Below are 72,089 nucleotides of genomic sequence, written 5' to 3'. Positions count from 1 at the left end.
GATTTGGTGATGCTGCTCACTGGGGAAAGAGCTAAATGTACAGGAACATGTTTTGAACCGGTGTCATTCATCAGGATTTTTGGATGCTCCCCTCTCCCCCCAAAAAAGAAATGGTACGAAGAGAGAATTCAGAGCAAACATTTTCAAGAACTGGTTAACAAACTACCTGAGCAGCCTATGTACAAAAATCTACAGGTAGGACCAAACCCAAATAGCCCTCAGCACCTCTGGTGTAGTATATTGAGAACCCAAATTATTTGAGTCCATATTTCTCCCTACCAGCCTCCACCTCCCCCTGGCTCTGGCTCATGGAGCCCAGAAGGTCTTCATCTCTTTTATGAGACCTGGGCTATCTTACAAATTGAGCTCACTTCTGGACTTCTTCCTCAGGCCAGGACTGAACTGTGATTTGCAGAACATTGGCTTTGTACCATTCTCTGTGCCACACCTATCTCCCCTGGAACCACGTGGGGCAGAGAACTGAATCTCAACCTCTCGCAGAAAAGAATGGTTAAGTATCTGGCACAATGCATGGCACCTTCACCTGCTCTCTGCCAACTGCAAGGCCCTGAATAGCTATTACTGGGCCCTGCAAGACATCCTTTGAACTCCTGCCAAGTGTTGAGAATGCCGTGCTCCCCAGCATCTTTATATCTCATGTGCTTTGGCACGGAGACAAAACTTTGTGTTTTTTTCCCCCTATAAAACAACATCTGTGTACCTGATTGGATTTCTCCCTTTCACTGCTAGCTGAACTATGCCTGCACAGATGAGGGTGTGTCTAGCTCATTTCCAGATTCTCCCAAAACAACCAGCACTAGCAATTCTAGCTCTCTCTGAAAGAATCCCCCTTTGACACTGGACAGAGCCTAACACCCTATTCTCCAGCAACCTTACGCCTATCAGCACGGTATTTGCAGAGGAGGTCACGGTGAAGCTGTGGAAGCACATGCAATTGCAAGAGTTTGTCTGGACAGGAGTTAGCAAGGGGATCCCATGAAAAGTTTTATTGACGAGTAGAGGAGCATAATTGGGTGGGGAAGGCTGTTGAATTACATAGCCTTGTTGTGTCATTCCTCTCTCTCTGGGTGACCAGCAAAGGGAAACACACGAGTGGGCTCAGGCCCTTCTTTATCCTGTATAATGTAGGTTTGAAATGAGTGTTTCTGTATTTTGTTTTTATTTAAACAGTAGAACTGAGGTTCTCTTTCTACCCTGGTTTTCTTTTGAAGTCTGTGCAGACAACTGGGAAACAAGTAGGGTTAAGACATCACAGAGATCAAGCAACAGAAATCTGAGTGACTGAGACCTCTTCTTCCCTACAGAGTTACCACACATTATAGATAGGAGAGTCCCCCAATCAATAGTCCAATGACCTTACACCAGGTCTTGGCCCTCAACTCTGGGCCAAGTGGTCCTTACATCCTTTCCTCCAGGGCTTTCAAGAGTCTTTACCCCTCAGCAGCTGGTAGGGGAACTTAGGCCTTCCCACTGCTCTGGGTGTCCAAGGACCCTCTAGTAAACAGTTAAGATCTGTTTCCTCAGACTCCTTCCTACCTTTACCTGTCTCTAGGCCCCATTTCTTATACCCTTTCCAGGCTCTGCAGAGTTCTGTCTGGCTCTGGTAGTAAGCAATACATCCTAGGGTGGTCTCCCTGGGGGCCTGGTTCCTACCCTTTTATCCAGGCTCACCACAGGCACTTGCTCCACCCCATAGCATCTCAGTGCCTCTCCTGGTCTTTTTCCAGAGTTCCCATCTCAGAAGAGGATCCCCACACATATGCTCCTAAAGTCCTTCTTTCATTAGCCACCCCCCAACCCTCATGGCTGGGCCTTGTCTTTAATTGGACCTGCTCTGCCCTCCAGGTACAAACACATGCACTAATCACTTTCTGGCTACCGCGAACTCTTCCCAGGCCAGTGCGGAGTATATTCCCCATCACTGGAGGATGCAAACTTTTCCTACAAGTTATTCCTCCCCACTTTATTTTGAAATGAAGATCCTCTTCTTGGAAGGGCGTGGCACTCAAAGGCCGTTGTCCCCAAGATGTCAGCTTGTGCCTGTGGTAGAGGCTGGGAGGTGAACTGGGATAGATGCTTTGGCCTCTGTCTCTGAGTAGCGAATGTGACTGAGTGGGCACCAGTGGCATAACCTAGGTTTTGCTGTCCCTTCAGCTAAAGGTGCCTCTATTAGCAGCACAGCCTAGTATCTGTCTATCCCCCATAGCTGCACGTGTTGTTGTTTTACAAGTGAGATGTACAGAAACAAGAGCTAAATTCCTAGGAGTCTACAGTCTCAAGGCCAGGTGGTGGCTGCCCTATGCACTGGAGAGGAAAGAGGGTTCAGAGAGCTATTTTCACCTTGCTCCCCCGAGTCATGGAGATAGAAGCTACAATATCACAGCCACAATGACTTCAGCACAAAGGGAGGGGCTGCTGGCAGTGAAAGGGGACATGGGCATGGGCATGGTCTGGGTTAGTCATTCATCTGCAGCAAGAGACAACTTGACAATAGACTCCCAGCCTGAAGTTGCCTTAAAAATCAGAGTTCAGGCTGATGCTCAATTTCTCTCCCTCCTGCATGGAGCAGAAAGGAGCCAAACATAACAACAACAACAACAAACAGCACAAAACAAACCCCAGCCAGGGTCTGGAATGACCAGGAGAGAGATCTCTTAAAGTGCCTGCTTTTAGAGTTTTCAAGGCACCCAGATGCTCCGGTGATGGATCTAGCATAGACTTTTCTCTTGGGCCCATCATCACCATGACGGCTAAGCGCTTCCAGATAAATTAGATCTGCATGGCAAGGTCCCTAGTGAACGTCATGGAGTTTCCTGCTCTTCTCCCTTCCCTGGCAGAGGGAGCTATGCTTGGTATCTCTCCACTGGTCACAAGGTAGTGTTGTTTTCTGCCCCTCGCCCTCCGTTAATTTGAATATGGTGGAAGCATGTTACCAGAGACGAGGGTCAGCATGCCCTGACAACAAGCAGACTAGATTAGCCTGATCTCCTCTTGAAGCTTGTTCTCTGAGATGACCCAGAACAATGTGTCTTGCTCTCACATGCTTCATTCTGGATTTTCCAAGCATCAGTGTCCCAGCGGAGCACAACTGCCTCCATGGCTGTGGACGGAGGTACAGTCACTGATTGAGCTGAGTTGAAAGCTGGCCCATTTGATGGCTTTTAGGATCAGGACCAGGACATTGAACTGGCACTGGAAGCAGATTGGAATGGAGAACAAAGGGGCTGTGTGCTCCTGGCAGCCTTGGCCAGCGAAGCCTTGGCTGCAGTATTTTCTATGAGCTGAGGCCTCTGCATTGTTGTCACCTTCTCACCCACATATAGTGAGACACAGGAATGCAGTCTAGAGAGGAGAAATGCAGGAATCACTGCTCAGATCCCCAGCTAAGAGGGGGGGCAGAGTTTACTAGCAATGTGGTATAAATGCCTAGATAGCTATTTAGATATGATCAACAAAGGGACCTGAATGTTCAGTGCACAAGCATAAATTAAGTATAATCAAATATTTATTTTAAACAATTGTGCCTTATGCTGACAATATGCTAATCTTCACTGTACGCACACTGTAAATGAATTCCCCTACAGCACCTCACATCCCATGGGTCACAGCTGATTAATCAAACTAGCAGAAAGTATGTTTATAATCAACAGTGTCATCACATGGCATCTTCTTTAACAAGTTCTGTTAAGACTGGCATGCATCATGGTCCAGGGGCCTGAGAGGCAGGAGACTTGGGTTGTACTCCTGGCTCTGACCTGCTGTGTGACCTTGACAAGTCACTTCATCTGTTTCCCCGCCCATCTTTTGTCTCTCTTATCTATGTAGCTTGTAAGACCTTCTGGGAGGAGACCATCACTTACTATATATTCATACAGTACTTAGCACCAGGCAGCCCCTATCTTGGTATTATTATTTATTCATCATCCTTATCATATTAATAAACACCAATGAGCCATTTAAAGAAAATCCGAGCTGGAAGTCAAATACGCCGATGTGACAAACTGGGAATGTTCTTAATGTCTTCTCTGAATAGTGTGCGCACCTCAGTTTCCCGTATGTGTTACTCAAGTATTTAGGTGGTGGGATAAAAGTGTGTGATCATTGCAGCAACCCCTAGAGGGCAGGTGTGACTGCAGCCTGGCTGCCCAGGACAGAGAACCACCAACACTCTGTAGTCTGCCAACTGATGACTAAGCCCCCTCCTCTGCAAGAATCAGCCAGAGGTGTGGAGGCAGACCAGGTGACCTGCTGGCCGGGGGAAAGAGACAAAGGAATGAGAAGGGGCAACAGGTGTGTCCGGGGCCAGGCAACTGGAACTGTTTCAATCACCTTATTTTTTGGGAAAACAACACAGCAGGGCACAGACTATCCAATAAGTTCTTGGACTGCATTACTGACAACTTTTTATTTCAGAAGGTTGAAAAAGCTACTGGGGGGAAGCTGTTCTAGATTTGATTTTAACAAATAGGGAGGAACTCGTTGAGAATTTGAAAGTGGAAGGCAGCTTGGGGAAAGTGATTCTAAGGAAGGGTAGAAGGGAGTACAGCAAAATAGAGACAATGGATTTCAGGAAGGCGGATTTTGGTAAGCTCAGAGAGCTGATAGGTAAGGTCCCATGGGAATCAAGACTGAGGGGAAAAACAACTGAGGAGAGTTTGCAGTATTTCAAAGGGACACTATTAAGGGCCCAAAAGCAAGCTATTCCACTGAGTAGGAAGATAGAAAATGTGGCAAAAGACCAGCTTGGCTTAACCACGAGATCTTGCATGAGCTAAAAAATAAAAAGGAGTCTCATAAAAAATGGAAACTAGGACAAATTCCAAAGGATGAATATAGGCAAACAACACAGGAATGCAGGGGCAAGATTAGAAAGGCAAAGGCACAAAATGAGCTCAAACTAGCTACAGGAATAAAGGGAAATAAGACGACTTTTTATCAATACATTAGAAGCAAGAGGAAGACCAAGGACAGGGTAGGCCCACTGCTTAGTGAGGAAAATTAACAGGAAACTTGGAAATGGCAGTGATGCTCAATGACTTCTTTGTTTTGGTCTTCACCGTGAAGTCTGAAGGAATGCCTAACATAGTGAATGCTAATGGGAAGGGGGTAGGTTTGGAAGATAAAATAAAAAAAAGAACAAGTTAAAAATCACTTAGAAAAGTTAGATGCCTGCAAGTCACCAGGGCCTGATGAAATGCATCCTAGAATATTCAAGGAGCTAATAGAGGAGGTATCTGAGCCTCTAGCTATTATCTTTGGAAAATCATGGGAGACAGGAGAGATTCCAGAAGACTGGAAAAGGGCAAATATAGTGCCCATCTATAAAAAGGGAAATAAAAACAACCCAGGAAACTACAGACCAGTTAGTTTAACTTCTGTGCCAGGGAAGATAATGAAGCAAGTAATTAAGGAAATCATCTGCAAACACTTGGAAGGTGGTAAGGTGATAGGGAATAGCCAGCATGGATTGTAAAGAAAAAATCATGTCAAACCAATCTGATAGCTTTCTTTGATAGGTTAACGAGTCTTGTGGATAAGGGAGAAGTGGTGGATGTGGTATACCTAGACTTTAGTAAGGCATTTGATACGGTCTCGCATGATACTCTTATCAATAAACTAGGCAAATACAACTTAGATGGGGCTACTATAAGGTGGGTGCATAACTGGCTGGATAACCATACTCAGAGAGTTGTTATTAATGGTTCCCAATCCTGCTGGAAAGGTATAACAAGTGTGGTTCCGCAGGGGTCTGTTTTGGGACCGGCTCTGTTCAATATCTTCATCAACGACTTAGATATTGGCATAGAAAGTACGCTTATTAAGTTTGCAGATGATACCAAACTGGGAGGGATTGCAACTGCTTTGGAGGATAGGGTCATAATTCAAAATGATCTGGACAAATTGGAGAAATGGTCTGAAGTAAATAGCCTGAAATTCAGTAAGGCCAAATGCAAAGTATTCCACTTAGGAAGGAACAATCAGTTTCACACATACAGAATGGGAAGAGAATGTCTAGGAAGGAGTACGGCAGAAAGGGATCAAGGGGTTATAGTGGACCACAAGCTAAATATGAGTCAACAGTGTGATGCTGTTGCAAAAAAGCAAACATGATTCTGGGATGCATTAATAGGTGTGTTGTGAGCAAGACACGAGAAGTCATTCTTCCACTCTACTCTGAGCTGGTTAGGCCTCAACTGGAATATTGTGTCCAGTTCTGGGCACTGCATTTCAAGAAAGATGTGGAGAAATTGGAGAGGGTCCAGGGAAGAGCAACAAGAATGATTAAAGGTCTAGAGAACATGACCTATGAAGGAAGGCTAAAAGAATTGGGTTTGTTTAGTTTGGAAAAAAGAAGACTGAGAGGGGACATGATAGCCGTTTTCAGGAGTGTCATAAGGGTGTCATAAGGAGGAGGGAGAACACTTGTTCATCTTAGCCTCTAAGGATAGAACAAGAAGCAATGGGCTTAAACTGCAGCAAGGGAGGTTTAGGTTGGACATTAGGAAAAAGTTCCTGTCAGGGTGGTTAAACACCGGAATAAACTGCCTAGGGAGGTTGTGGAATCTCCATCTCTGGAGATATTGAAGAGTAAGTTAGATAAATGTCTATCAGGGATGGTCTAGACAATATTTGGTCCTGCCATGAGGGCAGGGGACTGGACTTGATGACCTCTCAAGGTCCCTTCCAGCTCTAGAATCTATAAACCTGTTTGGGACTCTAGGGGGAGGGCCAGGACCCCAAGACTTAGGTTTCCCTTTCCCCAAGATGCACTTTACTGAATTGTCCTGCTTTCTGTGCTAACAAGCTATGTTCTATGCTATGTTCCTGTCAACTAATAAACCCTTCTGAGAGTCACTACTGACTGTGAAGTTGGGGTGCATGGCTCCCGTGACTTCCCCAGGGGTCCCGTCCAGGTGGACTCACTGAGAGAAGTGCATGGTGAGAACAGGGGTCGGACCCAGGAAGGCCATAGCTGAAAAGGCTTCATGCCCTGGCGACAATGGCTGAGACATGCTATGCCAGAGTCCTGTCTGGCTTCATACAGAGCAGTTGTAGAGCACTGAGCCTGTGACTCCGTGACAGCCTAAATAAAAGAGAGCCCTTTTGGCGTCTTTAGCAATCCTGTATGGAGACCGGCAAAGCCCTGAGAAACCAGGCAGGATAAGAAGCTAGTGACTGAGGCAGTCCATCCTTCAGTCTCCGAAGCAGACACATTTTGTTACAGTACGTCGTCCTGACTGGCACAGAGGTGAATACGGCATTATTCTGATCAACATGCATATTGCAGTGTGTTGTCAGCACAGCAGCTCCTTCAGGCTATTCCCTTTTCTTTTGTTATATTTATAAACCCTTCACAGAGTTGCTATGGTTTCCGTTACTTTCTACCCAATTGCTATTCCGCACATTTCCTCTCACCTTCACCAGCCCAATGACCTTTATTTCACTTTATCTCATACAATCAACCTGCCCAATTATAAATGGCACAACAGCCTATACAAGAACACCCATTGCTAAGCAAGATAGGTGCCTGTTGAACCAATCCGTGTGTGAAAGACATCTGGGAAGAGACACGAAAACATCTACACACATTCCAAGGTATATTGGGATCATAAAGCACAGCACAAGCGCACAGCAGCTGTGTAAGCGAGAGGTGGAAAAGCAGAGACATTTTCACTGCCCCTGTGGAAAAACACGACTTAGGGACTCTCGGGTTTCTTTAGGCAAACATGTTCTACCCCTTTTGCTTTCCAAAGGCCAGTTGGTGAAAGCCTTCCTCCCATTCTTGGTTATCCTCACGCCAATGGAACTACTCATATGAGTAAATGCTCGCTAACGGCAGTAAGGGGCTGAGATTGGGCTCAGAGCATCTATATCTTTGTTAAGCTAATAAGACATATTTTGGGAGACTTTGCACAAAGCTACACTGCTGTGCCCGAGGACAGCGCTCATGAGAGTGTTTTTCGCTGCACATCAGAGGTAGTGTTCCCTGACAAAACCCTTCACTGAGATGGCGCGTTAATGCTGCTGGAACACAACTGCTCCGTAGGTCCTGCTGGGCCCAGGGGACTCCAAACCCCCAAACTCAAACATTCAAAATAGCAGGAAATACTCAGTGAAGTCTCACCAGCTAACCCTGAGAAGAGTGTTAATGTTACAGGAAAGAACAAGAAGCCATACAGTTACAGAAACCAGGTGATGCAGTTAGCACACAGCACAACCACACCCCCTTAACTCTATAGGGACAGCCATGAGAACTGGGAACACCACAGTGCCTTCCCCTCTTCTCCTGATTCTCTATTGAGCTGCTATGGGATTGCTGCCCAGAGTTTCCCAGAATGCACTGATGCAGACACAGGTAATAAGGTCTTGTAGTTGATGGTGGAAAAAAACACACTTCTATTGTGCAAAAAGCTGCTCCTGTGGCCACAGCTCAACCGTGTTTGTTGTAACTGGGTCAGATGAACAGGTCATGAACTGGTTACAGACACAGGGTTATGCTTGTAAGGTAGAGAAGGCCTAAAACATGTGCTGCTCAATTCATGGACTGTGCAAGGGTCATGCAATGATTCAAAAGTCGCCTCCAGTCTGCAAGACAGAAGTGTGATTTAGATTCATAGTCATTAAGGTCAGAAGGGACCATCATGATCATCTCTGACCTCCTGCACATTGCAAGCCACAGAACCTTGTCCACTCCCTAAATAGACCCCTAACCTCTGGCTGAGTGACTGAAGTCTTCAAATCATGATTTAAACACTTCAAGTTAAGAGAATCCACCATTTACACGAGTTTAAACCTGCAGGTGACCCGTGACTCTTGCTGCAGAGGAAGGCAAAAAACACCCCATGGTCTCAGCCAATCTGACCTGGGGGGAAATTCCTTCCTGACCCCAAATATGGTGATCAGTTAGATCCTAAGCACATGGACAAGATCCGGCAGCCAGACACCTGGGAAAGAATTCTCTGTAGTAACTCAGAGCCCTCCCCATCTGGTGTTGGGGATTTTTGCTACTGGCTCATGCAGTTCAGTTATCTGTGGTCCCAGTTCCCTTAGTTAGGGTGGTTTATGCAGATGCAGTGAGGGCCATTCCTTCTGAAGGGACATTGATGATGTGGGGGAGGTCACTCATCTCGTTATCTGAATTAAAGTAACCCCCCCCAGCTTAACAATGGCATGCAGCATGACCTTTCAGGCAGCATATGTCTGCGGCAGCTCAGCCTCCGGGCTTTGCATTGGATGATACAGGAACATTGGGTCTCTTGGCCATTACAGAAGTAGACTGTAGCGTAAAAGAAAACTTCTGTAGCCAGTTCACTGCTCAGCTGACAACCCCATAGCTACAATTCTTCCACAGTGTCAGCTGTTTACTGTGGCAACCCTCACCCCCACCACTGGTGGCTTTATACAAGTTTTATTCCCTCATGGGCACATTGAGAGACTGCCTGGCTGCATACCTGCCACTGGCTTACAAATGGTCCCTCTTTGTGCCTTTGCCATGTGGACACTTTGCTGAGTCAAATCAATCCCCATCCATTACGCCCACTCACTTTACACTGGTGACTGATGAGTACCACTCACACTTTGCACTTTCCCAGGTTTTCACTTATGCACAAATGGGCAATAATGTAATTTGCATTATAGTCATGCTTAAAATGTACCAAGCACTGTAATCACAGATAGGAACAACGGTCCCTAATTGCAGCTTACATTCCTGGACCTGATTCAGGACAATTTATTCCACAATTGATGGAAGGATTTTTTCACATTTCCTTCTTGGTTGGTGTCACATGATCTCATTGTTTCTCTAACTATCCAGATAGTTTGGTGCACTCTCTCCCTTTACAAGGTGTGTGCACATTCTTTCACAGTGACCAGAGCAGTATGGTGCAACTTTGTATTCTCTTTCTTTAAATGGGTGTACTACAGGTTCCATGTGAAATTACCTTCCTTTCAGCTGGTGGGATGGATCAACAGGTTCAGCAATGGAAAGAACAGTCCTTTGGTCAGCAAGCTCCATTCTTGAAGTGTTGGAGAATATTGTGACCACAAAATACCTTTAAAAAAGTTAACATAATTAGAAAACACACACACAACTTGGCTTGAGGAAACCTGGGTTCTCATCCCAGCTCTGCCATGTGCCCTCTCCTCTGATAGTTACTGGAGCTTACCCTTCTGAAAGGCCTGGTTAGCAAGCTGTTAATCATATAGCTTCTTGAGTGCCTGATTAGACTTTCAGGCCCCAGGAGCAGGTAATAAAGTAGAGATGAACAACTGTCTGAGGTGTGAGCAGGGCATTAACTCTCTGCTGAAAATCAGAGAGGGCCTTTCCCATTTCCTCCATCAGCATCAGCCATGCAACATACACTGTTTTATAGCTTGTGGCCACAAAAGGCCAGCCGAGAATGGAAAGCATGACTGATGGTTCAATCCAAAACACAGATTCTGTGAACATCAATTCCTGGCTGCCAAGAGTTTTAGTGACTCAAATATCAACACCACATGCTGAAAAATCTCAATCTAGGGTAGATCAAACATCAGGAAAACAGTTGCAAGAGCAAACAGAGAAAGACTCTCCATGTTTATCAATACAACCAATTTATTAAGGTTACAACATTAATGGTGTCAGCAGGAGAGATGTTCACAGATGTTTGGAAAGAGATAGCTTAATACTGTTTTAAAACAAGATCCCCTGTAATTTAGGTACAAAATACTGAGAGGCACACATTGAACAAAAATATATATATACAAAGTGATCCAATTGTTGTCCTATATTGCGGTTCTTTTGGACTTTGTGCCCATGGTAGTTCAGGCATCACCAAATGCGTTTAAAACAGAACTTGATAAATTCATGGTGGTTAAGTCCATTAATGGCTATTAGCCAGGATGGGTAAGGAATGGTGTCCCTAGCCTCTGTTTGTCAAAGGATGGAGATGGATGGCAGGAGAGAGATCACTTGATCATTGCCTGTTAGGCCTGGTCCCCACTAACCCCCCACTTCAGACTAAAGTACGCAAATTCAGCTACGTTAATAACGTAGCTGAATTCGAAGTACCTTAGTCCGAACTTACCGCGGGTCCAGATGTGGCAGGGAGGCTCCCCCGTCGATGCCGCGTACTCCTCTCACCGAGCTGGAGTACCGGCGTCGACGGCAAGCACTTCCGGGATCGATTCCAGAACATCGATTGCCTGCCGCCGGACCCGGAGGTAAGTGTAGACGTACCCTTAGGTTCACTCCCTCTGGGGCACCTGGCAATGGCCACTGTCGGTAGACAGGATATTGGGCTAGATGAACCTTTGGTCTGACCCGGTACGGCCATTCTTATGTAAATGAAAGCTATGACTTACAGTCACAATTACAGAGATATTTTTTTTAAAGTCAGTTGATTCCTGCTAATTGTGCCCATAGCTAATCTAGGTAACCATGAGCTCTTGTCACTGTTAGCCTTGCCCTCCCTCCCCATTCACTCTTACATCCTGCAAGCTGGTAGGTGAGGTAGATTCCTGCAGAACCCCCATTGGCCTCAGTGGGGCTTTGTGCTGGTTCAAGGATCCAACTGCAGGGAGCTGCAATGCAGGATTAGGGCCTCATCTTGCAAAGTCTTTGGGGCAGAGACTCTTACAGTGTGGTTTTACAACGGGGCCCTGATCCTGACTGGGGCCTCTGAGCGCTATCATGATACAGATAAAGAATAAAATCTGTGATTTGGGGGCATTTTCACAAGTCTGTGCTGCAGCTGTGAAATACATTCTATAAGGGCACCATCAACACGAGAAAATTGATTGAGGTGGGGGAGAGAAGGCTCATTATGGGGGTCTCAGTGATATAACATTTTGGTCTTGCATGTGTGGATGAGTTCAAAAAGTGTTTGAATATTTAAGTCCCCACCACTCTGAATTTTGTTTCACAGATGGCTCCGATGATGCGATGTGGTGGCTTAACACTTTAAAGTGGAAAGAACAGGAGTACTTGTGGCACCTTAGAGACTAACAAATTTATTTGAGCGCACGAAAACTTATGCTCAAATAAATTTCTTAGTCTCTAAGGTGCCACAAGTACTCCTGTTCTTTTTGCGGATACAGACTAATATGGCTGCTACTCTGAAACCTGTCACTTTAAAGTGGCACTTTGAGTGAGGAGCTGAAGGTAATGAAACCTCTCCTAAGATCACTCCATCCTCCCAGCACACTCATTGGCAGGCGGGTCACTGCGTCACATGACGCAAAAGAACATGCGGACGTTTGAGACTTTCTGAATCACGGTGGCTGAATGCACCTTGCGAGGGCCACTCGCATTGTGCAGCAGCCTAGCGAGCAATGTTAGAGTCTTGCGGTCACTTGTAGCAGGTACAATCCCTTTGATTTCATTGGAGTTATGGCCACACCCACCAGATCGGAAGCTGAAGTGTAACCTTCAAAGCCCAAAACACCGATCAGAATTTGAAGGGATAGGAGGGAAAAGTCCATGACTGATTCCCCAAGCGTGACCCCTGTTTACTGAGGCAACCAACCCTAGCAAATTACGGTAGCAAAGGAGACTTTTGTTACAAGATGGACCTATAGAGAAGGGCAACATGATCTAGTGGGGAGGGCACCTGACTGGGTATCAGGAGAAGTGCTTCTGTTTCCAGCTCTGTCCCAGAGCTGCTGCATTGTCTTGGGCAAGTCACTTCCTGCCTCCAGTTCCCCTCCAGTCTTCTGTCTGCCTAGGTTGTAAGCTCTTCAGGCAGGGACTGACTCTCTCTCTGTTTGTACAGTGCCTAGCACAATGGGGGACCAAGGCACTACTCCAGTAGTACTAATTAGATAATCTCATTGGGTCCTTTAATTTCTGCAGTGTCCATGTAGTAGCCACATGCAAGAATAACATTAAAAATCAAATGAACAACAGTAATTACAGGAAAGTGCAATGTCTGACAGCTTCACTACCCACGAAGGAGCAAGGAGTAATTATGGAAGCTTGCAATTTTTTAAAAGCTTTTCTCCCACCCCAGAAAAGGCTCAGCTATTCACTAGGGGTGACATTCATTCTTGTGCAAAGGGCAATGAACCAATTAAATCCCATTTAAGCCCACAGGGCTTGTGCTGACTGCCTGAGTAGGGATGAATTCTGTTCTAGAACAATACAGATTACACTTGGTTTCCACTTGCAACTTCCGAGACTGCCTCTTTATTTGGTCTGATGGTCACACGTATCATTAGGGATACGTGAAAATGCAAGGGGTTCAAATGTGCCCAGCCCTGCACAAATGCAGCAACCTGGTCAGGGGAAAGAGGGCAAATGGAGCCTTCTCTCTCCACCATACAAGGGATGACCACAACGAGAGTCCATGTGTTCCCTGAACCCCATAGCCTCTCCCAGCAGGGGTACAGCACAGCAGGGCCCACAATTCCCTTTCCCCAGCTCTGGCCAGTGGAGCAAATGCTGCACCCTTTGGAAGGTCTCTGCAGCACCTGTGCTCCCCTTGCACTGCCAGAGCTCAAGAGGCATCGTGCCCAAGTCAGCCACAGGGGCTTGGGCCAGAAGAACTACAGTTGAGTCCAAAGTCTGCATCCAAACAAAAGTACAATGCAACATGAATGAGAGTCATCAGGACATTTATTAGGATTTTTTCCATTCAAGTTAGAGCAGCCCCTTTGTTTGAAAACAGCAAACCGTACCGTTCACAGGCTCAGCCCAAGGTGCTGTCTACATCCAAGGCATCAACAGATAATGAATCCATGGCTAAACTATTGCAAATGTAGCCCACGTAACCAGTTATATGCTGTAGAATAAATCCCAGACATCTCTCTCCCCTAACAAGTGAATGGGTGAGGCGCCAGAGTTGTGTTTGCATTAGCAATTCATCTAAACAATTCTGGCCATGTCCTGCAGGTACTATGAAGGAATAGCTCGCTCGGTGGAGTTGGTAGATGGAACCTTTTTAGGTCTGGTCAAAGTCACTTATAGCAAGAAGTTGCTTCCATGCCATAGCAGTTTGGCGATTATATGAAAAGTGGACTCGGTCTAATTCCTAAGGAACAGGTCGATGTTACAATCCCCATCGTCACAACTGGCAGCCTTATTGACAGCCTCAGCAGAGAGGCCAAGGACAGGATGGCCACTGAAACAGAACTCTCTCTCTGTTCCGAGCAGAGGAAGCTCCGGTACAAACTCGTGTGGAGAGGGGTCAGCACAGCCACTTCCAGTGTGACAGCCACACTCTGGGACGGAGGCCTTCATTCTCCAAAGCTGCCAATCCAGCATTTTTCAGCACTACATTGGCATGGGGGGAGGGAGGGTAGAAGAGAGACAATCTACCAAAATTAATCATTTCCCCAGTCGAAGCATTTTTACACATTTAAGAAAACTGCATAAAATAGTTTTAACTGCAAAAACAGTTCCACAGCGTAAACAAATGTTGTCCTGTACCAAGTCTAGGAAAGAGAGTGTTTGTGACTGATAGGAAAACGAGAGCTCCGTGTCCTGTGTCTGTCTTCTAGGAGCAGGACTGGGCTTGGTATTAGTCTTGAATTAAGTCAAGCACACTATTGGTGTTAATAAATAAGAATTAAAAAAATATCTAGAAAACACAAACAAACTATAGGGGGATGAGTAATAGTGCAAGAGTAGAGGGTCAACTAAAATCAGTTTAAAAATCACAGCTTTGGTTAAACTGGTACAAATGTGGCCTAAGATTGACCAAAAGAAATCAAGTGCCCCAATTTTCCTTTCACTTCCACTGGCGTAAAGTCAAGTCTGTGAAGTTACATCAGTGTAAAATTGGTGACAGTGGGAGGAAAATCAGGCTGAAAGTTTCCAACAAAATCATTAACAATTTGAGTCTTGATGCAAACTGCTCTCTGCTTACTGTAAACAAGGCCAATCTTACCCATGTACTTTCTCAAAATAAGCTAGTGAAAGGAGAAGCAGCAGCCGAACAGTAACTTCAGTACCACATACACGGGCAAGGAACCTGATCCTTACTAGAAATATAGCGATTCCTACAAATAAGGTGTGCAGCAAGTCTCTGCTAGTTTCTCTCATCACCCTCCCATGTCTGATTTACAGATTTGGGCCATGAAAGGACTAGTGTGTGTGAAAATAAGGAACACTGACATTAACTGGAAAAGTGCAGCTTATCTTCAAAAGTGTATTTTTCCCTTGCTATTTATGCATTTTACTATTCAGTCAGAAAGCATCTTTATGTCTCGTGTGGGTTACCATTTTTGTTCCTTTCAAGCATAACAAAATTTAAAAGGGGGAGGAGGGAGATTCTTGTCACCAGATGAAAAAAAATATCAAACCTTTTATTAAACCTTTTAAAACATTTCTAACTCATTTTACAGTTTACAACAGGAAAAGATTAAAAAAACTATAGCACAGAAGAGACGTCACTGAGGTTAAGCAGATCCAAACTCCGCCATCCATTTTTCATACTTCTCCAGGTCTGCAGCTGAAACAGACTTGGAGATTTTCTTCAGAGCCAGCTCAAAGTCCCCCTTGGTAACAGGCATCTGAAGTTCCTCTTTAGAAAGTGCACGGATCTCTTCTGGGGTTAAGCCGTTAATGCGCCGTCTCATTGCCATCAAAGAGGCATCCCTGGAAACAAAGGAAAATACATGGGAACTAAGTGTCAGTAGTGTGTGCTGTGAGCCATATGAATTTTGATTATATTCTCAGGCTTCACTGGAAGGAACACTTAAGAAAGCATTAACTTCTAAGATGTAGAACACATCTTTCTTCGCCTCTATGTTCCAAGATCACTACATTCATTTGATGTAAAGAATGCATTGGTACCCAAATCCATTTAAGCATATGGTAAATGTGCAGAGATAATTAAAACTATAAAACTGAAAACCTTTTACAATGATTCATGGAGATGAATCTTGTGACTTCAATGCAGTCACTAAACTCATGAAAAAAATTGTACTCAACTGCTCCCTCCTTTCTGAAACACTCAGGAGCTTCTGTTCCCCTCTATTGCAGCACTAACTCCCACTCCATGGCTTCAACCTCCTTAGCAGTGTGCAGTCCCTGGGGGGTGGGGGGGGGGAGAGGGGAGCCAATGGCAGCTTGACTTGCAATTCAGCCCTGCTGCCAGTTTTGGCAGGGTGACTTGATTCGGAAAGTGCAGGGCGGCAGCCAGAAAGCACATGACATATTAATCCACAGGGCTGAGGACACCGATGCCTGCAGATCTTTATGTTCTATTCGTCTGGTAGACTCTTCCCTGGCCCTTTCTAACCCCTGCTCACCAGAAAAGAGCATGTCGCTCATTTCTCACAGCATGGCCCATGTGGAATTTTCAGTTCTGGATTCTCTTTTTGCAGTTTTCCCAGCAAGGGAGAATATAGGCCCGAAGGAGAACATTTAATCTAACTATTGTACAGTTCAACACAAAGATTTCAAAACTCTTGAGTCATTTCAACACAGGTTAATGGCCACTTAATCAGTAGAAATATGGGTCACCAAATTATTGAGACATGTTCGTAGAGTGTAAGTTCCCCTGGGCAGGGACCAGGTGTTGGTACTTGATGTACAGCCCCTAGCTCTCGCACGGGCTGGACGTTTTCCAGCAGAACGTTTTTCTATTAGAAAATGCAAATTCTTCTAAATTGAAATGTTTTGCAGTAACAATGATTTTGATGAAATTCTGATGGAAACCAGGCAGTCTGCTGCAAATCCTGGGGGACCCTGGAGGCCCTGGAACCCTCAGATCCTAAGCTCCCAGGCTTATGGTTCCTTGGCAGCCAAGCTCTCAGGGTCCCCAAGTTGCCCATCTCCCTGCCTGGCAGGTTGACCGTGTTCCAGTGAGCGCAGAAAGCCACTGAAATGTTTGAAAAAGATCAAAACAAAAGGTCATTTTGACTTTTTCAAAACAAAATTTTGGAATTCCCGTTCTGCAGGAAATGTCATTGATCTTTTTGGTTCAAAGCAAAGCAATGTATTTTTTAAATTTTGGAATATCCTGCAGAATAGGGATTCCAGTTTCCAGCCAGCTCTATCTAGCACAGAGTGCGTCTGAGTCCTGATTGGGTCTCTGGACATGACTGCAATAGAAAATATTATATAGGAATAAGTAAAATATCTTGTTTCTCTCTGCAGCAGGAAATTCCAGCTCCTAAACCCACAGGGTTAAAAAACCCCAAACCACCCGGCTTTATACTAGATTAGAAGATTAAAATATGAGTCGATGAAAGCAGACAATGGCAACAAAACATTTGCTCAGGCTGTCTGTTCTCACACAACCATAGTAGACACCATCACATCTTGTACACAGACTCCATGCTTTCTAAAAACCATACTAGTGTACTGAATAGTGCTAGCAAATGTATTCAAACCTTAAACATGGTAGGGTCCTGGTGCTGCTCTCTTTTACTGAGTAACATAATTATTGATTTTAGATTTGTTTGCAAATAAAGTGAACAAAATACCTGCAAACATTAGTTATATCAGCCCCAGAGTAGCCTTCAATCTTCTCAGCAATTTCTTCAAGGTGTATATCAGGATCCATCTCTACTTCCCGAAGATTAATCTTAAGCAGCTCTGCTCTGCCTTTTGCTAGGATACAAGAATCACTTGTTTAAAGTTTAACAATACTTTTGTTCAAGTCACCATGACACACAAATACTCAAAAACACAATCTAGGCTTTAAATGGAAACTACAGATGAAAAGCCTCCTTATGATGGGTTATACAAACCTGCCACCAATAAGGAAGGGAATAAGCAGCTGCTCCGGACCCAGGCAGCCTCCCCAGGCCATATCTGCAAAGCATGCATGGCTTGGAGGAGGAGCACAAAAGGAACGGGTCAGCTCAGCAAGGCAGCATACAGTGGAGGTGAACTGACATACATTCGGAGTTCCTGGAAAGGTGCACTGCAGGAGCCCCTGCTGCCTGATGCCCTCCTTTGGCAAAGTTGCCACACCAGAAGGGAAGAGCCTAGAGATTCTCTGAAGGTTTGAGACTTTATCTTTGATTCCAGTTATTAAAAGTCTTTACAGTAGAACCTCAGAGTTATGAGCACCTCGGGAATGATGGTTGTTCGTAACTCGGAAACGTTTGTAACTCTGAGGTTCTCCTGTACTTCATGTGTTGTGAAAAGAGGGGACAGGGAGCAAGTGACCCAGAGAAGCAGCAGTGTAGCACTCTGGGGTGCAGGATGTAGCTGCTTACTACTCAGCCCTGGAGCGGAAGCTGGTGGAGAGCTTGCTCTACCACCCCTTAGGCTAGGAGTATCAAAGCCAGAAGTCTAACCATGATGGGCAATCTAGATGAGAGAAGGCACTAAAGACAGAAGAGTCAAGACCCTGACTCGGGAGCCCTTTGCTTTACCTAGAGGGCTATCCCATTGCTGGACTCTTATACTCCAGAAGGGGTGGACAGCAACGTGACACCCAGCAGGAGGGCTGCGTCACAGAAGGCGCACACTACCACAGGACTAGAGCAGCTCTCAACAGGGGGTGCCAGGAAAGAAAAGAACCTGGCATGACCTGCCTGAACACTGGGCAGCACCTGTGGTGAGTGATCTCCTTGATACTCACATATTAGAAAAGCAAAACCGATCACATTTTTGGCAGAGCATGTAGTTAAAAAATATCCTGTACAGACACTTCATAAAACAGTTCAGGAAGTGCAATCATACCAAATGCTTACACTTCTCAGGTGACAAAGCACTTAGCGATTTGCCTCATTCTGCACAATGTGCCTGAGACAAACAGATACTGTCTCTGGTATAATCACATACCTTGTTATGCATCATTTTCTCACTGTACACAGCTGACCAGCAGGGAATATTATTCTTACAAGACACAAAGGCGCGATCCTACAAACCTCTGCTGCTCCTCCTGACCCCTGGGATACACCCTTCTGTTCAGAAGTTGGACTGCACATTATTTACATAGTTTTTAGAAACACCATGGACTTGATGACACAAATATTTCCATTTACATAGCGGTGGAGAGCATTCAGCAAAGCACTTAGCATATGCTAAACTTTAAGCACATGCTTAAGTGCTTTGCTGAATTGGGGCCCGAAAGAGTTGCTGAAACCTCATGGAAAACAGAGAAATTATATTTACAAACAATTGCATTGGCCAATTTTCAAACACAGGTGCTGTGTCCATACCATGGTAACTGACTAAATAAGTACCCATTTACACAGCCAATTTAACCTTTCTGCACACAAAGCATGTGTGTATGCAAGTCCTACGCTTGTGATTTGGGAACCCACATTTGAAAATTTGTCCCTTTATGTTATTTTGAGGGGCAAGGGTGAAGAGAAAGAGGGTTTCTTTTCAGTTTTTTATTGCAAGGGAAAATGTACATTACATCAGCATCTTCATTTCTACAGCAACCAGCTTTGATGTCTTAAAAACAGAGGATGACCACTTTGAGAGGGAAGCAGCAAGATGAGCAGATAAAATCTTAAGAGCACAACTCCTGTTTTATAAGCGTCCCTGGTGACTAACAGAGAACAGTGAAAAAGAAAATATAGAAAGTATTTATACTACTGTGGTACCTAAGTGCCTTACAAAATTACCTATAATCCAGAAAGGGAGTCTGTACAGAGAGAGGGCATTTTCTTTAGAAGGGTTATTTATTTACAGAACACCATAGATGCACATATGGCACACAATTCTGCATGTTTCTCTAAAACACAATATTTTCCTAAGTTTTTCCCAGGGCCTTATGTCATTTTAGAAATATCACATTATAAAATTCACACTACACCAGATCCTGCAATTTATTTATTTTGTTTAAACTTTTTCCAACTGAAATCCCTGGTGATCTCAAATTACAAAGCATGAATGTAAATACATCATCTGGAGATGCACAGAACAATTTAACTTCCTCATATGCGGAAAAAGATGATAGAATGTAAACTCACAGCTACAGTGGCAAATCTACTTCATGTAAGAAGTGCAGGGTGTATTACACTACGTCTAAAGCAAGTCTTATTCAATTAGAAACCAGAGCAAACGGATAGAATTCTAGACTAATCGGTCAAAAAGACAGTCATCCTGTTATGAGCTATTACTGTCTGTGAGCTGCAAAAAACAAGCTGTATACCTATTAAATATTCTTATACCTGTTAAACTCGATCACAACGTCTGTCACCATGAACACACATCTTGTTATCTTGTGTGCTCATGCAGTGACACAAGGCATCCACTGTCCCAAGAAGAACAAAGCTATACAACCTTCAAGTGATTCGAATCTTGAAATTAATAGGGTATACGAGTGACAGCCAGGAATGAATGACAATACAAGCCAAGGCATCTTGGGCAGGAAAGCAATCAGTCTGCTACATTTTGAGTGACTTGAAGTCTAGGCATAAAGGCCAGCAAGCAGTGATTTACAATGTGCTAAGCTTGAAAGTGATAATTCATGGATCCACTTCTCTGCATTCATCTGCAAGGGCATGGGAATGCATTTGCAATATTTCTTAAAAAGTCCAAAGGCTTCCTTTGATGATCACTCAAGGATTGACTGCAACATTTGAAATAATTCCAGGCTCATTAAAACTAACTTGGTTTCAAAACGTAAGAACCCATCAATGGGTCTGTAATGAAATACCATAGCTCATTGTTTCTGAGCTCCAAGCAATTTTTTTAAAGAAAACAGCCAGCCATGTTATTAACCCCACAAATGCAATATTTAGAACAGAAATATCAACGGTCTTCACAATCCTAAGAGATACAGTGAAGAACAGTTTCCTAGAAAAAACATTTAAAGGAAAATGCTTGTAGCAATAGTACCTGTTGGCAGAGGTATATAAATCCGTTTCTCTAATCTTCTTCGCAATGCTTCATCAATGTCCCAGGGAAAGTTTGTAGCAGCCAGCACCATCACCATTTTGGAAGGGTCATCGTTTTCTAGTGCACCACCTACTCCTGCAAGTCCAACAGTGTAGGAAAGAGTCATTTTAATGTTCGTAGCAAATACCAGGCTTGCTAAAGGTGCTGGACTGACAAACCTTGGAGAAGGAGGCACTGCATTTATCAGTACATGGGCACAACATGGGTGCAAGCTTCTCTACACCACTCTCCCAACATACCCCAGCTCTGCTTTGGAGGCAGCACCTACTTCTAGGAAGGAGAGAACAGTTTATTTTGCCTGACAGTTCAGTTCTTGGCCGCTGCCAGACTGCCAACAATCAGTTTTGTGATGCGTGGACACTTGCCCACTATGAACTGAACTGAAATTACCAACTTATTCTGTATTGGCCACTAAAGAGATGGTAAAAAACTTTCCGTCAAGCAGTTAGATTAAAAAAGAAACTGATTCCCTCTGGGCAAAAAAGCTGTTGTCCCTTCATTTTCTGTAGTGTGCCCAGTGGTGGACAGCACCGCCGGGCGAGCGTGACAGGGAAAGCCTCCACACGCCAACCTGGCTCCCTGGCAAAAGCCGGGGATGGCAGGGGAAGCCCCCTCACCCCAACCCTACTCTCCCGCAGAACGGGGGAAGCCCATGCATCCCCTCACCCCGCTCCCCCACAAAACGGGAGAAGCCCCTGCGCCCCCCGACCCTGCTTCCTGACAAAAGCTGGAGGGCAGCAGGGGAAGGCCCCAGCGCCCTCTGACTCCGTCCCAGGCAGAAGCTGAGGGTAGCAGCAAGGGAAGCCCCCGCGCTCTCTAGCAGAAGTGCCAAGCGGGCAGGAGAAGCCACAGTGCCTGTACGCTGGGTCCCCGCAGAAGTAGGGTTACCATAATCCAGCAATCAAAAAAGAGGATGGGAGGAGCCCCGCCCCTGTCCTGCCCTAGCCCCGCCCCATCCTGCCCTAGCCCCGCCCCTTCCCCCCTCAGAACCCCCAACCCTCCCCCCACTCCTTGTCCCCTGACTGCCCCCTCCTGGGACCCCTTCCCCTAACTGCCCCCCAGGACTCCACCCCCTACCTAAGCCTCCCTGCCTCTTGTCCCCTGACTGCCCCCTCCTGAGACCTTCCCCACATCCTAACTGGCCCCCTAGGACTCTACCCCCTACCTGTACCCTGATTGCCCCAACCCTTATCCACACCCCCACCCCCAGACAGACCCCTGGGACTCCCATGCCCCATCCAACCACTCCCCACCCCCTGACAGCCCCCCCGAGAACTCCCGACCCATCTAAACCCCTCTGTTCCCTATCCCCTGACAGCTCCGATCCCTCTCCCCACTCCTGCCCCGACAGCCCCCCCAAGAACTCCCAACCCCCCCCTTGTCCCCTGACTGCCCCCTCCTGGGACCCCTGCTCCTAACTGCCCTCCAGAACCCCACCCCCTACCTAAGCCTCCCTGTTCCTTGTCCCCTAACTGCCCCCTCCTAAGACCCCCACCAAATGCCCCCCAGGACCCTACCCCCTACCTGTACCCTGACTGCCCAAAACCTTATCCACACCCCCACCTCCAGAAAGCCCCCCCCGAACTCCCGACCCCTCCCCGTCTCTTGACTGCCCCCTCCAGAACCTCCCTGCCCCTTCTTCGACCCCCTGCCCCCCTTGTTGTTGGCCTTTCTTCACATAATGTCTGGTGAACTTGATCAGAAATTGCCTGAGCTGCTGGGCAGCAGTGGGAGAGGAGCTCCAAACTGCCGGAGCCGATCTGCAATGCAGGGAGGGAGGGAGAGAGGGAGGAGGAGGAGCCCTCTCTGGCTGAGTGTCGGAGCCCCAAGTAAGTGACACCGGCCGGCAGCACTGTTAGCCGCGCGTGCTCTGCATGGGGGGGAAGTCCGGACATTTACAAATTCCCCCTGGATGCTATTTTTAGCTTAAAAAGCCGGACATGTCCGGGGGAATCCGGACGAATGGTAACCCTACGCAGAAGCCACGGGGGGGCAGGGGAAGCCCCAGCACCCGGACCTCTGCTGTGGCCCTGGGACTGAAGGATATCTCGCTACCTGCCACGGCTTGAGGGCTGGGGGAGGTCTCACTCCCCGTTGCAGCCTGGGGCTGTGGCGGAGAGGGACAGAGCTTCTCCGGTCTTAGGGCCACAGTGGGGTGGGGAGTAGAAAGTAGCAAATGGGTTGCAGGGCCGCAGTGGAGGTGCAGGATTGGGGGGAACAAAGGTGGGGCCTGGGAAAAGGGGCACAAAGAGATGAGGCCATGGGTGGAGTTGCAGGCAGAAGGGGTGGAACTGGGGCAGGACTGAGGTGGAAGAGGTGGGGTGGGCCCCCCCCACTTGCTCTGGGCCAAGGCCCCAGGAAACCTTAATCTGCCTCTGGGTGTGCCTACACACTTGGGGGTGCTGCCCTACAATGAGCAACAACAGAGTGGGGGGTAATCAAACCCCTGTACCATAAATATTCCTTTGAAGCTGGTGTTAAATGGTCCATATACAAAGAATAGTGATCCAATGGTAAATCTTATTAATAAAAGGACACTAGTTGTCAATGCAAGATCTGGTCTAGTCAAATCAAACAAAGAGGTCCTGAGTGGAAGAGTCAAGGAAGGCGTTTGTTCACAACTTTGTATTGCAGAAACCCCTTGTGCACTGCGCCACACACAAACGTCTGTGTTAAACTGCATGAATGTTCAAAATATGCTTCTCCTAGAGCAGGCTACATTTTTCAAATGAAAGTTTATTGAATATGGCTTTATATAAAACAAAACTTTTGCAGCAATGTTATGCTTATAAAAAATATACTTTAAAAAAATTAAATATTCTGGACTCTCATTCACCAAAATATGGGCCCATTTTGAACACTTCAGAATTAAAGAGAGATCTTTTCTCTCCTTTCCCCCCCCAATAAAAAGAGGTGGTTGTTTTCTGCCAGCTCTACTCATTTCTGAACAATGAAGTGTCTACAAAGCATGTCACATAACCAGAAGAGAAACAGCAGCTCAACTCGGAGGTATCTAAACACCAATTACCATCCATCTGAACCAGCAGCTCCGACTTGACCCTGCGACTTGCTTCATGTTCGTCGGAAGTGCCTCTGCGGCTGCAGATGGAATCGATTTCATCAATGAAGATTGTTGTTGGCGCATAAAACCTGGCCTTTATTGAAGTGAAAATACAATTACTTAGATTGCAGTCGCAAGCACCAGCCCCAGTCAGGCTTCAGGCCCTATTGTGCTCAGTGCTGAACAAATGGAATAGATGTCCGAGCCACAGAAAAATTCATCTGAGATCCTGACCCTGCAAAGACTTCCCCATGTGCCTAACTTTACATCCCCCCAGCCCTCCTCCCCCTCCCCCCCACACACAGTCATAACACTGAGGTCAATGGTAACTTTCACAGTGCAGAAAGTTAAGCATGTGCAGAAGTTTGTGTGTGTTACTTGTTTTCTTGTATGCAGTGTAGTTGTAGCTGTGTCAGTCTGAGGATATTAGAGAGACAAGGATTATCTTTTACTGGACCAACTTCCATTGGTGAGAGAGGCAAGCTTTCGAGCCACACAGAGCTCTTTGGGTCCAGGAAAGATACTCCAAATGGCACAGCTAAAACCAAGGTGGAACAGATTCTTTAGCATGTATTCTAAGGGACCATTCAAGGTAGAGTGGCCCATTAACACCTCTGCAGTCATAGGACAAAAAAGGGAGGGGGGGTTAGTTGGTTACGGATTGTTGTAATAAACCATAAATCCAGTGTCTCTGTTCAGTCCATGATTTTTAGTGTCTAGCAGAGTAATGAATTTAAGCTCTGTGAAAGAATGTACCTGTGTCCACACCCTACACACTGTTGTAATAATCTTTGTACAAAGTATGCCTTGTAAGGTGTCATTTGAAGACTCAATTTGCTCATCAATATTGTCTTGATAAAATGTGTAGCAATACTGTATGTGCAGTTATAAGATTTCCATGGGCAGTGCGTGAACTGCCGGCTGGGGGAGGCTAACCCCCAGCCCCGCCCCTTCCATCTGAGGCCCCGCCCCTTCCATCCCCCACCGGAGCCAAGCCCTCCCTTCCCCCACCCCCTGCGGCTAGCCCCCCAGCCCCAAAGGAGCGCCGGGAGGGTGGGCAGCCCCAGCGCCAGCCGCAGCCTCCTCAGTTCAGGAGCATGGGAAGGCGGGCGGTGCATGGCCCCAGCCACACCATTGGTGCACTGGGGGGACTGGAGCCAGAGAATTGAAGCCACACGCAGGGAGTGGTCATGGCAGGGGGCGGGGTCATGCCTGAATGTCTAGGGAGTCTGAGCCGCCCCCAGCTAATGCGACCCGCCGCCCATGAAGATTTCCCTGAAAGATGTTATTAACACATGTTCCAAACTGAGGTGGCAAACACATCTGTCTCAAACAAAAGAATGTGCTCTGCTTAATCTGCATTTAAGAAGTAAACAAAGTCATCAAGCAGGAAGGAAAACAAAAGAAGCTCCAACAGGTGAGGAAGAGCAGCAGGGAAGATCCCTTTCTGTAGATGCTCTGTCTCCCGAATCTCAGCTGCAAATGTTTTCCAAAGGGGTGGCTGACACTATAGAAAAGGGGGACAAACACCCCAAGCCACCCCCTCTCCTCCCTCTCTTTCTGCCCATCAATTCACTGCATGGGAAGAGACTGTCTAGGAAGGAGTACGGCAGAAAGGGATCTGGAGGTTATAGTGGACCACAAGCTAAATATGAGTCAACAGTGTGATGCTGTTGCAAAAAAAGCAAACATGATTCTGGGATGTATTAACAGGTGTGTTGTGAGCAAGACACGAGAAGTCATTCTTCTGCTCTACTCTGCTCTGGTTAGGCCTCAGCTGGAGTATTGTGTCCAGTTCTGGGCACCGCATTTCAAGAAAGATGTGGAGAAATTGGAGAGGGTCCAGAGAAGAGCAACAAGAATGATTAAAGGTCTTGAGAACATGACCTATGAAGGAAGGCTGAAAGAATTTCGTTTGTTTAGTTTGGAAAAGAGAAGACTCAGAAGGGACATGATAGCAGTGTTCAGGTATCTAAAAGGGTGTCATAAGGAGGAGGGAGAAAACTTGTTCACCTTAGCCTCTAAGGATAGAACAAGAAGCAATGGGCTTAAACTGCAGCAAGGAAGGTCTAGGTTGGACATTAGGAAAAAGTTCCTAACTGTCAGGGTGGTTAAACACTGGAATAAACTGCCTAGGGAGGTTGTGGAATCTCCATCTCTGGAGATATTTAAGAGCAGGTTAGATAAATGTCTATCAGGGATGGTCTAGACAGTATTTGGTCCTGCCATGCGGGCAGGGGACTGGACTCGATGACCTCTCGAGGTCCCTTCCAGTCCTAGAATCTATGAAAAGGAAGAAGGGGTTCTGGCCTAAGAAGTTTGGCCAATAAGCCTGTTGAGAGCATGTGGAGAGAAAAACTTTGCTTTGCATTTAACATAGTTAAGGCGCTAGTTGTGTTTTATCTTTATTTTTCTTGTAACTACTTCTGACTTTTATGCCTCATTACTTGTATTCACTTAAAATCTCTTTGTAGTTAATAAACTTGTTTTATTGTTGTATCTAATCCAGTATGTTTAAATCGAGGTGCCTGAAGAACTATTTGAAATACTAAGCTGGTATATTATCTTAAATAAAAAAAAGAGACTTAACATACTTGTATTGTCCAGGAGAGGGCTGGGCAGTACAGGACACACATTTCTGGGGGTGGAACTCTAAGACAGGGAGTGAGCTGAGGTCACCCTGCAGCACACACACAGACATAGCTGGCAGTGACTTGCATGCTGGAGGCTGTTTGTGAGCAGTCCAGACTAGAGGCTACAGCAACAAATCAGTATAAAGTTTATAGGGCAAGGATGACACAGATACTCATTAGTCTAGATTGTATCCTGGGTATGTCACAAGCTCCCAGGCACATCTTTTGAAAGTGTTGTGCAGGTTTCCTTTAAGGATGCGGACTGATAGGGATTGTTCTATATCTGACCTTTGTTTTCTTAGGTCCTGATCCTGCAAGGGAGGTGAGGGAACAATCAAAATATACTATTTGTAATATACATATTGTGCTTCTTGTGAAGTCAAAGGTTGGGAGGGGAGTTTCCAGCCTATCTAAAAGTCGCAAGGTGTTTTAATGGGCACCATCTTGGAAGTGCAGAAGCAAATAAGGATGAGGAGAGGGTAAATGGCATATTTGCACACACACATAACACAGTTCCTGGGGTGAGACTGTGTGTAAGTATTTCTCAGCTGCAGTTTAGGATCTGGCCCTTGATTTTCAGAAACCAACCTTCAGCTTGGAACAGAGAAAATAGATGAAACACATTTTGCTTCTAGAGACAAGGGTAATTTACTCCACAATCCTCAAATATACATCAAGAAGGGCCTGCTATATAAGCGTGCACACCCATCCACTGGAGAGGTTCTAGGGATAATGAACTCAATCCTGCAACAATGTGCTGTGAGGGGCTTGATAAACCAACAAAGGTCCCTAGCATCGAGGACTTACCATTTCAAACAACAGGCGGACTAGCTTCTCAGACTCGCCCCGGTATTTGGACGTCAGAGTGGAGGAGGAAACATTGAAGAATGTTGTCCCACATTCCGTAGCAACGGCTTTTGCTAGCATGGTTTTGCCAGTCCCAGGGGGGCCAACCATCAGAACACCCTAAAATTCCATACAGAGTAATAAATAAATGACAAGAGGAGACCCCCAAATTCAGCCCTGATGTAAGCAAAATGCTAGTCCACAGCAATCAGTTGAGTTGCACTAGGTCTAAATGTGACCCAAGGTCTGCATTTTAATTGTTTAAAAACCTAACTCTGCCACATGCCTGGGCCTGCTTTTTGTTTCCAAGCACTTGTTTCACTGAAACCATTAATTGTATACGTGGGCTTCTCATGTTATTTACTCTTACTAAGGTACTTACATGGCCCCCATTACCACAGTATCTGAGTGTCTCAAAAATCTACTGTATTTATCCTGACAGCACTCCCTATCAGGTAGGGAAGGACTATTATCCCCATTATACAGAGAGGAAAATGAAACACAGAGAGGCTAAGTGACTTGTCCAAGGTCACACCGGAAGTCCATGGCACAGCAGGGAAATGAACCCAGTTCTCCCAAGTCCCAGGCTAGTGGCCTGACCATCCTTCCATCTCCCATCCAGGTAAAAGAGACAGCAAAGTGGGAGAGCACTAGTCTCCTCTACATCAGTGCCTGTTTGGTTCACTGAAGTGTAAAAGACATTATGGATGGAGAGACAAAGTTCTCAGGGCCCAAATTAGGCGTCCACGCTGGGGCTTGCTAATCGTCTCGACTGTGAAAAAAGGCATTAGTTTTTAAATGGGCTCTCAAAGCAAGAGTTCCTGAAAACGAGTGGTGGTAACAACCATTTCCCCTTCTGTAGTAAGGTTAGAACTGCCCTAAGATGGAGAGTAATACTTGATAATTAAATAATTACTTTAAATAAATTCATCAAGATATTTTGAAAATCTGCTTTCCAAACTGTGGGCCTCCCTCAGCCATCGTGGTAATGAACGACGCAATGTTTTCCCCACCCAGCAAGGGACAAGGAGAAATATAGAAACGCCAAATGCTCTGCTGTCGCGAATATGGCAGCTTTCTGAAATGCAAGATCTGATTTCATACTAAACAAGAGCTTACTGAGGTAAAGTCAGACTGTGTTTCAAGGATAATCAAATTAGCTGGAATTAGATTTGCACATCATAATGTGCTTTGCAATTAATATCTTACATAAAATACCACAACAATAAAATATCTGTTAAACGCGATCCATGCTGCAAATTAAATTTTGTCTGTTCTACACAAAATTTACCGCAAGGAGCACAAAGAATGACATGGAAGAGATCTATAAAAACAAATCAACCGGGAATACAATTATTCAAAAATGTTTTCCCTGTACTCATCAAGAGCAATAGCGTCTCTGTGCCTACGTTTTCCATTAACCATTAATACCTTTATTGCCATTTAACACTTAGCTATTGCAAGCTCCCACAGACATTAATCGGTAAATTAAATTACAAATGATCATATTCCGTCCAGAGAGCTGACAACCCACCTCCCTTTATAAGGATGCCCAAGTTATCCTAAACTTCAAGGCAGCAACTATAAAAGATAAATGGACTCCTGTTACACAAGTTCATCCAGGCATTGTCTACACTGGAATGTTAGTCCCTGCTAGAATTGCCCCTTACAGCAATACTAGTGGAGGACCATGGTGTACACAGGGGAACTGGATCCTCTTGGCACAAACACAGGTCAGAGAAAGGAAACAACCACTCTTGGATCTTCAGAAAGTGATGGCTGCAAATGCATGACACCTATGTTTAGTCAGGAAGAGTGCTGGCCCATGAGCACCAATGGGTTTAGGAGAGAAGAGGGGTTGTGCACTCCCCACACAGGCCTCTAGTATGTGGAGGACCTCAGGCACACTAGCCTGCTTAGAGAGGGTTAACAGCCACATTCTGTCTGCTTCTCCCACAGGGCAAAGTGAAGAAGAAAAGCTCCAGCCATGAAAGGGAAGCCACAATCCCACCCTAACTACTAACTGGTTAGGTATTTAGAACAAGTATGTGCTTAAGTACATTGCTGAATCTGGGCCTTAAGTCCTGGGACTGCTCATGTATTTAACATTAACCACATGCTTAAGAGCTTTGCTGAATCAGGGCCATAAAGAGGATATTCAATAGGAAATATCTTCCTGGACTTCATCATCATAACTAACTCAATGAAGTGACAAGCCTACAATTGTATCATAAGACATTCCCTGAATAAGGGACAATCAATCCCATACCAAAAGCTAGGTCATTTCATTTTCTGTTTACACAGCAGCTCATATGCTTCCTCAACAATTTTTTTTCAAGTTGTGAATCAGATCCAAATTGGGCTCCCACTTACTGTGGCTCAGCTACTCTGGATCAATCCCACATTTATTATAATTAAGGAATTATCCATCCTTGCTAAATAAATGTGTATTTTAGGCTATTACTGCAGTATAATAGCTATAAATACTACGGTATACTATCAGTAAAAGGGAGCATGAGTATATGATGCTACGCTCATGTAGATACAACTTGGCATACACGAAAGTGCCATGACCAGTTCCCAGAATGTGGTCGTACATTCTCACCTTCCACGGCCTTCTGATCCCTTTGAAAAAATCAGGCATCCACATCGGCAGAACCACCGCTTCCCTTAATAATTTCTTGGCTTCTTCCAAATCTGCTATGTCATCCCTGCGAAAGACCAGCACAGATTTACAAAGCATAACATTTCACTTTGTTTTTAAGCCATGAAAAACAGAGAAAAAGTATTGTATTTACCACTATCCTTTTTATTATGCCAGTATGTTCCTATTGAGAACATTGCTATAAATCTCTGACCTTACATTGTCCTCTCCTGTGAAAGGCAGCAAAAAAATTACTTTCAGCTAAGGTTACTATGGCACTCAATTAAAAATTGTTTTGGCTCATGTGATCAGGGATCCTACTTTTCCATGTTAAAAAAAATCCAAAACTCTCTAATAAAGAATCAAATATCCATGTTTTTCCATGATTAAAATGAAACACTGAACTAGCCTCAGTACATACGGGTATCAGTTGAACACAATGTTTTATTGATATACAGTAGAATCCCATTTAGCCAAGCCTCCATTATCTGGCTCTTCATATTAACCGAAACACCATCAGTCTGGGATCGAAATAAGGGTAGAAAGCTCTTGCCAATTCTCTTGATTATCCGATCTGGCCCTGTGGTCCCAATTAGATCAGATAAACAAGAGTTCCACTGTAAATTTAAAGCGCATCCAAAAATCAATCACAAGAGGAGGAGGTAGCATACATTGAATACGTGACACTGGTACTTTCAGTAAAATTTAGTTAATAGTTAATATATGTTTTTATTTTTTCACAAAATGTAAAAACTAAAGATTCTCTGTAAAGATGCAAAATCCATGTTTTTCCTAATTTTTCCCCATTGCAAATGGATTTCTAGGATCCCTAGTGATCATCTTTAACATTTTAATGTTCTCTGGGATGCGGTTAGGCTTTTGAGTAGGTACTCGTAATGGACATTTTGCATATCATACTGGTTAAGAATGAAAGTCTTACTCTGCAATCAAATTAGTATGCGATTAGAACCAGAAGCCCTCGTTTCCCCTATTTGGAAAGTCATGGCTGTTTGCCACTTTAAAAGAGTTAAGATCCCAATTTAATTAGAGGACATGCTCTTTCTCCTCCAACCTAGCTAAAGAATTTAACTGAGAAAATTCTCATACCAATGAATGCTTGGATTTCTTGATACAATGTCCCTTTCCAGTGCTTCAACCAGGTCTTTATCATATCCTGCTCCATCAAATTTCTGAATTTCCCCATCACCAGCACCTTCCTGTGGAATTTTCTTTCCCTAGGAACATTAAGAAATTACAGGAGTCTATCATGAAACTTTTACTTTTAACAGCTCCAAGATTTGAATCATAGAGTAAAACTGTTCAATTGCTACTATGTTTAAGCCAAGAGAAATTTCAGATTTTTACACAGAACTGTGGGCTGTCTCATTCCTCCGACAGCCAAGGAAGCACAATATTTTCACATCTTATCTCCACAGTCTCAAGATACTTGTTACTATCGCCAGGCCAACAGAATGTGCTATAGAGTCACACGTCTTTCATAAAGGGGAGTTACCTTGATCCCCAAATCCAAAAATTAGTTTAAAATGTTGTTTTTTTTAATTTACAAACTAGACTCTAGTAGCAATAAGTCACTTTAGATTACCAGCACACTTCTTGTGATGTTCAGCACACGAGGCAGATGCAGCACAAGCCTATCTGTGCATACCCTGTCGTGACGTAATGCTATATTACCCATGACATAATGCTATATTAGATCCTGGCTTAGGACAAGTTTGTCCAAAGATGCATTTTGATTGGCTAGCTGGGCCAGATGATGCTACATCTACTAGGCCAGCTGGTACTAATATACATTTAGACCCTGCCACCAAAAAATTTTTTTTAATCCCTATACCTGTTCTCTTTAATGGGAGAAATAAGATTTTTTCTGCCTGGTTTTTAACGGATAAATATTTTATTTATTTATTTCAATATAGTCAGGACTTAAAGAAAAGGTCTTCCCTGCTTGGCTGCTTCTTTTCCCCCAAACTCCGGCAATTGTCTATTTCCTATTCCCTTTTTCTGTCTCACAACCCAATCCCACACACTGTCGGGATACTTTAAAGTTCATTTAAAAGGACATTGGGAGCCCTAAAGTAGGGTTGTCAGGTGTCTAGGGTTGCCAATCCTCCAGGATTGGCCTGTAGTCTCCCAAAATTGTAATCTAGCTCCCAGTGACTATTGAAAGCAATCCGGGAGATTTTAATAGGATATTTTAAGAAAATGACATTACATCATGTTGGGGAAAAAAATCTCCTGGAATAGCTTTGGTCAGAGTCGGCAACCCTTTTTGACTGGAAAGTCCAGTTACTGCGGGGGGGGCGGGGGGAGAGGGGAGGGCAGGAGTGGCAGCCTGTTGCCCCTTTCATGAGCATGGTTTGCAGGGCTGCGGCGGAGGACAGAGTGTGCAAACGGGGTAAGGGGTCCCAGTGGACATAGAATGTGCCGCAGGAGGGACGGAAAGCAAGCTGCTCCACCCGCCAGCGCTTCCCCTGGCCACGCTAAGGTAGCTCCTGGGTGGCAAGGGCTCAAGTGAGCCAGGGAGGGGGCTGCTGGGCAAGCCGCACAGAAGGAGGCGGGAGGTTGCTGTGCAGGACTGCTGCGTCCTAGCTCGCCAGTGGGGCTGCCTGGCTGCTCCCACACGGCCGCAGCGCTCGGCTACCTGAATTCCCAGATGGCCTGCTGGAGCTGGGGTTTGCAAGTCTCTTGGGCAACTCGCACTGGAGTTGAGGGGGAAAGCAACAAGGGTAGAAGAGCCTGGGGGAAGAGGCGGAACAGAGGCATCTAGTTTTCAGAAACTAGAAAGCTGGCAACCCTACATTTCAGCCTAATTATTGTTTTTATTAAAGGTGCATCCGATGTGTTCAGAACTGTCCCACAAGTGGATAAAACAACCTCAGCCCCAAACTGATCATAAACTCCAAAGTTAGTAATTCCACAGCTCTGCTGATCTTACGGGAAAAGCAACATCTTTCCTCTGAAGCAACACTTCTAATTCTCCTCTAACACTTCAACAGGAAACGACTTCCCCGCCCAGCCCAACAGCAGGACTAAGTGGAGCCTGAGGAGCAACTGCATTGCTTTTAACTGAACTAGGCTAAACTGGAAGCTGGTTTAGAGCTCCTAACACAGCCTCTAAATACAATTAACAAAGTTAAAGTATCCCAGCTGCCTCAGAAAAGCAGCCTATGGGAAAGCGGACAGAGGCAGCATAGGAAGAGGGAGCCAGAGAGACAAATGTGCTAGCAGAGGAGAAAGGGGCAGTTAACAATGCCCCTTCCCTTTTCCCATTAACCCACATGCCCTTCCGGGAATAGTCTGTGCCCTTCTAGCTTCTTTCAACTCTCACTTTTATTACAAAACTGAATCCATAATAGCAAGCAAGTTGAAAGTTGCTCTGAGACCAGAAACTTCTGTCAAAATGACACAGAGTCATGAAAAAAGGAACAATGAGAAGGGACCCATAGCATTGAAAAGATTTTAAAAGACAGAGTTATCTACCTATCTATAAAGGCAACAATAAGAACAGTATTCACAGTGACGAAAAGGTGTTTGCAGACTCTCTCTGATACTGAATTCTCTCTTACCCCCTACAATGAGCTAGGATTTTTTGTTTTATTTTTACAGTGGAAGGATTTGCTGCACCCAGAAAAGCTGATTTTAAGAGGATTTTTAAATTGAAACAAAATTAAGCCAAGCTTTAATAGCAATAAGCCAGGGGATGTTTCAATAGGCTATTGGTGCACTGCAAAGGTGACAGAAAGCAGCGGGGCTGAAAAACGTAGCTGAGGTGTGCTCCAACATTTGGGCAAACCAGAGTGTAGGTTATTGCTATGCAAAAAGATGGTACACAAATAAACAAAATACTGCAGAAGATAATGTGAGATCTATGTAGTGAAAACAAAAAACAGACAACGCCAGAGAGCCATCCACCCAGCTGCTGCGTACTGGGAGCATGCCAACAACTTTATTTATCCACTTGCACTCAGACCATTACATAACCATGTAATTACTACAAACAACCACTGGGTGACAGCATAAAAGGAAAAGCCTGAACAAAAGGATTTTTAAGAATACTACAAGTACTGTCTGAAAATAACTGCATAACTCAAGCAGTCTTATGCGAAATAAAAATAAAATATAAGAATGCTACAGGCTCTCATCTCCACTTCATGGTGCTCTCACGCACAGCTTTCACAAGTTGGCACTCTTCGAGCATAACAAGCCTTCTCAATTGTATGCATTCATTTATATGATAAATCATTTTTATATACTAAACAATCACATCTGAAAATTTGCCTCCACAGCAGAAGGTATTTTTTAAACAGTGTCATGTTATAAACAACCTGTTCTGACATAACTCATTTGAATTTCCTGCAGCCGTAGAGTTAGTTTTGAACTAAATGCCACTTTGCAGATTTTTTGACAATTTTAGTCCTGGTGAAAAAGGAGGTTACTTCCTGTAACTGGAGGTTCTTCAAGATGTGTGGTCCCTATTTATATTCCATACATTGGTGTGCATGTGAGCCATGCACCTGAGACTGGAAGTGTTTCTCAGCAGTGTCGGTTGACCTGCACACGTGTAGTGCATCCCTTCATGCTCCCAGCAGAGGATATAATAGATCGGGTGAGTCGATGCCTCACCAGGGTCCCTCTGTTGTGCAGTCTCATGTGCAGCAGAGGACTTGAGGGTGGGTATTGGAATATAAATAGGGACCACATATTTCAAAGAACCTCCAGTTACAGGTAAGTAACTTCCTCTTCTTCTTTGAGTGATAGTCCCTATACATATGCCATACATGGGTGATTAGTGAGCAGTGAGGAAGTGCAGTCTGCAGTACTGCTTGGCCTACAGCAGCCTCCGTACCCGTCGCGTGTGCTATGGCATAGTGGGCCGTGAACATGTGGATGGAGTGCCAGGTAGCTGCACTACAGATTGTGCCATGAGATGTCCATCAGGCAGGCCAATGTGGATGCTTACGCTTGTGTAGAGTGCACTGTAACTCCATCAGGTGGGGAAATGTTGGATTGTGTGTAGCATTATGCACCCAGAGACTGACTTGGAGATTTATTAGGAGAAGAGGGTTTGGCCCTTGGATGGGTGAGCAATGGCCACAAATAGTTTTGGCAATGTGCAAAAGGAGCATGTCCCGTGGAGGTAAAATGCCAGTGCACAGCAGATATCAAGGGAGTTCAGGACCCTGTCCGCATGGGAGGCGTGTGGTTTGGGGCAGAAAACAGGTAGGTAGATGCACTGATTTAGGTGGAACTTTGACGCTACTTTTGGGAGGAATTTAGGGTGTAGCCGTAAGGACACTTTGTCCTTGTGGAATACAGCGTAAGGGAGGTCTGCAATCATGGCCGCCAGTTCACTGACCCGGCTAACTGAGGTAATGGCTACCAAGAATATCACCTTAGGGAACACATTGCCAGTGGCTCTGTGAGAGCAGAGATAATGAGATTAAGGTCCCTCGGGGATTTGGGCTCGAATACTGGCGGGAAGATATTGAGTAAACCCTTCATGAAATGGATGGTGATGAAATCAGTGTTTATCCAATAAACAATAGAAAGACACTGGAAATGGTTACTTAAGGGCTCGTCTATATGGAGCAATAATGAGGACAACGGGGTGTAATTTCTAAAGCACACTAATATATTGCACATTTGTAGGAGCAGGATTTTATAACTGTACTATGAGAATTAATGTATGATTTGATTTTATCCTGTCAGACACCCTTTTTGAATAGCAGAAAGGAATGACAGACCAGAACAATCCTTATGACTGATTATGGTCACCCTTTTGTTTTAGGGTAAGGTATAATATCTACTATGGTTTCCTATATGTATTGCAAATTAGGCACTCTAGTTAAATATACATTTCTTTTCTTTGCTTTAAGGTTTTAGTAAGTAAGAGACAGGATCTTGTATTGTGTCTATGTTAAGGAGATTAGAGGAATGTCGAGGGCCTGAAGCCCCAATGTGAATTGTTTTAGTTATAAGATTTAGCAAGGCTTGGTTTACAGTGTATTCTGCGGAATATAAATTGATGTCTGTGTACCTCTGAAGGGTTCTGTAAGAGATTGTTTGTGTGAATGAGGAATGCATGCATCAGGAAAAGATAAGGTGTGAAAGCCATCACAAATGTCCAGATGGTCAAGAAGAAGTGAGAGACTTGGAAAAACCAGGAGACAATCAGAAAACATCCATTGTATCCGATGCTAACCATGTTAGCAGCATTCCCGACCTCAGAGGTGAGGCAGGCACCCCCGAAGGCGAGACAACAAATAGGAGATAACGATGGGAAGCCCGACAATAACCATCAAATAATAACACCACTTAAGGACTAATGATTACAGGATGACATTGCAAAATGCAGGGACTCACATGGGAATTTACAACTATAAAGCTGGGGTGTTTTGCCATGGAACTCTGGGTTCAGTCCTGCAAAGCCTCGGAACGTCGGATCGTGACCAACAAGAGCCCAGATCCTCACTCGTGCTCAATCTAACTGGCCATTAGACTGACTCGAGCTACAACACAGACTGGTAACTATAAACATCAACTGGCAGGAGTGAGTGAGAGTGAGACTAAAAAGCATATGCTAACTATTGTATTTTCAATAAATGCAGTGTTTTTGCCTTCTCCTCTATAAAGATCCTGTGTGCTTTGTATGAGCATAACACATTAATTGGTCTGTTTAGACCTTGCTGGTGCACACTAAAAGTTCCCTAATGCACTTAACCGTAGTGCTGTTTGAAACAGTACTACATTAAAGTTCACTAGGGAACATTACAGAGAGATTATGCATTACATAACATACTGTGATGCGTTATGTATATTGCATACATTACTCATTACAGAATATACAAAGAGGGCCCTGAAAAACCCTGATTCTTTGGACACTACATAAAACTCAGAAATTGCTAAAAATAAACTCCAAAAAATGAAATGAATAAACCCTCAAAAATAGAAGCTCTGCCAAAATGACACTCAAGCTGTAGAACAGGGCATTGTATTACTGATCTACACCTGAACTAAAGTAAGAGTTAAAATATTTACAGTTTTCACATGCAACAAAATGATTAATAGTAGTTACAAATAAGCCCAATTCTGAAGCCCTTATTTGGGTGATTAATCACTAGTCTTGCAAGTAGCTCCATTATTAATGTAATTGGAATTACTCACAGATTTAAGGATTAGTTGCCCAAATAATGGTTGAGTTATACATTCGTGGGTGGTTCTGAATACTTTTCCAGGCATAACAGCATCTCCTTTTGTAGCATTAGATTGGTAGAACTGCTCTGCATAGCTTTGGTGGCTTCCCTATTAGAAGACACTAATCTAATTTTCAGAGTACTCCCAAACATTCTCCTAGGGCGCATGTGGGGCATTATACAACCTTTGTAACATACACACGTTGCCTATTTAAAATAAGCGGCTGGGTTGACAGGCTGAAATTCCTGACAATATTCCAGTGGGGGGGACCACGACAACCAGCTTGGAGGCTTTCTGGACAGTAGAGAAAGAAAGGGAAAAAAAACACTTGGGAAACCGCATTTTAAAGGGGTGCTAGTGCATAAACATCATCGGAGTGGGATCTCAGGGTAGAAATTATTAATTATGTAGCACCATAAACATGCAAATTACTTTAAAGGCAAATAAAGGACAAACTCCATGACCCTGCTTACAATCAGATTGAAGAGGTTGTTACATGGCTTGGGAAGGGGATGGTTACAAACCCATAAGATGAGATAGTGGTTTTGGCTACAAATCCAGAAAAAGAAGCATTTATATCTATGTATCAGCACTGGCATACCCATTTGATACCATGGTGACAAAAAGAAGTATGCTAATTTCAGCTCCATTCCAAACACTACATGACATCAATGCTTGTTAGCGGACAAGGATAAAACTGGTAGGAGAAATCTAAGTTCTTGCTTATTTTAGGTATTAATGTAAACTATGAGAAGGTTTTTAAAAAATATTCAGATAAAAGCAATTTTAAAAAGTTACATACTATATGAAATATATTTCTATTTATGAAACTTCTCCATCTGGCTTCCCTGCTGTAGATTATTAGTAGTATTACTCCAATACTGTCCTAGAAGTAGTACCAGCACAGCCTCATCCATAGTAAAGCCTTATAATGCTCCTTACAGGAAACTTTAAAGTGCATGGTTTTACCCTCATTAAAGGCAAGACTTGAATGCATACATGCCTGGTGTATTAAACTGGTCACACAACATGATTCCAGTTCCTCATTTAACCAGCAGAACTGTAAACAATTTTCACCGTTCTTGAAAAGCTTTTTATAGCTTGCAGAGTGTTCCCTTGTTATCGTAAATCTTGCTGTTCTAAGTATGTAGAGAGAGATTTCTAAAATGATTCAACTTTAAACTTCAAATAAACTTAGAAGTGTATTCACTGGCACTGCTAGAAGACTATGTCCGAACAACCAGTGACAAGGAGGACTAGTGTTGCTTAATACCCTCTTCTACAGAATCAAAAATAACTGATATAAAGGTCACTTTTGTCTATCCCTTGACAGTGCTGGATTCTTCCCTTTAAGTCCTTTCTCATTCTTGAGTATTTAGTGTGTAGCTATGAAAAAACTTACCAAAATATTTTCTAACTCACCAATCACAACCTGTATTACACCACGAGCTCCAAATAGGTAAGATTCCATATCTCACAAAAGGCATCTCATTATGCTCCAGTCTTGTACTGTTTATACCCGTGATACTCCGACTGCGACCCATGAGCCACAAATGGCTCTTTAACGTGTCTCCTGCGACTCTTTGCAGCACATAATATTAAAACACTGTGTGATTTAATTATTAACCCCTCTAAGTTATTAACCAATCAGGATGCTTTTATGATGTTAACCAATTAAATTATTAACTTATTTGCTCTGAGAATAATATATATGTATATAAAAACTAAGTATTTCCCTGTCATACTGTTTAAATATGAACAGTAGTAAATAAAACAATGAATTCACACTACTGTGGCTCTTTTGGTTAATTTGACTCCTGAACCACTGAGGTCTGCTGCGTATCACTGATTTATACCATGGCTTCTACGGATTCCTGATAGTGACTCCACAGTTAAGGTTGTAAGGCAGTTTTAGTTATAAACATCCAATTTTTCACACACGCATCTTACTTTCTCAAAAAGAATTCCTTTTGAAATGTCTTCTATAGTTACATGTTGGTCAATCAGTTCCTACTGTCTTCTCTCTCACTCTAGTATTGTTTCTCTTTTTACAACAAACCTTTTCAAAAACTAACTTCAATTCCCAGCCCATTTTAATTCAGAACACTGTGTCGTCCGCCCAATGCTTTTCAAAGAAACATTTTCCTCTAAATGTCTTGTTATTTATAATAATAATCTCCTAATGATAGGATTCTTAAAAAAGCTTGGTTGTCTTTTTAATCGGAATGCTTTTGGTACATCTCCACCTGCTAGTTAAGAACATACTTAAAAATACTTTTGTAAATAATTGTAGACCATTGCAGAATTTACAGAACAATCTCAATTGTTTTAACTCCTCTTAATTTAAATCCTGCAGAATCCTAATAAAACTGCATAATATCTAAAGACACTCACTGATCTCACTTCTATATTATTCTTTATTTGGAAAACTTTATAATAGGGCCCAATTCTGATCTGTTACAACTGAATAGAATTTACTCCTGATTTATACTATTATACAGGCGATCAGAATCAGGCCCATAATCTTGCTGAAACATGCAGAAAAACAAAGCTACAGTAAACTGTGCTGTTATAAAAAAAACCTTCCTGATTAAAAACAGTGCTGAGAGTTTAAAGCAGTATCCAGCTTGGTGATATTACAACTGAATCACTCCGTAATGCGTGCTTTGTCCACAATCTGATGTGGACCCTCCATGTTGCCCTTGCACAGGAAAACTTCAGTTTTTGCTTATTTATTTAAAAAAATGCTTTCCCCCCCTGCACACATAACCCTCCAACTCCTCTGCCCCCAGTTTTTACCTTGTCCTCTCTCCCTTTAGCTCTAGATTCCCTCTCTCGGCTACTGGCAGGCTTTTCACTTTTTGATATTGGGTGTGCTCTGCCCACAGGCCCTCGCGGCTGCAATCCTGGTGATTCTTTCCTCAAAGGTTTAACTTCTCGGTTGGGACGTTTTATCTGAGGTGGAGCCCTGGCAAACAAAGAAAATATATCAATCACAGTTTAAATAAAAAATAAAAAATAAAAAAAAAATAAAAAGATCAATACCAAAAACTCAGCATTCGTGACCAACCCTACAATAACCAACCAAAATGCATGTGGAAAAAACAAATCAGATTTTAGTTTCAGGCTCTGAGTTTCAGTTTCCTGTAGCTATAAATCATGGGACTAAATTATACTATATTCAAAAGCACAGATCCTATAAGAACAGTTGTAGAAGAAATTCCAGGAAATAGGCCAGCTAAGAACTTTGACAGGCCTCAATATCTAAGAGAGCAAGACAATGAGAAAAAAGTGACCTATTCTCAATCTTAATCGCCCCATGTGAAAGTGTCAACACCTACAAATTGTCCAGAAAGTTACGACTAGATAGAACCAAACTGCATACTCAGACACCTTTGTATACCTCCCACTGACCTTAACGGAAACTGAGCTGTGGTATGAGGCGTCAGAATTTGGTTTTAAGATTAAACTGAGGTCATATTCATTTTGCTTGGGAGGTCAGTTTAGACTTGAAATACAGAACAAAATATATGGCCAAGATGTAATCAATTTAAACGACTGTTCCCTCTAATAAATCCCTTTATTCATGTTTGCTGCCATTGTTTCAAAACTTGCAACTACTTTCTTGAAAGATTAATTTTTAAAAGTCTTACACACACATTTTCACAAACTGGATGTGATTATTAAGTATTTACTTCAAATAATTTTTCATCATGCGTAAAGAAACAGAGTTGCTGCTACTGTTACTGTTTAAAGTAATTTTCTTTAGTCATCTGCAGCCGCATGAGACTAATTTATTTTACAAGTGGGGTTGACCTGCTGGGATGGGTCACCTCTCCCATCTATGACCCTACACCCAAGCCAAGAAACAGTTTAATCTATAAACAACATAAATAAATAAATCCACTTTGCACTGCCCTTCATCCAAAATCGCCTGCAAACTTTAAAGCTCACCGTGACACTGGCAGACCAGGTGCCAGCTCGTACTAAGGTCCGCATGTCTCAACTGAACATTGACAGATACATAGCTGGAGCCAGTCTGGCTGTTAATATTGTTAAAATAGGTATTAGAATTATAAGAATGTGTTTAGATTTTATTGAATGCTTGTGAGCTGCTGCATGCATTAATCTCATTTATAACATCTGTATCCCATATTATAAGGTAATAACTGAGAAGTTGTAATCTAAGCCTCTGTAAATCACCAGACAGGAGAGAGAGACATTAGCTAATGTGAAATGCTGGTCTCCCACAGAAGGTGTTACATCCTGTCCAACACGGAAGGTCCATTGACACCAGATGGACTATTGTGGGACATTAAAGAGGACAAAATAAATGTATTTGTTTTGCCTTCCCCACATGAAGATGAGTCATGCAAGTGGATTCCTCCCATCAGCTGAGTTTGCAGCTCAGAGAACAAGGGATGAGGGAGATAAAAACTCGTAATAAGAAGGAACTGGAGATTTATGCTGTTTGGATTCTAGAGGGCCAGGTTTCCTAGGCATAAGAAAGAGGTCCACACAGCTGCTTAGCCTGGATTAGCCCAATAAAACATATAGCGCTTGTTTATTATAGAAGCTTCTATTACCTTTTGAAATTTAAGATTGTAACTCATCTGTGTGTATCTGTTTACTTGCTTTAACCTTGTATGTAACTCTTATTTCCTTTCATATTTTAATAAATCTGTATATAATTTATTATAGGGTTGGTTACAAGCATTGTCTCTGGCATGAGATCTAAGGTACAACTGACCTTGGGTAAGTGACTGGTCCTTTGGGACTGGGAATAACCTGAATATTGTTGTGATTCTTGGTGTAAGGGACCATCTATCACAAAGGTATGTTCACCTGGGGACAAGATAAAATGGAGTTCCCAAGGGGACTGTCTATGACTCCTTGTTTGGCTGTTATAATTCCAGAGGAGTTTACACTTGATAACTGGTTGGTGACATCTAAGTATAAAATTCACAATCAATTTGGGGCTAGTGCCCTGGTTCTTAATAGTCTGTCCTGAGGTTGGTACTCATGCTCTCGAGTCACTGAGTAGCTTGACACTCACAATAGTGTAATGGGGTAGAGATGGGGGAAACTGAAGCAGCAAGCTATGGCAATGTTTTACACCCACTTTGAACAGGGAGTAAATGACTACACATGGTATAAAGTCATGAAGAATCAGGCCCCTGTCCACTAGGTAATGCACTAAGAAAACCAAACACATTTCATATAGCCTACAAAATAGCTTTTGGTTAGTACCTGCTTCCAATTACTACCAAATTCCCAATTTTGCTAACTCAGCTCTACATCATTCAGTGATATCTTGCAAGATGATAAATATCCCAAAAGCAGGCCACCCCCTTCCACCTCCCACGGATTGCTGTCGTCCATCCCACAGGGGCCTGTATTCCAGTTCTGCTGAGCAGGATCCTTCCAGATGAAAGGTATTTTAGAAATCTAAAACTAATACAGATGCTTTACTTTTTTCTATCGTATCCCTCAATTCCAACTGGCAAAAAAAAGCCTCCTATGACCTGATAAGAAAGTCTTTAGGACTTCATGAAAATAGTTTTTAATAAATAAATAAATAAATAAATCAGACAACTGACCACTCTTTCAAACAACAAAATGGGCAACTCAAGTATTTTCAGAGAACCCTTAAATACAATGTGTAACACTTTTATGTAGTAAAAAGTTAGATTAGAGACCTACATTAGGGGCCTGTTATATAGGGTTACCATATTTCAATACTGAAAAAAGGGGACACTCCACGGGGCCCTGGCCCCGTCCCAACCCCGCCCCTTCCCCACCCCCGGCCCTGCCCCAACTCCAACCCTTCTCCAAAGTCCCTGCCCTAACTCCGCCCCCTCCCCTGAGCACCCCACATTCCCCCTCCTCCCTCCCGCCCCCCGGGCTCCGGCTGCTGCTGCGCTGGGGAAGTTGCTTTGGCCCCAGTGCGTGGTGGAGAGCGGCGGGAGCCAGGAAAGTTGGAGCCTGGGGAGGAGGCAGTCCCCTTACCATGCCTCCCTATTTTCCCGGACATGTTCGGCGTTTTGGAAATTCCTCCCGGACGGGGATTTGAGGACCAAAAAGCCGGACATGTCCAGGAAAATCCGGACATATGGTAACCCTACTGTTATAAAGTCCACTGAATTCAATGGGAGTATTTCCATGGACTACAGTGGGCTTTGAATCAGGCCCTAGCTCTGTAAAGCATCACCTTGTCTGCAGATTTCCTTCAGTACTAAAGCAATTGGCTTCAGGCAACATATTATGTATCTTAGGCCATACCTGAACCACTACTGACCGCAAAAACAGTCACTGTTCACGAATAACCCATCCTACAATATCAGGGATCAGGAGTGGCTGATTTAATAGGTCTCTTCTATCTGTAATTTTTATTATTCCAAGGCATTTATAATAAACAAAGAATTTTGTTAGCATTAAAGTTGTTCAAGTGAATTTCTTAACAAGACAATCATCAAAAGTCAAGAAAATCAGTTATGGAAATATTAATATCCTGCCCAACCTCCATACATAGGCCTTACCACACCATAATACCCAAACTCACTTCCTCTTCCACTGTACAAACACGTCCAATTCTTCAAAAATCACCCCCACAATTGAACTGCAGAATTCTTTTTAGGTAGCAACAGACTTTTGAAAAATCAATTTGTCCACTGGTAAGAGATATTAATGTTCAAGGGTGGAGTTAAGGTTTGAACTATCCCAAAGTGCTTTCCAGTTACCTGTGCTCAGCCGGAACTGGAGGTGGCCAAACAGCAGGATCCCTAAATGGCTCATCTTGATAGGATACAGGAATATCTGGAGGTTTGTCTATTTTAAAACTCTCTAACGTGTTGACAATACTCTTTACTTGCTCATATTCCTCCAGTAATTCTTGCCGGACCTTCAAAATAAACAAGTGATTTCAGAAAAAAGAAGTGTTTTAATTTTTTGCACACATCTTTTTTTATATATACAATCTCAATTTACAACAGAATAAAAGGTTTAGAGAATGTTTACTACAATAGAATAAATTAACATTTACGAAGAACTAACGGCCCAATCCAGCAGCTCTTAGATATGCGACTACTCCTATTACACTTCAATGGAACCTTGAGAGCATGGGCTGCAAGATCCATGCCCTGATATTGTTCAAAACTTGACAGAGATGTTCACTTGTACAGGTGAACCGTCACAATACATTCAAAGCATCAGGAAATGTTTTCAGTAACACAGACATGAGAGAGGGAAATAAAGGTAGCCTAGGTTAAGAAGACAACTAAAGCAACAGAAGAAACTGGGAACATGACTTACTTTTATAATTTGTTTTCAGTGTTATTGTAGCTATGTTGGCCCCAGGATATGAGAGAATCAAGGCGAGTGAGGAAATAACTTTTATTGGACCAACTTCTGTTGATGAAACAGACAAGTTGACATGAAGAAGAGCTCTGTGGAGGTCAAAAGCTTGTCTCTTTCACCATAAGCACCCAGTTTCTAATCTGCCGGGAGGTGCCCCCCCGGCACTGCTCATACTCTACCCCTTCTCCCAGTGCCCCATCCCCGCCCTGCTTGTTCCCACCCTGCCTCTTCTCACCCCTTCCCCGCCCAGTTCTGCCCCCTCACCCGAGCACACTGTGCCTTTGTTCCTCCCCTCACCCCCAGCACCTCCTGATGCTGCGAAACAGCTGATGCACAGCAGGCGGTAGGCACTGGGAGGGAGGGGAAGGCGCTGATCAGCGGTACCCAGCGGCAGGCAGAAGGTGCTGGGGGGGGGGGAAGCCATTGATGGGGGGCTGCCAGTGGGTGCTAAGCACCCACCATTTTTTTTCCTGAGGGTGCTCCAGCCCCGGAGCACCCACAGAGTCGGTGCCTATGTCTTTCACCAACAGAAGCTGGTCCAGTAAAAGATATCACTTCACCCACGTTTTCTTACTTTTATAACGGAAGTCTGACTTTGAAGTTATACACTTGCATTGTATGTTTGAAACTTCCATTTTCTACTGGTCAGGGAATATAGTAGATAACTAGCACCATTCAAATAGATAATTCCTTAAAATCTCTCTCATACTTGTTAATCTACTATCTGTTGACTCATGGCCTGATCCAACTCCCACTGAAATCAAGGAGATCCTTTTCTTTAATGCACTAAATTAATTTTTCAATGAAATCCAAGTATTAGAAATGTCAAGTTAATGTGGCAGATTGACAAACCTTAGTAAGTGCCAAGACCTTTCATAGCCCCAATGTAAATAGTATGATATTTCGTTTACATACAATATGATGGGGGCTAATTTAGCTACAACTAATCAGGAAAGAGATCTTGGAGTCATCGTGGATAGTTCTCTGAAGACGTCCATGCAGTGTGCAGCAGCAGTCAAAAAAGCGAACAGGATGTTAGGAATCATTCAAAAAGGGATAGAGAATAAGACAGAGAATATCTTATTGACCTTATATAAATCCATGATTCACCCACATCTTGAATACTGCGTACAGATGTGGTCTCCTCATCTCAAAAAAGATATCCTGGCATTAAAAAAGGTTCAGAGAAAGGCAACTAAAATGATTAGGGGTTTGAAATGGGTCCCATATGAAGAGAGATTAAAGAGGCTAAGACTTTTCAGCTTGGAAAAGAGGAGACTAAGGGGGGATATGATAGAGGTATATAAAATCATGAGTAATGTGGAGAAAGTGAATAAGGAAAAAAGTTATTTACTTGTTCCCATAATATAAGAACTAGTGGCCACCAAATGAAATTAATGGGCAGCAGTTTTAAAACAAATTAAAGAGGGTTCTTCTTCACACAGCGCACAGTCAACCGGTGGAACTCCTTGCCTGAGGAGGTTGTGAAGGCTAGGACTATAACAGGGTTTAAAAGAGAACTAGATAAATTCATGGAGATTAAGTCCATTAATGGCTATTAGCCAGGATGCGTAAGGAATGGTATCCTTAGCCTCTGTTGTCAGAGGGTGGAGATGGATGGCAGGAGAGAGATCATTTGATCATTACCGTTAGGTTCACTCCCTCTGGGACACCTGGCATTGGTCACTGTCAGTAGACAGGATACTGGGCTGAATGGACCTTTGGTCTGACCCAGTATGGCCATTCTTATGTTCCTACGAATACTGTTGAAGTCAGTGGGAGTAATCCTGGTCTGAAAGTTAAGCACTTGAGCTTTAATGACTTATTCTGGCCACATTAAAGTCAAAGGCAAAATTCCTATTTATTTCAGTGATGGAAGGATTGGACCTTTTAGATCGTTTTGAAAACTGATCAGCTTGTCTTCTGCTTTCATCCTGAATTCCCTCCGTTATACAAAAAGTGTTTTCCAACATCAACAAATTAATCTTTGGAGGATGTGTGTACAAAGTGTATACTATGAATACACTTTGTATACATATCTTATACAAATTCTTATTGTATAAAACTTAATTTGAATGGGATGCAATATGTCTTGTGCATTTTTTTTCTTAATTTAACTAAGGAGATAATCTCAGGTAATTATTTTAAATTTTGCCTGTTTACAGTAGTATCACGTACAAACATAAACCTGTATTGTCCCTTTACTTTGTCCATTTTGCCTTGATAAACAAATTTTTTGTGTGCGCGTTTTGAATGGAGCTGAAGTTAACATAGAACATTTTGTCTACAACAACTTTAATTTATATAGTGCCTTATTTTGCCAAAATGTGTCTGACATCAGTATCAATCTAATTATATGTGTTTGTTTAAAGTCTGCACAGCACATAACACTGGACCAAGCTCTATCCTTGGTTGCCTGCAGGGGGCTCCTACTAAAGTCATGATACCAGCATGCCCAGATCCAAGGACAGAATTTGTCTCATTGATTTTGCTAGAGTCCACAAAAATAGGCAGTTTTTCTGCTCATCCCTTACCACCGCCGCATATAGCCCGTTGTTTTTTTTTTCAAAGTGATATTTGGAATCCAAGAGATGTATGCTGTAAGAATTTATACAAACCCAGACTGACATATGTGAGTTCATGCAAGTTAATGGACTCCAAGATCCAACGCTAATCTTGTTACAATATTGAGCTAAATCAAATGTTTTGGCCTAAAAACTGTGACATTATCCCTCAAAGATTTCACATCTGATGTTAATATTGTGTTTAAGTATTGAATCCATGATTTATGCATTTCGGCATTTTGTATGTTTTCCTTGCTGTGGGATCTATCTGCCTTGGAATCTCAGATGACACCTGCTTATAGCATTAAGTGATGCAGCACACTGTCTGCTGCTTATCTATTTCTATTACTATGCCAGTCTGCTTCCTCCACCTCTGCACTAACACAGATCAGTAGCTTGGGAGCAATTTACCTCCCATTAACACTACAGATTCATTCTCACTCTTTCCATCACTCCTAGAAATCGAACCACAAATACTCCTCATGCAAATAACGTTGAGCACATGCCCAAGTGATGGTGCGATCAGGGCCTAAGAGTACTATCTGCAGGTAACATTTTAGATAATTGCAACTATATTGATCTTTTTAATGATGCAAGCCCATCTCACATCATAGCTTGCTGCTTATTAGTTGGATGAAAGATGAGAGAGCAAAAGGAAATCATTATAGTATTAGTAGAAAACATAATAGTATTTCCAAAATAGGCAGTCACACACAATTAGTCCATTGATTAGCAAGACACACTATGAAGACAAGAAAATTGATTAAATTAGAACTAAAGAATCCCTTCTAACTATGTCACAAGAAATATTGCCACATAAATATCATGAACTTCAATTTAGCCAATATATACTTGGGCTACATTTTAAAAAGCTTGTGCAATGTTGTATTTCTTTCCAAATCTACCACATACAGTGCAATACCACTTCATCATACCTGTTGCCATTTGCCCTTAACTGCTGGGTCTCGGATTGATTGACAGTGTCTCTGAATCTGTTGGATGACACCTTGGTAATATACCATAGAGGAGTCGTAGTTCCCAAGAAGCGCATATTCTCTCCCTTTTTTGGCATTATCACAAATCTCAGCCAAATTCATCGTCTCTCACAAACCTAAAACATAACATTTAATCATAAAAGACGAAAACTTGTACAGGCTATATAATGATTCAGAAAATCATTAGGTAGTTTTTGTTTTGCTATTGCTTGTATGGCTGCTTTACATCCATTTTACCATTTAGATGTACAGATTATTATAGTACCTCCTTATTATGCTGATTATTGACAATAAACCACGACTGGTAAAGCATATGTATTTTTCCTCTACCCTGAGCCTGTTAAATCATTACATGCAAGTGGACTGCAGCAACCATGCTGAGCCCTCTTGTTGTCAAGATTCAGTTTACAGCAGGGATCTCAAACTCAAATCACCACAAGGGCCACATGAGGACTAGTACATTGGCCCGAGGGCCGCATCACTGACACCTTTTCATATAAAAGGTACAAAAGTCCCATGTCCCCCCCGGCTGCCCCCGGCCCTGCCCCCACTCCACCCCTTCCATGAGGCCCTGCCCTTACCACACCCCTTCCCCGCCCCCATTCCAACCCTTTCCCCAATGTCCCCACCCCAACTCTACCCCCTCCCTGCCCCTATTCCAACCCCTTCCCCAAATCCCCACACCTGCCCTGCCTCTTCTCCGCCTCCTCCCCTGAATGCGTGGCTCCCCGCTCCTCCCTCTCCCTCCTGGGAAGTGCTAAGCGCCGCTAAACAGCTGTTTGACAGTAGGAAGTACCTGGAGGTAGGCAGAGGAGCGGGAACGCGGCGCACTGTGGGGGGGGAGGCAGCGGGGGAGGGGAGCTTGGCAGCCGCAGGAAATAACTCGGTACAGGTGAAGGAGTTTGGAGCGCAGGTGGTATTCTCTTCGATTCTTCCTGTCAAAGGTAGGGGCCCGGGCAGAGACAGATGCATCATGGAGGTGAATGCCTGGTTGCGAAGATGGTGTCGCCAGGAGGGCTTTGGCTTCCTAGACCACGGGATGCTATTCAAGGAAGGACTGCTAGGCAGAGATGGCATTCACCTTTCGAGGAGGGGCAAGACCCTATTTGGACACAGACTGGCTAACCTAGTGAGGAGGGCTTTAAACTAGGTTCGACGGGGACAGGTGAGCAAAGCCCACAGGTAAGTGGGGAACATGGAGACCTGGGAGATGGGTCGGAAACGAGAGGGAGTGTGGGCTATATTAGCAGAGAGAAAGGAGGGTCAGGACAAAACTGGGAGGAGAGATCAAACCAGTATCTTAGATGCCTATATACAAATGCGAGAAGTATGGGGAATAAGCAGGAAGAACTGGAAGTGCTAATAAATAAATACAACTATGACATTGTTGGCATCACTGAAACTTGGTGGGATAATACACATGATTGGAATGTTGGTGTGGATGGGTACAGCTTGCTCAGGAAGGATAGACAGGGGGAAAAGGGAGGAGGTGTTGCCTTATATATTAAAAATGTACACACTTGGACTGAGGTAGAGATGGACATAGGAGACGGAAGTGTTGAGAGTCTCTGGGTTAGGCTAAAAGGGATAAAAAACAAGGGAGATGTCATGCTAGGAGTCTACTACAGGCCACCTAACCAGGTGGAAGAGGTGGATGAGGCTTTTTTTAAGCAACTAACAAAATCATCCAAAGCCCAAGATTTGGTGGTGATGGGGGACTTCAACTATCCGGATATATGTTGGGAAAATAACACAGCAGGGCACAGACTATCCAACAAATTCTTGGACTGCATTGCAGACAACTTTTTATTTCAGAAGGTTAAAAAAGCTACTAGGGGGGAAGCTGTTCTAGACTTGATTTTAACAAACAGGAAGGAACTCGTTGAGAATTTGAAAGTAGAAGGCAGCCTGGGTGAAAGTGATCATGAAATCATAGAGTTTGCAATTCTAAGGAAGGGTAGAAGGGAGAACAGCAAAATAGAGACAATGGATTTCAGGAAGGCAGATTTTGGTAAGCTCAGAGAGCTGATAGGTAAGGTCCCATGGGAATCAAGACTGAGGGGAAAAACAACTGAGGAGAGTTGGCAGTTTTTCAAAGGGACACTATTAAGGGCCCAAAAGCAAGCTATTCCGCTGGTTAGGAAAGATAGAAAATGTGGCAAAAGACCACCTTGGCTTAACCACGAGATCTTGCATGATCTAAAAATTAAAAAGGAGTCATATAAAAAATGGAAACTAGGACAGATTACAAAGGATGAATATAGGCAAACAACACAGGAATGCAGGGGCAAGATTAGAAAGGCAAAGGCACAAAATGAGCTCAAACTAGCTACAGGAATAAAGGGAAACAAGAAGACTTTATCAATACATTAGAAGCAAGAGGAAGACCAAAGACAGGGTAGGCCCACTGCTTAGTGAAGAGGGAGAAACAGTAACAGGAAACTTGGAAATGGCAGAGATGCTTAATGACTTCTTTGTTTCGGTCTTCACCAAGAAGTCTGAAGGAATGCCTAACATAGTGAATGCTAATGGGAAGGGGGTAGGTTTAGCAGATAAAATAAAAAAAGAACAAGTTAAAAAATCACTTAGAAAAGTTAGATGCCTGCAAGTCACCAGGGCCTGATGAAATGCATCCTAGAATATTCAAGGAGCTAATAGAGGAGGTATCTGAGCCTCTAGCTATTATCTTTGGAAAATCATGGGAGACAGGAGAGATTCCAGAAGACTGGAAAAGGGCAAATATAGTGCCCATCTATAAAAAGGGAAATAAAAACAACCCAGGAAACTACAGACCAGTTAGTTTAACTTCTGTGCCAGGGAAGATAATGGAGCAAGTAATTAAGGAAATCATCTGCAAACACTTGGAAGGTGGTAAGGTGATAGGGAACAGCCAGCATGGATTTGTGAAGAACAAATCATGTCAAACCAATCTGATAGCTTTCTTTGATAGGATAACGAGCCTTGTGGATAAGGGTGAAGCGGTGGATGTGGTATACCTAGACTTTAGTAAGGCATTTGATACAGTCTCGCATGATATTCTTATCGATAAACTAGGCAAATACAATTTAGATGGGGCTACTATAAGGTGGGTGCATAACTGGCTGGATAACCGTACTCAGAGAGTTGTTATTAATGGTTCCCAATCCTGCTGGAAAGGCATAACGAGTGGGGTACCGCAGGGGTCTGTTTTGGGACCGGCTCTGTTCAATATCTTCATCAACGACTTAGATATTGGCATAGAAAGTACGCTTATTAAGTTTGCAGATGATACCAAACTGGGAGGGATTGCAACTGCTTTGGAACACAGGGTCATAATTCAAAATCATCTGGACAAACTGGAGAAATGGTCTGAGTTAAACGGGATGAAGTTTAACAAAGACAAATGCAAAGTGCTCCACTTTGGAACAATCAGTTTCACACATACAGAATGGGAAGAGACTGTCTAGGAAGGAGTACGGCAGAAAGGGATCTAGGGGTTATAGTGGACCACAAGCTAAATATGAGTCAACAGTGTGATGCTGTTGCAAAAAAAGCAAACATGATTCTGGGATGTATTAACAGGTGTGTTGTGAGCAAGACACGAGAAGTCATTCTTCCGCTCTACTCTGCTCTGGTTAGGCCTCAGCTGGAGTATTGTGTCCAGTTCTGGGCACCACATTTTAGAAAAGATGTGGAGAAATTGGAAAGGGTCCAGAGAAGAGCAGCAAGAATGATTAAACGTCTTGAGAACATGACCTATGAAGGAAGGCTGAAAGAATTGGGTTTGTTTAGTTTGGAAAAGAGAAGACTCAGAGGGGACATGATAGCAGTTTTCAGGTATTTAAAAGGGTGTCATAAGGAGGAGGGAGAAAACTTGTTCACCTTAGCCTCTAAGGATAGAACAAGAAGCAATGGATTTAAACTGCAGCAAGAGACGACTAGGTTGGACATTAGGAAAAAGTTCCTAACTGTCAGGGTGGTTAAACACTGGAATAAATTGCCTAGAGAGGTTGTGGAATCTCCATCTCTGGAGATATTTAAGAGTAGGTTAGATAAATGTCTATCAGGGATGGTCTAGATAGTATTTGGTCCTGCCATGTGGGCAGGGGACTGGACTCGATGACCTCTCGAGGTCCCTTCCAGTCCTAGAATCTATGAATCTATAAACTCCGGGGCCACGTGTTTGAGACCCCTGGTTTACAGCAAGCTAGGGTGTAAACATAGTGCACAGCAGGCTAGGGCAGGGTAAGTGCCTGTGTGGACCATGCTGCCTTACACTAACAGTTCACTAATGTGCTTTAATCTATTCCAGTTTCAAAGTGAGTCAAAGCGCACTAGGGAACTTTTAGAGCATGGCAGCAGGGTCCACATCATAGATGCTTGGTTCATGGCAGGTGTCATGAATATAAAGGGAAGGGTAACAACCTTTATGTATGCAGTAACAAAATCCCTCCTGGCCAGAGGTACAGAATCACTTTACTTGTAAGGGAGTAAGAAGCTCAAATAACCTGGTTGGCACCTGACCAAAAGGACCAATAAGGAAAGAAGATACTTTCAAATTGGGGGGAAGGGGGGGAGAAGAGAGGTTTTGTTTGTGCTCTCTTTATTTGTTCTCTCTCTGAACAGAGAGAGAGACCAAGCAGGTAAACCATCTCCTGAAAAGATACCTGAAATGATACATCTAAAATTACAAAAATTGTAAGTAAAGGCAAGGAAATGCGTTAGATTATCTTTTGGTTTAACTTGTGAATTTTCCCTATGCTAAGAGGTAATTTCATTCCTGTTTTGTAACTGGAAAGCAGAGTCAGAGTCTGTGTTTTAAATCTTTTTATTTACTTTGTAAAGTTACCTTCCATCCTGATTTTGCAGGTGTGATTCTTTTACCTTTTTTTAAAAAAATAAAATTCTTCTTTTAAAAACCTGATTGATTTTCAGTGTCCTAAAAACCCAGGGGTTTGGTCTATGCTCATTTTGTAACCAATTGGTTAGTATATTATTCTCAAGCCTCCCCGGGAAAGGGAGTGAAGGGCCTTGGGGGGAATATTTTGGGGAAACAGGGACTCCAAGTGGCCCTTTTTCCTGGATTTTGGTCTAAATCACTTGGTGGTGGCAGCAATACCATCCAAGAACAAGAAAAGGATTTGTGCTTTGGGGAAGTTTTAACCTAAGCTGGTAGAAATAAGCTTAGGGGGTCTTTCATGCAGGTCCCCACATCTGTACCCCAGAGTTCAGAGTTGGAGGGAACCCGGACAGCAGACTAGTGCAGGATACATTTACGCCCCATTTCACTGCAAACTAAGTGTTCGTGTACAGAATCAGGCTTTAATTTATAGAACACCACAACATATATTAGCAACCATCCACCCATCACATATCACATGAGGCTTTATATTTATTATATTATTTGTATTACATGAGTGATTAGGAGATCCAATCAACATTAAGAGCCCTCTGTGTTAGGATCTTTTGAAAGACCTCATCTTAACCAGGTTACATTTTAAATATACAAAATAGGGAAAGGACAGAAGAAAGGGAAAGGCCATGTAAGCAGAAGTTTGGGAACAGAGACAGAGTCAAGAATTGACCTCAGCTCTCAACTCCCATTTGAATGCACCTTAACTACAAGACTATCCTTCCTCTCTTTTAAAAATATTTTCTCCTTAGTAGCAGTTGCCCTGAAGATATCTCGAACCCAGTAGTTCCCAGCTACACTACGTCTAAAGAGCTCAGTTACACTCCATGCACTATAAAGACAAATGTACTTCTGTATACTATCCAATTTCTTTTAATTTGTGTAGTGTACCTAACAAGGTCTGATGAGGCAAATGTTTGTTGGCTTTTTTGAGTTTTCTTCAAATATGAATTTCAATGCTCATGAAACGACAGCAATAGAAACTGAAATCATAGGACATGACATGGGCAGTGGTGTTGAAAGCTTGGACACACTTTGTCCCAGGAATGTTGCTTTTACTTGAATCATAAAACAAGGTTACTCCCCTGGCGTTGGAGGTCTTCAAAAAGATTGTCAAAGAGGATCTATGTCACTGGGGTGGACTCAAAGATTGGAGCCCTCTGAAAAGTTTCTGAGAACTTGGTGAGATGGATACTGGTGCCATCCAGAAATTTTTGGTAGGATCTAGGAGGCCCTTATTAATACAACCCCTCTGTCTGACTGTCTCATTTCCAGAATATCCAACAATTTGTGAGACTTTTCTTGAACAGTAGATAGCTCAAAGACCAATGCATCCATGCGCCTGATGAGCAGGTTTTGGAAGATTTTACATCTTCCATAATACTGATGATGTCTATCGTAACATACACTAGAGAAACATGAGTTCTATGGAGTATGGCCTACACTCTCGTCCTCAGCTGTGGAATCTGAATCATACCTCAGTGAAGGAGGTAGTACAGGGGTTTGGCAGGTTGGTATACCAACGGGGAGATTAAAAAGTGACTGCCATTCCTATCCTCCAAGACTGTGATGTCCAGAAAGGCCAGTTGGCTCATGGCAGATAAACGTGCAAAATGGCCCTTGTGCAGAAGGTGGGGTTCAAAACCTCAACTGAAAGGGATGCACTGAAGTACTCTGTGCCAATGGTGAAACCAAGAAAGGTCTAGTTTGAGGCAAAAGGAAATAAATTACCTTAGAAGGAACCACTCATTCTATTCCATCGGCACCAAAGTAACAATAAAGAAACTTCAGCTCCAAATCCTCAATTCCAAGGGAATCTTTAACATAACCCTAGCAAGTGGAGCATTGTGGGATTTCTGTTCAGCAAAACAGATAATGGAGCCTGAAATGAAAACTGTAGCCTCCCCGGGACTGAAACTGGGGAGAATAGACAATCTTTCCATCAGAACTAAATAAGATGGACCTAATCCTTAGAAGCAAGGAGATGGGCTTCTGATAACAAGAACCTCCTACCTTAGCACCAGATAATTCCACCTTAACCTTCAGTGCCAACTGCCTGCCTGATCCTCAGGAACAGGACTGCATGGAGCAATGGTACCATGTATTCCTCTTTTCTCCATCTCTCGACACCAAGGAAAGTGGATTTGGTGTGGCGTCCAAAGCTACCTTTGGGTTTCTCAGACCCTCTCTGGGAAACGGAACTGGATATGACTGAAGACTGGAACTTCTAAGGGCTCGAAGCCAGTTCTGACTCCAATTCTGCACTGGAAGCTCTAAGAGGCCAACTCCCTACCCAATTTCAAGTCTCTGCTGCAAAGCTTGGGGGTACTAGAACTGTTCAAAGAAAAGGTCATCAGAATTTTTAACATGGGTAAAATACATTTTTCCCTAACCTTGTTCTCTGATATGGCTGAATTGTTTTGGTTGAAATTTAAAAAAAACCAGTCTGAGCCGAACACCCAGCATATAGAATTTCTGCCAATATAATGATGCTCCTCCAGAGAAGGCTAAAGCCTTTTATACTAGATGTATCTTGGTGAGTGGTGAACTGTATGCCACAGAGGAGAAAAATTATTTCCTGACTCCAGTTAGGGATCAGTTCAGCTTATACGCCAAAGAATGAAGATTGATATCCTTTGTGACCTGTTTAGCCTAGCTAGTGCAGGATTTTTAACAAGCAAACTTAGGGCCCATGCGTGGCAGCTATATTGACACTAATGTCTGTAAACGCTTCCTCTTGTCAATGATCCGTGAACGAAGACATTTCTAAGGATGTCTTGACGGGAAGCTGTTTTACTCTAGTGTAGGAAAGAGCCACATGATGATTAGATGAGATACTGGTGTCAAAAATGACGTGCAAGTTGTTTTAAATCAGTGGTTCTCAAACTTTTGTGCTGGTGACCCCTTTCACATAGCAAGCCTCTGAGTGTGACCCCCTCCCCCAATAAATTAAAAACACTTTTTAATATATTTAACATCATTATAAATGCTGCAGGCAAAGCAGGGTTTGGGGTGGAGGCTGACAACTTGCAACTCCCCATGTAATAACCTCGCAACCCCCTGAGGGGTGCCAACCCCCAGTTTGAGAACCCCTGTTTTAAATTCACCTGGAAACACGGTTTTATGGCTGACCTGGAACAACGCTTCCTCAGCTCTCGTCCACTCATTCTCTACCTATGCTATATTGATGACATCTTCATCATCTGGACCCATGGGAAGGAGGCCCTGGAAGAATTCCACCATGCTTTCAACAGCTTCCACCCCACCATCAACCTCAGCCTGGACCAATCTACACGGGAGGTCCACTTCCTGGACACCACCGTACAAATAAGCGATGGCCACATTAACACCACCCTATACCGAAAACCCACCGACCGCTACGCCTACCTTCATGCCTCCAGCTTCCACCCCGGTCACACCACACGATCCATCGTCTACAGCCAAGCACTGAGGTACAATCGCATCTGCTCCAACCCCTTAGACAGAGACCAACACCTACAAGATCTTCACCAAGCATTCTCAAAACTACGATACCCACACAAGGAAATAAAGAAACAAATCAACAGAGCCAGACGTGTACCCAGAAGACTCCTGCTACAAGACAGGCCCAGAAGAGAAACCAACAGAACTCCACTGGCCATCACCCACAGTCCTCAACTTAAACCTCTCCAACGCATCATCAGTGATCTACAACCCATCCTGGACAATGATCCCTCACTTTCACAGACCTTGGGAGGCAGGCCAGTCCTCGCCCACAGACAACCTGCCAACCTTAAGCATATTCTCACCAGCAACCACGCATCGCACCATAACAACTCTAACTCAGGAACCAACCCATGCAACAAACCTCGATGCCAACTCTGCCCACATATCTACACCAGCAACACCATCACTGGACCTAACCAGATCAGCTACAACATCACCGGCTCATTCACCTGCACGTCCACCAATGTTATATATGCCATCATATGCCAGCAATGCCCCTCTGCTATGTACATTGGCCAAACTGGACAGTCACTACGCAAGAGGATAAATGGACACAAGTCAGATATCAGGAATGGCAATATACAAAAACCTGTAGGAGAACACTTCAACCTCCCTGGCCACACAATAGCAGATGTTAAGGTAGCCATCTTACAGCAAAAAAACTTCAGGACCAGACTCCAAAGAGAAACTGCTGAGCTTCAGTTCATCTGCAAATTTGACACCATCAGATCAGGATTAAACAAAGACTGTGAATGGCTATCCAACTACAGAAACAGTTTCTCCTCCCTTGGTGTTCACACCTCAACTGCTAGCAGAGCACCTCACCCTCCCTGATTGAACTAACCTCGTTATCACCACACTGATATATACCTGCCTCTGGAGATTTCCATTACTTGCATCTGAAGAAGTGAGGTTCTGACCCACGAAAGCTTATGCTCCCAGTACTTCTGTTAGTCTCAAAGGTGCCACAGGACCCTCTGTTGCTTTTTACAGATTCAGACTAACACGGCTACCCCTCTGATACTTGACACCATGCAAGGCACTGCATTTAGCCGTATGGAATGGAAATCTATCAACCTCATGAAGAAACTTGCACAAATACAGATGATATCTTCCTTTCCAAATGCAAACGGATGGACATCATACCAAATGGACTGAAGGTGAAAAATCCATTGCTATCTACATACTGCACAGACCACAGTGAGAGATTATGCCATACATTATCAAAGAAACTGAGGAACCACCTGATCAGCATCCTATACAGCAAACAGAAAAACATCAAGAAAAAGCTCTCCAACCTGGAGACTTTCATAAATAACCAACCCTCCACACAAATGGACTTTACTAAAATAAGACAGGAGATCTACATTACACACCTCACCTCTCTACAAAGGAAAAAGGACCGTAAGCTGTCTAAAATCCTACCTGCCACATGGGGCCACAACAGGGGTACCCCGAACTCACCCAGCAATATCGTCAATTTATCCAGCTACACACTCAACCCAGCAGAAGAGTCTGTCCTATCTCGGGGACTCTCCTTTTGCCCCAGCACCCCCACGAACATGATACAGTTCTGTGGTGATCTGGAAGCCTACTTTCGCCGCCTCCGACTCAAAGAATACTTTCATGATAACACTGAACAGCGCACTGATACACAGATACCCTCCCACCAACAACACAGGAAGAAGAATTCCACATGGACTCCTCCTGAGGGTCGAAATGACAGTCTGGACCTATACATAGAATGCTTCCGCCGACGTGCACAGGCAGAAATTGTGGAAAAACAACATCGCTTGCCTCATAACCTAAGTCGTGCAGAACGCAATGCCATCCACAGCCTCAGAAACCACCCTGACATTATCATCAAAGAGGCTGATAAAGGAGGTGCTGTTGTCATCATGAACAGGTCTGACTACCAGAAGGAGGCTGCCAGACAACTCTCCAATACCAAATTCTACAGGCCGCTTTCCTCAGATCCCACTGAGGAATACACTAAGAAACTGCACCATCTACTCAGGACACTCCCTACACTAACACAGGAACAAATCAACATACCCTTAGAGCCCCGACCGGGGTTATTTTATCTACTACCTAAGATCCACAAACCTGGAAATCCTGGACGCCCCATCATCTCGGGCATTGGCACTCTCACTGAAGGACTGTCTGGATATGTGGACTCCCTACTCAGACCCTACGCCACCAGCACTCCCAGCTATCTCCGTGACACCACAGATTTCCTGAGAAAACTACAATGCATTGGTGACCTCCCAGAAAACACCATCCTAGCCACCATGGATGTAGAGGCTCTCTACACAAACATCCCACATACAGATGGAATACAAGCTGTCAGGAACAGTATCTCTGATGATGACACAGCACAACTTATTGCTGAGCTCTGTGACTTTATCCTCACGCACAATTATTTCAAATTTAATTCAAAGATAAAAAAAGGAATATTAACATTTATGATGATACTTGAGTGAAATAGTATTATTGTCTATATGTCTCTTTGAAGGTTGGGTTAACCTGTATCTGAACTGTTTAATGGATAAATTATCCTGTGCTAATTGCCATGATGTTTAGAAGAAGGAAAGTTGAGCCTATTGTTTTCTCAGGCCAAAAGGCTGCTGAAAACATATAAAAACCTTGGGACACGATCCTTCTGCATCTCAGATCTGCTTTGGGTTTCAAGAGGGGAAACCTTAAGCCATAAGGATTGAGATCCCCAGTCACTGACTGGAGTCACCATGAATATGGACATTGGACTATAACCTATGGACTATATATCTAAAGGACTTTTGTCAACTACAAGCTCACCTCTGCTATGTATCTGAACCTCAAGAATTCAAGTCTGTATGTATATTGATCTTTTAACCAATTCTCTCTCTCTCTCCTTTTTTTTAAATAAATTTTAGCTTAGTTAATAAGAATTGGCTATAAGCATGTATTTTCGGTAAGTTCTAAGTTATAATTGAACCTGGGTATGTGGATGATCCTTTGGGATTGGAAGAACCTTTTATTTTATATGATAAGATTTTCAGAAATCATCATCATATCTGACAGGTGTGTCTGGACCTCAGCTGGCTCCCACGGGCAGCACCGTCACAGTAGGCAAGAAGAATGGGACTGGGAGAAGGAGCCAGGGTGGGGAAGAGACGGGACTAGGACAGATTGGAGGGGATGGAGCAGAAGGGATCAAGTCTGAGGGGAGTAGGGATAGAATGGGCAGAAGTCTGTGCCCAACAGAGAGACAGCCTGGAAAAAAACCTATTAATTCGTGAGTCTCACCATTCCTCTGCTGACAGCAAATACCTGGGAAATCCACTAGCAAAATGTGTGTCTCACCCCCTCTTGTGGTACACACAAACGATGACAACCTACTACTGCTATCAGTTACTTCACTAGTGGCAGAGAACTGGGCAGTGGAGCTAAAGGTTCCAACTCTGCCGATGAACCATGGAGGTGTCAATATGATACCACATGATGAATTATCTGTTTTTCAGTTTGCTTTTTTAAAAAACTAGGAAATTACACATAAAAGTCCTAAGATAAAACAATAGTAAGGTTGTAAAGTCAAGCATTCAAATGTTAGGAAATGCCAGCTTCTTTGTGCACGTGCATGATACAGTCTTTACTTACATGATCACATCCTATTTTATCCACAAGATCCCTATCTCATTCAGTGCACAGAATCAGGGATGTGTAGGAAAGGAAGCTGTTATTTGTAAGACTTGTTGCAGAAGTTGGAAGGGGTGGAATGAATGAGGCAGGCTTTTGCAGAAACAGAAAAGGTGGTTCTACAGTTAAGACAGCTGAATTGGATTCTATCCCTGCCTCTGCCATAGACACGAAACTTAAACGAAAATGTTCAAACTAACTGTGTTCCTCATATTCTGGGTGCCATCTTAATACCTTGGTGTCTGATTTGCAGAAGTGCTGAGCACTTGCAACTGAAGTCAATTAGAGCTGCGCTTTGAACATATAAAGTGCTATATAGGAGAACCTCAGAGTTACAAATACCTTGGGAATGGAGATTGTTTGTAACTCTGAAATGTTCGTAACTGAACAAAACGTTATGGTTTTTCTTCCAAAAGTTTACAACTGAACATTGACTTAACACAGCTTTGAAATTTTACTATGCAGAAGAAAAATGTTGCTTTTAACCATCTTAATTTAAATGAAACAAGCACAGAAACCATTCCCTTACCTTTCAAATATTTTTTTTAAAACTGTTCCTTAATTTTTTTAGTAGAAGTGAGGATTGTGTGAGGCGAGTGGGAAAGAACTGTGTGAGAAGTTGTTGCGACCTTGTGTGGATAAATATGGAATGTAGACTAGAGTCTAAACAGATGTGAAAAATAAGATATCAGGATGACCTATGTATTAACAATATGCAGCTGTTGCTCATTATTGTATGTAACAAAAGGTATAAATGCTTGCCTTAATTGTTTATCTTTTCAGAGACCTGCCTAGGAGGGGAAAACCCTGTGTCCTAGTGCACTCTCTGCCTCTATGCAATTGCTTGAGAATAAAGTATCTGATTTGCTGCACCCAAAAAAGAGAGTGGAGAAAAACAGAGTTCTCGACATCATGTTAAACACAGAACTGTACTGTATTTGCTTTTTTATGTGTGTCTCTCTGCTGCTGCCTGATTGTGTACTTCCAGTTCCAAATCAGCTGTGTGGTTGACTGGTCAGTTTGTAAAGCTGGTGTTCGTAACTCTGAGGTTCTACTGTATAATGTTACGTTTTCTGAAAAATCAGGTTTTAGGCATCTCAAATTAGGAACCCAAAATCGGTGGAAACTTTTAAACTTACTCTCTCAGTGCCTCAGTTCCCTATATGTAGGCCGAGGGTAATATCTCCCCCTTACCTGACAGGGGTATTGTGAAGATTAACTAATTTTGTGAAGCACTCAGACAGGGTTTTGAATAGCGTGCAGTAAATAAGGCATGGGGTCATACAGTGAGCGATGAGAAAACAAAATATTGAATAGCTACTCATTAAATGTGCCCCATCCATCCTCTGCACTGAATGAGGCAGGAGTTCCATGGAAAAAATAGTATATGACCATCTAATTAAAGTCTGTATCATAATGCATATGGACAAGGGAAACAAATGATGACTGCACAGGCAACCTTCATTCTGCCATTTCCTAGCTTTTGTATGCTTGACTTTGTAACACTAATAATGTTATTATGACATTGTTTGTATGTAAAATAGAGAGAAAGCCAGTGGTCTACTCAACAATTCCTATGTTCCTAAAGGAACTACTAACTTTGCAATTGTTATCCAGGCACATCACCTCCATATTAGTGCACACAACGAAATTCATGTGACGGGGTGGGGCCGAGGGGTTTGGAGTGTGGGAGGAGGCTCAGGTCTGCTGTAGATAGTTGGGGTGCAGGGGGTGAGGGCTCTGAGGTGGAGCTGGGAATTTGGGGTGCAAGCTGCCCCAGGGCTTCAACGAGGAGACAGAACTCCCTACAGCTCTCTCCCCATAGCAGCAGCTGGGCTGAGGGGAGGGGCGCCTCTCCCCGCCACGGCAGCTCCGGGGCCGCAGGCATAGGCACCGACTCCATGGATGCTCCGGAGCTGGAGCACCCACGACCTCCCCACCCCCGGCCCCTCCTCACCTCTGCCTCCTCCCCTGAGCGCACCACGTCCCCGCTTCTCTGCCTACCTCCCAGCGCTTGCCACTGCAAAACAGTTGTTTCGTGGTGTAACAAGCTCCAGGAGAGAGGGGGGAGGAGCGGGAACGCAGCTCAGGGGAGGAGGTGGGGAAGCGGCAAGGCTGGGGCGCGGATTTGAGTCACTGCAAGACTTCATTACTCACTTGCCAGCACACACATATACAGGAAGACTCACAGGTAAATACAGCCATCTGAAGAGAATGGGAGTCATCAAGATTCCAAACCATCATTAATGGTCCACACTTTACATAATTACAATAGGCCCTCAGAGTTATGTTTTATATTTCTAGTTTTAGATACAAGAGTGGTACATTTCTACAAATAGGATGATCACACTCAGTAGATTATGAGCTTTGTAATGATACCTTACAAGAGATCTTTTGCATGAAGCATATCCAAGTTACATTATATTCACTTATTATCATGTTTTTATAAAACCATATAGACTGCACAACGTCACACACTTTTCCTGCAACGTCTACAATAAATGAGTCAATTATTTTCATTAGTTTTAATGTGACCTGTTTTATTTTCCCATTAAAAAAGAAAAACACGAAGATGTGTACATCTTATAGCAAATAGCTGCATTATGCTATTGCTGTAACCCCCATTCTCCCTTACACTATCCCCCTCCCTTCTGTTGTAATCCTTACTGATAGTGTTATGTCTAAGGCTAGGTCTACACCATAGGCAGCAAGTATAATAGGCCTTCCCTGGCATAGCTGCTGTCGCAGGATGCCATTTGCGAGTTTTTACTTATTATGTGACATGCAGGTTCCGGGGCGACTGAGGAGGCAGTATCTGCTATTCAGCTTCCTGGGTTCATCAGTAATCTCCCTTGACTCCAGGTGATGAACCCAGGAAGCTGAGTAGCAGATACCACCTCCTCAGCCGCCCTGGAACCTGCATGGCGTGCCGCATATATAAAAAGTTCCCCATTCTTCCGCTGGGCGAGGCGTGCTGCCTTTCTCATTCTCCGGTCAGCACAGGGCTGGCTCGGGCCAACACAGTCGGGGGTGGGTTGGGCTGCTGATGCCCAAGTAGGGCACTGGTGTTCCTCTGGTAGTGCAGGACCGGGGGAGGGTTGGGGTTCTGATGGGCCCTGGACTTCCCCGGATGCAGGAGGGGCAGTCGGGGGAGCTCAGGGCTCCGCTGCGTGGAACAGGGTCTCAGGTGGAAGGGGCGGGGCCAGGGGGCTAGCCTCCCCGAAGGGGGTGTCCACCTGCCATCCATGGTCTACACCACAGCCTATGTCAGCAAAACTTATATCACCCTGGGATGTGAATATTCCACACCCCTGAGCGACATAAGTTACACTGACATAAGCACTCGTGCACAGTGCTATGTCAGTGGGAGAGCTTTTCCCACTGACAAAGCTTATGCTGCTCACGGAGGTGGTTTTTTTATGCCAACAGGAACACTCTCACCAGTTGTGCTGCTGCAGTGCTGTACATATAGACATGGCCTAAGAGTGGGTTGTCAAAGGCTTGCCTACACTTGAAATCCTACAGCATGTCAGTGTAGACACTACCTATACCGATGGGAGGGGTTCTCCCATCAAAGTAGGTAATCCACCTCCCCAAGAGGCGATAGCTAGGTCAACAGAAGAATTCTTCCGTCAACCTAGTGCTGTCTACACAGGACTTAGGTCAGCTTAACTACATTGCTCTGGGGTGTGAATTTTTCACACCAATGAGCAACATAGCTGGGTCAATCTAAGTTTCTAGTGTAGACCAGTGCTAACTCTTCAAAGAAGAGGGAAAATGCTGTCCCTACCCAGAAAGATGTACCACACATTTGAGTATTATAAAATAAATAAGCTGAAAATATTTAACTTTTCCTAACTGAGCAACATACTAAATGTACTGACTGCATTTACAGCAAGAGATAATTTTTCAAATGTAATTAAATTATAAATGTTTACAAATTGTAAATATCTTAGGAATGGTTGGGAAAGAAATCCCTAGAGTCCTAAGTCATATGCCTATTCACCAATCAATCCTTCCTCTTTGGACACATCAGAAACCACTTGCAGGTGCTCAAGTAAAATCTTGGTACATCTGCTACAACTAGAGTAAAATGCACAAAATAGGGTGTGTCTAGGATTGGAAATGTTTTTTCCTTCCCTCTATAAACAAATAGAGAGTCCTCTGTTGCTTTTTACAGATCCAGACTAACATAGCTACCCCTCTGATACTAGTAACAAATGTCCATCACTTTAAAAATAGAGGACACAAGCCACTGAAGAATATACTGTAAGGAAAAATCCTGCACTAGTCCCTACAGGACAAAGCATGACCTAACATTTTATTCCATCTCCAGTTACTATATTGAACCTAGACTTTTGTAGGTTAAATCTCTTTGGAGCAGGAACTTTGTTTTCTGCCTTTTCTAAAGGGACAAGCTGCAGAACACACTAAATCTGCAACCTTGGGAGAGGAGGCTGTACAATCAAAGGATGGAAGAGTTGAGCATTACAAAGACAAAAGGAACTATGAAAAAGTAAAACTGGATGTGTGCATATGTAGAGCGGCTAATGCAACGGGGTCAGTGATTGAGAGGTGCATTAGAAATGCACAACATAAAATAAATCATTTGTTGGAGGACAGTCCAGGGCCCTCACTCCCTCCTTACACAGCTCCTTCATTCTCCCACGTCCCCTCACACAGCACTCAGCTCCCCACCCCCACTTCTCCATCCTCGAAATATAGCACTCAGCCCCCCACCCACGTCTCCATCCTCGTTATACAGCATTGAGCCCCCCACCCCATTACACACCCACTTCTCCATACTCGTTATACAGCATTGAGCCCCCCACCCCGTTACACACCCACTTCTCCATCCTCGTTATACAGCACTCACCCCCACCTAGGGTGACCAGATGTCCCGATTTTATAGGGACAGTCCCGATTTTTGGATCTTTTTCTTATATAGGTTCTTATTACCCCCACACCCCGTCCCAATTTTTCACACTTGCCGGCTGGTCACCCTACCCCCACCCATAACAGCTCCGCTACGCACAACTCCCCACTTCCCTCAGCCCCGGGGAGGGGAGCAGTTCCCCAGCCCCCTGCCTGGCCCTGGGGGCTGGTTTGTCCGCTCGCAGAGCCTCGCCCCACATGCGGCCCCACAATGCCCCGACAGACGGTGGGGCGGGGGAGCAGCCTCAGCACCGTTATACGGGCCCAGTCTGTTGCAGCGGCCCCACACTGGGGCCCAGCCCGCGCTGCTGCAGGCCCCTGTGCCGCACCCACCTCCGGGCCCCCAATAATCACCCCCGATCCCCGCAAAGGCTCAGCGGCCAAGGCAAAGCCAGGCTATGCCCCCCCACCCGGCTCTACACACCGCGCTGGGATTTGTAGTCCGCTCCCGCCCGCGCCTCTGGTGGCCATCACAGAACGCGTGAACCCCAGAACTACATCGCCCATCCTGCTTCGCGGCAGAGGTGCCGCACCTCCCTCCCCCCGCGGCCGGCAGGACAGAGGAACGTTCAGTCACCAACGCCGCTCGCGCCGCGGCCCCTGTTAGGTTTTGTTTCGCGTCCCTGCCCCAGCAGCCTCGATGGGCGCCGCCTGGTGAGCCCCTGCCCTTACCTGGTGGAGTCCCCTCCGCCTCTGACCCTGGGTGCGTGCCCGCGGGCGGGGGGCGCAGCCCGCAGGCTCCGTTAGCCCGTGGCGTGCGCGCTGCGGCGGCGGCTCGTTGCCATGGCGGCGAGGGGCGACGCCCGGCCATGGTGCCTGGGTATCCCGCTGCTCCGCCCCGCCCCCCGCCCAGAGAGAGGCGAAGGGGGGCGGGCTGGTCTCCCCTGAGGGGTGGGTGGAACCGAGACCCAGACCCCTTCCCCTTCCTCACCACACCCGGGCGGGGGGGCCGCCCCCACAGACCCCCCCACCTCTACCCGCCAACCCGGGGGGCAGCGTTATCCGCCCCCAAAGCCCCCCCCACTTACCTCCACCCGTCACACCTGGGGGGCAGCGCTACCCGCCCTCACAGACCCCACCACCTCCGCCTACCATACCCGGGAACAGCGTTATCCGCCCCCAAAGCCCCCCCCACTTACCTCCACCTGTCACACCCGGGGGGCAGCGTTATCCGCCCCCAAAGCCCCCCGCACTTACCTCCACCTGTCACACCCGGGGGGCAGCGTTACCCGCCCCCACACACCCCCCCCCCCCCCCCCCCCCCCCCCCCTCCCGGGGGGGCAGCGTTTTCCACCCCCTCCCCCCCCAGCAACACCTGGGGGTGGTGGTTACCCGACTCCATAGACACCACCCTTCATGACACTGTTTAAAAAGCTCCAGACTCCTTGTTGTTTTTGTAGATACAGACTAACATGGCTACCCCCTAATACTTTAAAAAGCTGAAATGGTGATTTCTGGTCTGTCTGATGACTCACAGACATACCCCGTCTGTCCGCCCCCCGCTCCCAGCCCACCTGTGCTCCATCCTCCCATGAATCCACACGCTGCCTGTCTCATCAACACCCATACAATGCCTGTTCCCAGTCCTCCCACATACCCACACACTGCCTGTCCCAAACACCCACACATTGCCTTCCCCCTCACACCCTGCCTGTGCCCTGTCCTCCCACATATCCACACGCTGCCTGTCCCCCCCAACACTCACACTCTGCTTGACCTCTGTCCTCCCATGTATCCACATGCTGCCCACTTTCCCCCTATCCTCCCACGTACCCACATGGTCTCTGCCCCCCATATTGCACCTGTCCTCCCACATACCCATACGCTGTTTGTGAGTCTGTGGGGTGGAAGCTGACACTCACCCACCAAACTTCCAACAGATGGGAATGTTTTTTAATCTTTCTGAGCTGGGCTGAAATCAAATTGGTGATGCACAGGGGAAAGGCTCTATGGCAGTGGGTCTGAAACTTTTTTACTGGAGACCCCTTTCACATCGCAAGCCTCTGAGTGTGACCCCCTAATAAGTTAAACACACTGTTTAATATATTTAACACCATTATAAGTGCTGGAGGCAAGCTGGTTTTGGGGTGGAGGTTGACAGCTCGTGACCCCCCATGTAATGACCTCACGACCCCCTGAGGGGTCCCAACCCCCAGTTTGAGAACCCCGGCTCTATGGCTCATTAGCAATGCCTTCACACATCCAGTCTCCAATAAGATGATGTGACTTCTGTGACCTCCATGACATCTGATGCTTCAGCCATTGCCAGCACGTATCATAGGCTGGGGGAGGCTAAGCCTCCCCAAACAGCCCCATGTGGCCCTGCTCACGCTCCACCTGAGGCCCCTTCCTGCTTGCCGCTTCCCCCTCGGCCCCAGCCCAGGCAGGCTGCTCCTTTTCTGGGGCAGCCAGCCTGCGGCTGGGACTTGGGGCAGCTGGGGCCACCCAGCACTGGGGGGACCCCGGGTGCACCACCTGGTGTTCCAGGGCTGGGAGCGGCTGGAGGCACTGGGGCTGCTCACCCTATGCTGTGCGGGATGAGAGGTGGGACCGTGGCACCCGTGCTGGGGAGTGAAGCCTGCCTAGGAAACTAGGGCTGCAGGAGGAAGAGAGCTCCAATTGGATTTGCAAAAAACTATCCTCTATGGCCATTTGCAGAAATAAAGCCCATATGCCTACCGAGCGATTGCTGTTCACGGTAAAGCTCCATACTGGTGCTTAGGCCACCCAGCAGTGGGGTGATAGCGCCTGGTGCTCCGGGGCTGGGGGCCACGCACCACCTACCCACACAGCGCTCTGGGGCTGGAGGTGCTCGGGCATCCTGGGGCTGGAGGGGGGGGCCTTGGGCAGAAGGGGTGGGCTGGGCTGGGGGCTAGCCTCCCCAAGCCCACGGTTCACCCGCCGCCCATGTCTACAGCCCCAGGGTGGTGGTGGGGTGGGAGCTGTCAGCCATCGTGGGCCCAGGAGCTGTGAACTACCATGTGTGGCAGGGGCCCCAGCAACCGTGGCAGGGGCCCCAGCAACCACTGCTGGGGGACCCAGAGCTCCCAGCCGATATAAGCGGTGAGGAGACCCGCAGCTCCGAACCACCAGCTCCGGAGCCATGGGTGGCAGATATCATAGGCAGGGGTAGGCTGTGCTTCCCCAAACAGCCTGATGTGACCCCACCCATGCTCCACCCCCAGGCCCCCTTCTGCAGTTCCCAGTGCTCTGCCATGCTCTGCAAGGCTGGCTGGGGCTGGAGCTGGCCGGCCTGCCTCCCGCAGGGACTCGGGGTGGCTGGTGCTAGGACCGCTCTACCTGCCCAGCGCTCAGACCACACTGCCCGGCACTCCAGGGCTGGGGGCGCTATGGCCACGCCACATGGCTGTCTGGGATACCGGGGTTGGGGGTGTGACAATGCGGTTCTGGCGGAACCCAACTGAGAGTGCCAACTCAGNGCCACTACAGGACCTTGGTTGCAACAATGATCTATATGGTCCCAGATTATATCAATAACATCACAGGGGGCAACTGCCCGGCACCCCAGGGCTGGAGGCACTGCAGCCATGCTGCCCGGATGCCCGGTGCTGAGGCCATGGCGGGGATCTGGAGCTCTGAGCCGCCAGCCTCAGAGTTCTGTGGTGTTGCTGGCACCAGGGGGCACCCCAAGCTCCCTGCTGCCGCTGGGGGCCCCCGCAGCTCCCAGCTGCGGGACCCCAGAGCTCTCAGCCGCCGTGCACAGTGGGGAGACCCCAAAGCTTCCAACTACCAGCCCTGAAGCTCCGAGCCAAAGACCCACAGCACCGAGCTGCTACAGACAGCTGGGGGACCCCGGAGCTCCCAGCTACCGCTGACACCAGGGAGAGCCCGGAGCTCCGAGTGGCAGCGGGTGCTGGATCCTCCTCCCCCTTCCTTCCCGCAGCAGAGCTGGGGCTCATAACCATTTTGTCACAGTTATTTTTAGTAAAAGTCAGAGACGGGTCATGGGTTTCTGTGAATTTTTGTTTATTGTCTGTGACCTGGTCTGTGACTTTTATTAAAAATAACTGAGACAAAATCTTAACCTTACCAATAAGAGCTAATTTTACATCTTGGCGAATGAGGTTTGCTTTCTGAAGATAAATTTATTAAATCAAGTTCTGACCTTTCTGGAGTTTACACAGGTAGGATTTTCCACTCTGGACATGCAACCAAAATCAAAAAATTGCTCTCAGTCTTAAGCCTATTTTGACAGACAAAAAAGGTGTGTTTTTCACTCATTAGCTCAAATTGAGTTAGATTAACCCAGCTGAAAAGCCCTCTTAACATGACTTCAAACATGTTAGGTTGAGTTAACTGGCTCTGTTGTAGCCTAGGATTTTCAACTTCAAATGTAAAAATCGACAAAGAGTCCTGTGGCACCTTATAGACTAACAGACGTATTGGAGCATTATATATTATGCTCCAATACGTCTGCTAGTCTATAAGGTGCCACAGGACTCTTTGTCGCTTTTTACAGATCCAGACTAACACAGCTACCCCTCTGATACTTGACACCATGCAAGGCACTGCATTTAGCCATATGGAGTGGAAAGCTTTTTTAAAAAAACCAAGAAGTGGGTATTCACCCATGAAAGCTTATGCTCCAATACGTCTTTTAGTCTATAAGATGCCACAGGACTCTTTGTCGCTTTTTACAGATCCAGACTAACACAGCTACCCCTCTGATACTCAACTTCAAATGTGTTAACCTTCATTTTAGCACTCCTTAAGAAGACTTGTCAATTGTGTTATGTTAACTTGATTGAACTAATTTGATAGAAAATCATATATTTTTGCCCATCAAGACAGAAACATACTACTGTAAACCAGTAGCTCTCAACCTTTCCAGAATGTGATTTGTTTTTTGTACCCCCAAATTTCACCTCACTTAAAAACAACTTGCTTACAAAATCAGACATATAAATACAAAAATGTCACAGCACAGTATTACTGAAAAAATGCTTACTTTCTCATTTTTACCATATCATTATAAAATAAATCAACTGGAAGATAAATATTGTACTCACATTGTACTCATGTATAGTATGTAGAGCAGTACAAACAAGTCGTTGTCTGTATGAAATATTAATTTGTACTGACTTCGCTAGTGCTTTTTATGTAGCCTGAAGCTCCCAACTGCCATCCCTGAAGCTCCGAGCAAAAAAAAAACTAAAAAAATACTAGGCAAATATCTAGAGGAGTTGATGTACCCCCAGAAGACCTCTGCGTATCCCCTTAGGCAGTATGATAACTAGATCAATGGAAGAAATCTTCCATGGAGCTAGTACTGTTTACACGGGGACTTAGGTCAGCTTTACTATGTCTCTCAGGGATGTGGATTTTTCACACCCCAAGTGACGTAGCTGGGTCGATCTAATTTTCTAGTGTAGACCAGCCCATGGATACTGAGAGATTCACAAATGAGATGTCTGGAAACAAATAAAGAAAAAGGTTATGGTTTATTATTTTCTGTTTGTTTATTTCAGGTAAGGGAAATAGAACAGACAATAGCACCCAGTGACTAAGCAAGAATCGTATACCAAACTAAAGAGGCAGTAGTTGTTGGAGCAGCAGTGCACAACTCAGGAAATAAATAAACTCAGGCTTTGGCTACACTGGTGCTGTACAGCACTGCAACTTGCTGCGCTCAGGGGTGTGAAAAAACACCCCCCTGAGCGCAGCGAGTACAGCACCAGTGTAATCAATGCCTGCAGCGCTGCAAGCTACTCCCCTCGGAGAGGTGGAGTACATACAGCACTGCGAGAGCTCTCTCGCAGCGCTGGCGGCGTGACTACACTCGCGCTTCACAGCGCTGCCGTGGCAGCGCTGTGAAGTCCCGAGTGTAGCCAAGCCCTCAGGAAAGAATTGAGATTTTTCACTCAAGGAACAAGGTAAGTTATGTGCAAGCACAGCTCTCAGTGAAACAGCCATGAAGTTGGAGTTCACCATGTTGGAGATGGCAGAAGTGGAGATGGAATGAGAATTAATATAAGAACACCCATACTGGATCAGACCAAAGGTCCATCTAGCCCAGTATCCTATCTTCTGACAGTGGCCAATGCCAGGTGCTTCAGAGGGAATAAACAGAACAGGTAATCATCAAGGGAGCCAACTCCTGTTGCCCATTCCAAGCTTCTAGCAAATTCCAGATATGGGCAGCCAAAGAAGAAGACCCACCAGAGAGCACTGGAGTTAGAAGGGCAAAAATGGGAAGAAGAGAAAGCAGCAGCCTAGGAAAGAGAACTGGAAAGGCAGTTCACGATTAAAAGGCTGAAATTAGAAAGTCAGGTCCCTCAGCCCGTAGGTAATCCTCACCAGGGGCCACACAGCTGAGACAAAGTGTGTCCAACAGTTACAGGGGGATTAATTGCATTGAAGACTATTTAACCACCTTCAAAAGGATATGCACAGTACACAGAACCCCTGGAGAATGACTTACTCCCCAAATGATTGGTAAAGCTTTGCAAGAATTCAATGATATGGATGTAAATGACGCTATGAAATATGTCCAGTATAAGAAGTCTGTGTTCGGAGGTTTCAAATTACCTCAGAGGTATATTGCCTCAAATTTAGAAACCTCAAAAAACTTGACAAAATGAGTCACAGGGAATATGTTCATAAAGTGGGGGATTATTTGATAAAAGGAATCAAAAGTAAAGGGACAGACAATTATGACAAGACCTATTTGCTCAGGAGAACACTGGTAACAGTCTCCAACTTCTGTTGTGGTGGCAGCTGAGACAGTGGACTGGACTTGTACCTGCCAGCAAGACCCTTAGAACTCAAGTCCCAAAGGGAAGGGCAAAAACCTGGCATAAAAGGGGCTTCCTGATTTGTCCCCAGGAAAAGGGAAGGAAAGGAGGGGACTAAACCCATGCCATGCCAATTCCCGTTGCCCTGGTGAGTCTGTTAAATTTGGGGTGAGTATCCCAAAGTATCAGTATCCTCAAGCGGTACTCTCAGGTGT

General features: G+C 44.7%; 1 protein-coding gene and 1 long non-coding RNA gene across 5 annotated transcripts; one reads left to right on the top strand and one right to left on the bottom strand.

Moving 5' to 3' along the window:
- Positions 1–13,597: 13,597 nt before the first annotated feature.
- KATNAL1 (katanin catalytic subunit A1 like 1) lies at positions 13,598–65,916 on the bottom strand. 4 transcript variants are annotated; one of them, XM_034758681.1, is made up of 11 exons: positions 65,792–65,916; positions 48,070–48,245; positions 43,955–44,115; positions 40,014–40,182; positions 31,110–31,237; positions 29,964–30,069; positions 27,320–27,478; positions 23,847–23,973; positions 20,759–20,893; positions 17,434–17,560; positions 13,598–15,598 (listed from the first exon to the last, which is right to left on the bottom strand). In XM_034758681.1, the coding sequence occupies exons 2-11, from the start codon at positions 48,229–48,231 to the stop codon at positions 15,400–15,402; spliced, it is 1,473 nt and encodes a 490-aa protein (XP_034614572.1). In that variant the 5' UTR covers positions 48,232–48,245; positions 65,792–65,916; the 3' UTR covers positions 13,598–15,399. The 4 variants fall into 4 exon arrangements, with proteins under 4 accessions (XP_034614572.1, XP_034614573.1, XP_034614575.1 ...); XM_034758682.1 differs by lacking the exons at positions 43,955–44,115; positions 48,070–48,245; positions 65,792–65,916 and adding an exon at positions 40,260–40,407; XM_034758684.1 differs by lacking the exons at positions 40,014–40,182; positions 43,955–44,115; positions 48,070–48,245; positions 65,792–65,916 and adding an exon at positions 38,617–38,770.
- On the top strand, positions 37,829–61,006 carry LOC117871071. The gene is made up of 4 exons (XR_004644150.1): positions 37,829–37,914; positions 41,916–41,969; positions 42,507–42,649; positions 60,968–61,006. It is a non-coding gene; the product is annotated as an uncharacterized LOC117871071 (long non-coding RNA).
- Positions 65,917–72,089: the final 6,173 nt, after the last annotated feature.

Source organism: Trachemys scripta, chromosome 1 (assembly GCF_013100865.1).
Source record: "Trachemys scripta elegans isolate TJP31775 chromosome 1, CAS_Tse_1.0, whole genome shotgun sequence".
In the NCBI taxonomy this organism is placed as follows: Eukaryota; Metazoa; Chordata; order Testudines; family Emydidae; genus Trachemys; species Trachemys scripta.
Note: the sequence above shows the minus strand (reverse complement) of the source record. Positions and strands in the feature narration are given on the sequence as shown.

Coding starts and splice junctions, on each gene's coding strand:
- KATNAL1 (XM_034758681.1), bottom strand. CDS start 48,231: ATGAATTTGGCTGAGATTTGTGATAATGCCAAAAAAGGGAGAGAATAT. Junction 40,183..43,954: donor CCAGTTCCGGCTGAGCACAG/GTAACTGGAAAG, acceptor TTTGTTTGCCAG/GGCTCCACCTCAGATAAAAC. Junction 20,894..23,846: donor GCTGCTGGTTCAGATGGATG/GTAATTGGTGTT, acceptor TTGGACTTGCAG/GAGTAGGTGGTGCACTAGAA.